General features: G+C 43.8%; 1 protein-coding gene across 1 annotated transcript; it reads right to left on the minus strand.

The window, feature by feature from the left end:
• Positions 1 to 6,976: 6,976 nt before the first annotated feature.
• On the minus strand, positions 6,977 to 43,719 carry CDCP1 (CUB domain containing protein 1). Its single transcript, XM_033165689.1, has 9 exons — positions 43,459 to 43,719; positions 22,542 to 22,742; positions 20,345 to 20,698; positions 17,996 to 18,358; positions 16,593 to 16,805; positions 14,450 to 14,836; positions 11,563 to 11,928; positions 9,367 to 9,454; positions 6,977 to 7,478 (listed from the first exon to the last, which is right to left on the minus strand). The coding sequence occupies exons 1-9, from the start codon at positions 43,535 to 43,537 to the stop codon at positions 7,040 to 7,042; spliced, it is 2,490 nt and encodes an 829-aa protein (XP_033021580.1). The 5' UTR covers positions 43,538 to 43,719; the 3' UTR covers positions 6,977 to 7,039.
• Positions 43,720 to 72,089: the final 28,370 nt, after the last annotated feature.

Here is a 72,089-nt window from a genome sequence, read left to right on the forward strand (position 1 = left end):
TTTTAAAAAGAAAAGAAAAAGAAAACCAGCTGTGGGGAAAGTCTAAAGCAGGCATAGGCAAACTCGGCTCTCCAGATGTTTTGGAACTACAATTCCCATCATCCCTGACCACTGGTCCTGTTAGCTAGGGATCATGGGAGTTGTAGTCCCAAAACATCTGGAGGGCCGAGTTTGCATATGCCTGGTCTAAAAGGATAAGGGTCATAGCATCTAGTGAGGGGTAGCAATCCTTTCTCTCCTGCCATAGTTCTTGCCTCCTAAAGTTACTAACTGTTGCAGGAGGAAAATGGCCCCAAAACATCTTCACTTTCCTGTCAAAATAGCAGGTGGGGTAGGAATATTTTCAATGAAAGATGACTAACTTCCTGTCTTGTGTCCTGAAGCCCATCAATTGTATCTGCTGTTTTAAAATAAATAAATCAATACCAGACGTATTCTATGCAATCAGATATTTACCAAATCTAGTAATCTGGGTCTTAACTGAGCCATGTTTACCAATGCCTTGGTAGAGAAGATTGGAAAGCGTTTATTGAATACATGGGAAATAATTGTGTACAGTTGAAAACGTTGGCAGCATAAAGATAAATTCAACAGTGTAAATAGGTTTTGATGGATGCAGTAATGGATTACTGAATGGTATAGTTTTTGTAAAATATGTAGGGATTTATGAGGAACCATGGGAAGAGAAGAAGGGAAGTCGTTGATATTTTAAGGATGTAAAAATTAGTATTTTAAATTGTAAAACAAAAAAATAATTTAAAAAACTTTTAAAAATACATAAATACCTTGATCCTCACCGCCACCGACAGAGTTAATCTTTGTGGTGATTTTCAGCGTCTGAATTTCAAGCATGAGTATGAGAGACGGGCTCGTTTTCCACGAGTGTACAAAAAGGTATGATTAATGCCATTATTCACACAGCTATTAATGAAGATGAGCTATCCTATGTCTGGCCTCAAGTCCTTAATTGGGCATTAATCATGTAATTCTGGGAGTTAGTAGCCAACAGAGGATGCATATGACGGAAAAAAGAACTGGCACCTCTCCTTTAAAAAAAAGAAAAAGCAGCCAGCAGTAACTTAAAAAATCACCTTTCATTTATTATTTCTTTTAGGATTGTCACGGTGGACCACACAGCTTGCCCCAACAAGCATACACCAAATCGCTGGGTAAGAAATGTGATTCCTTGCCTTCATCAGAATCTTTGTTGATGTTGAATGGAGTCTGATTCATCAAGGTTATTTAAATCACAAGCAAGCAGGGACCGACAGAGCAGTATGAGGAAGAATGTGTCACAGAAGTCAAAGGAATGTGCTTGGATTTTTAAAGAACACACTAGGCGTTTCCAAGTTACCTACGGTGGTAGTCAGCTAACTATTACTTCGAGTAAATCTACTGAAATCCATATGAGCAGCTTGAAGCACAGTAAGGTCACTATCTTCCACTGCGTTACAAGTCACATTCTTACATTGCTGTACACAGTGTTTTTTTGGGGGGGGGGGATGACGACGCAGGGATACGCATACCCCTAAACATTTTGTGAATCTAAGTTTGGCCTCATTGAGGGGCAGTATTTCAAAGAAGAGAGCGCAAAATATGGTCTGAAGCTCAACATCAAAAAAACTAAGATCATGGCCACTGGTCCCATCACCTCCTGGCAAATAGAAGGGGAAGAAATGGAGGCAGTGAGAGATTTCACTTTCTTGGGTTCCATGATCACTGCAGATGGTGACAGCAGTCACGAAATCAGAAGACGCCTGCTTCTTGGGAGAAAAGCAATGACAAACCTAGACAGCACCTTAAAAAGCAAAGACATCACCTTGCCGACAAAAGTCCGTATAGTTAAAGCTATGGTTTTCCCAGTAGTAATGTACGGAAGTGAGAGCTGGACCATAAAGAAGGCTGATCGCCGTAGAATTGATGCTTTTGAATTATGGTGCTGGAGGAGACTCTTGAGAGTCCCGTGGACTGCAAGAAGATCAAACCTATCCATTCTCAAAGAAATCAGCCCTGAGTACTCACTAGAAGGACAGATCCTGAAGTTGAGGCTCCAGTACTTTGGCCACCTCATGAGAAGAGAAGACTCCCTGGAAAAGACCCTGATGTTGGGAAAGATGGAGGGCACAAGGAGAAGGGGACGACAGAGGATGAGATGGTTGGACAGTGTTCTTGAAGCTACTAACATGAGTTTGGCCAAACTGCGAGAGGCAGTGAAGGATAGGCGTGCCTGGCGTACTCTGGTCCATGGCGTCACGAAGCGTCGGACACGACTGAACGACTGAACAACAACAACAACAATTTCAATACGAGTAGGAAAATGAGAGTACCCCTAAACATTTTTTTTAGGGGGATAAAAGCACTGGCTGTACAGACCAGAGAAGAGGCGGGAATTTCTTCCTTCCCCAGACCTAACCTGTGTCTGCACATGGACAACGGTAGCCTGAAATGTACACATCCCAGTTCAAGGCTCAGTGTGTCTTGGCTGTTAACCAGAAGGTTGGTGGTTCGAGGCTGCCCAGCGATGGCTGCGGTCAGAATTCCTGCATTGCTGGGGGTTGGACTAGATGACCCTCGGGCCAATTCTAAAATTCAATGATCCTTTGACCTCAACTGAGGCTTCCATTTTCAAATCGGATGGAACCTGCTTTGTGGGGGAAATGCATCAAAAAGGAGTATTTCTCAAGACGGTACAGAATACCTATGGAGTTTGGGTGTGGAATGACATGCACACTTGGGCTTTGAACACCAGTGAACTCCTAGGGGTGGAGAGGTCTTCAGCCCCCTCAATATTTACTGGCAGGGGGCTGGGCCCCCTTGATGTTGAAGGGGCAGAAGGGGCCAAGCACAGCGCAGTTCAATGGCTGTTTCATCCTGAGGAATCCTCCTTCCGGCGATGCAAGCCACATGTGTGTGATGTCATACGCATGATGTCACACCATCAGGAGGGCACATCACCCAATGATGCGATATCATGCGCACAAAACATGTGCCGCTGCCCCCCAAATCTTGGGCGCAAGACGGTGCCTCTGGGTTGGTACGCCCCGGCCTCAGTCATGTTTATTCATTTCAGTGGGCCTACTTTTGAGTAAAACCTAGTTGGCTATCACTGCTAGATTCTGGAGCACCTGCAATTGAAGGCGGATCCTTGCTCACCTGAATTACTAACAATGAGGTTTTCTTCTCCTTTACTGACTAATTTCCTCTCAGATGCCAAGGAGAAGAACGGTCGTCTGTTCAGGAAAGACCAATACATTCATAGATAGTTTTCAGTTTGCTGTATAGGTAAGAATTTGACATTGAATAGGCAAGCAGATGAAAATATAACAGGGCCACTATGAAACAAGAGAGGAATCAGCAGAACTATGGAACAGGTCTTAAATGCACATCTTAGGTGCACATGAACACACACCCTGGGGAGGGGGGGGATTGAGTGAGGCCTGAGGTTGCTTAGAAGCCATGGGACGGTCAGTTGGAAAATAAAAACGGAATTCTGGGAGGGCAGGAAGTATAGCTATCTGGCTCCCACTGTTAGAAACTGAGCTATGAAAGAGAGGAGCTAAATGGGTGCAATAATGGAATGTCTAGGTGCGCTTTTTTAGAACAAGAATACAGTGCTGAAAATGAATTAACTACGGCTATTGTGTTCATTTTTCACATGGTCTAGTCCTTCCCCTGCCCAACCCCCTAATATTCTTAAGAGGGTCTCTTCTCCAGTCTTCAGCTGGAAGTGGGGAGGCAGAAAAAGGTCCTCCTTTCCTTCCACTCTGCAGTTTTTTAATCTGAAATCTTAAGACGCAGGACTGTGCCCAGAGCTCAGAAATTGCTCGCGCTAATGAAACTCCTTGTCGCAAAATGCGCCTAGAACAATGGGAGTTTCGAACACCGCTGACCCCCAAGAAGAAATGGTCCTGTCAGAAGGGAGGGTACGGGTTGACAGTATGCTGTCATTCCTGTTTTTTCACCAATGATTCATAACCAATTGCACTCACATCAGGCAGCACCAGAATGGCGCCATTTTGAGCACAATTCCTGCCAATCTGGGGCCACCAGCAAACCAAAAAAAGGGAGTTCAAAAAAAGCCCTTCTATTAAGTACAGTAGTTACTTAAGATGCAGGCAAGCAGCGGTTAACTGTAAACACCAATAAATTTCAGTTTTGAAGAACTCGCACATGCATCAACATGTCCCTCTCCGTTAAACACAGAAAACACTTTTTTTTTAATTTAAAAAAAAAACCAGCCTGGAATTTAAGAAATTACAACATTTTAAGACCGGGGAACAGGAACACTGCAGATTTCAGTCAGGTACAAAGGTGTCACAAATATTTACAATGACAGCATCTTGTAAGACACACACTTCAAATGCAGCATTAAAAAAAAGAGGACTATACAGTGAATAAGTTACTGAGCGGCATATAGAAACAAATAACTTGGGGGATAATTATGCAACTCCAGTCTGAGTCTGCAATTCTCATGAAGGTTCTGTTGCATAGGGTTCTGCATTCACAGAGGCTACAAGAGTTCCCCTATTAGTAAAAATACAACTCTATCTGGGGGGATGGGGGTTGGAAACATTTTGGAAATAGTCGTACTGCCAGGAAATGAGGTTTTACGCAACTCTAGCAAGACAATGCGCAGTGTCATAACATACTTTCCCGTGTATAAAATAGGCCCAACCTTCCAGGACAAATCCGTATGATATATGCATACAAAAATGATGTGTTTGGAGACCCAACCCTCATCCATTTCACAACCGTGCAGCTGCCTTGTGTTCACTGTTGGGCACCTCCCAAGATATTTCACAGACCACAGAATGAACTGCAAAAAGAAATCCTGGCCAATACACAGACTGGAAGCACTATTAATGTGAAAATTAAATGCTAATGATGGAAAATGGAGTTACTGGCTTCAACCGATACACATTTAAAAGACAGAGTGAATGCAGGGAGGTGCAAATTTACATGGCTGCACAAATTTTGCTGAACGCACTACTTGGAAGGAATCCAGGAAAACTACAAGACACTGCTCATTTTTGCCAGCTCAGAATTCACCGCTGATATTTCACCTGAGTTTCAGGAGCAACTTGAACTTGTTAAGGCAGCTTCTTTGGGGAAGGATCCCCTAGGAAGCCCCATTGCTCTCACAAAGCATCACCAAACAGCCTTCTGGATTTTAACTGTTTCTGTGTATCTGAAGAAGTGTGCATGCACACGAAAGCTCATACCAAGAACAAACTCAGTTGGTCTCTAAGGTGCTACTGGAAAGAATTTTCTATTTTGTTTCGACCTGTAACTGGATTTTAACTAAATAGAAAATTCTTTCCAGTAGCAACTTAGAGACCAACTGAGTTTGTTCTTGGTATGAGCTTTCGTGTGCATGCACACTTCTTCAGATACTTCTTCAGATTTTAACTGTTATCCTTTTCCTGTGACTAGTTAAAACTCTGCGTATTATGTGTTTTAACTGCGTATTATGCACGTGCATGCCCACAAACACACGCTGCCAGAAACGGCCCTTGCTCAAGAACTACTGAGGTAAATGGGAGTTGTGCAAGAGGCCTTGCGCAACAGTCAAACACTTATGCACAAAGATGAAATGCTAATGTCAAGTAGCTGCCACAAAGCCCAATGGAAATGTTTCCCCACACGGTATTAACTACTGAATATTTCTGAGTGAAGCCTATGTATGGCAATCATATTCAGTCAAGTGACATAGTGTTATGACATCAAAAAAAAAATGCAGACTTTGCCCTTCCATCCTTTCCTAACTTGCATTCTGTTTAATCAACACTTTGCAAGAGTTAATTCACACTAAGCCAGCTGGCGCCTCTCTGGAAGTCTAGCACAGTGTGCAAAATTATTTATGTTCCACAAAGCGGCTCACCTAACCACAAAATTAGGCACTTGAATACATAGGTTTGGGGCAATTTATGCTGCCAAAATCCAGAGTTGTACAGGGTCATGAAAATGGCACTGTTGCCTTCCTTGTTCTTATATATTTGAAGGCAAGGACTCAGCCATTGGTTGCACATATGCATAAAAAGTTGCATATTTTCACACGTCTTCAGAGCATAACATTGTTCAAACATCCATCGAGGTCAAGCCCGTAAATAACGTTGAATTTTTTTACACTGAAGTCTATTGTTTTTGCACTATAAGGGTTGTGCAGATTAGCAACCTCATTCGTGCTGAACTAATCATTTCTTTGCACAGGAACCTTGGCAATATTATATCATTTGCATATTTGCTGGCGAAGTGGAAACTGCTATATTAACTACATTAATAAAAATTAAATAAATAAAAAAGAACATGGACGACGCACTGGTCTTCGCTTTAAAAACATCACTGGAGGACAATCACAACAAAATTATAGATGAAAACAGAAAGAAAATGAAATGTCCTGAACTCTCTTCCTTTCTCTCTCTCTCTCTCTATATATATATACACACACCATACAGCTGATTGAAAAGAGAAGCAGAATTCTTTTTCACAAATAGCACAATAACTTTTGCTGTTCAGTTGTTGTAGGCACTGTCTATTCAAGGACTGGTTTAATCCTCGTCACATCCTAGGAGGTGAATCCACGTGAATAATAAAAGTCATATTCCTATGACAAGGCTACAGTGTGAAAAAGTCATCTTCAGACTATGCCATTCTGCACACCCACATTTTTTTATTCTGTAGTATGGCTGAAATCTTCACAAGAAACACAGGAAGGAAGATATTTTTGGCAATGTAGTTCTCCAGCTAGGTTTAAGTTCCAATGTGCCATCTCTTCTTGCCTTTAAAAAAACACAGGTCTGCTATTACGACGACTGAAAATACAGCTTCGCTGTCCTTTTCCATGTTCAAAGTTACTTGTATCCCTGCAAAACATGCTACGGAAATACATTGTCCGAGCATGTCCATTCGAAAACCGGAACAGAGCTGCCGCAACCAAAGCATTTTGTTTTCTTTTTTGTTTGTTTGTTTGTTTGAAAAAGGTAAATCGCGGGAAAATGGGTGCAAGATTTAGTTTCTTATCTGAACCGTCGAACAAACATTAGAGCTCTGAATTTTCCTGTTCTGAATTTTCCTCAAGCAAGGACTTGCCTACATTTCCATTAGCACTCGAAGTCACGTCACCATTGGCCTGGAGTTCTTCTGGTTTGCGATGTGCAAAGGTATAGATCTCGCTGTCAGTCAATATCGTGAAAGAGGACTCCTCCATGCTGGGCACTTTGGATATTTTCCTGATCGGAGGCGGGGAAGGGGCCGTACTCACTGGTCCAGTAAAAGGCTGGTACACGCCTATTTCGGCATTTTCCGGTTTCATAGAGTCGTCCAGCAAGTGCCCATAAACCATGGTGTCATCAATAACTGCATAGATATGAGACTCGTTCTTTTTCCTCTTTTTGAATATGCCCTGCTTTCCAGGCAACTGGGTGTTGACGTTACCATTATAGACTCCTACAGCTGGAGTCTGGTTTTCCTGTTTCTTTCTGGTGGAGAAAAAAAAAAAAGAAATAAAGCAAGAAACATTAAAAATAACGCTGCTTTTGCATTTACAGCTGTATCTCGGAGGTTGAACGGAATCCGTTCCGGAAGTCCGTTCGACTTCCAAAACGTTCGGAAACCAAAGTGCAGCTTCTGATTGGCTGCAGGAAGCTCCTGCAGCCAATCAGAAGCCCCATCGGACTGGTGTGTTTCGAACTGCTAGGTTGGCAGGAGCTGGGACCGAGCAACGGGAGCTCACCCCGTCGCGGGGATTCGAACCGCCGATCCTCCGATCGGCAAGCCCTAGGCTCAGTGGTTTAGACCACAGCGCCATTGGGATAAGATCTATTATTTGATTATTATCATCATCAATCTTTATCCGACCGTCAGTCAGAAAAGATACATTTATCCATACAGAATTAAAACATCTAAAGCAACTTTAGAATAAAACATAGCCAGCACTAACATGAAGCTATACAGATAAACCCATGTCAATGGAATCAAATTATTTGATTATTGATGTAGACGTTTAGAATGTATTTTGCATAGCTAAGCCTTTATCCCTATCTTCAGTGCATTTTATTTCATTTCATTGCTATGGCTAGTGACTGATGCAAATAAAGATTCCACTGATCTGAAGCTTCGTGGAATAAAAACAGCGATAAGTAAACTTAAAAGGGAGTTTTACAGCTATTTTAGTGTTTCCTCTGGTGTAACTTCATTTTATATGTGCCCTGGTTCACATAGTATGGGAAGATATACACATCTCAAAAATAAACATGACTCAGAACTCTAAGAGTTCATATGGACTAAAGTCTTCGTGACACTGGCCCAAGTGCCTCTGAACGGGGGCTAGCTACAGACATGAATCACACCGCCACTACTGCTTCATCACAACGTGACTTCCATAAGCAGAAGAGAATTGGGAAACTCGGGCCTGTAAACTTCCTGACTGTATTCTGATCGAGACAGTGATGCATAGGGCCAAGGGGGTTGTTGGGGGGCGGCATTTGTTGGTGCTGGTAAAGGGAAACTTGCATGAAGAGAGGTCAAGAAGTCTGTGGTGGAAACCACCAAGTTCAACCAACGGTCTATATTAAATTGTAGTCGCCTTAAACCAGGGAATGAGGGGGGGAAAATTTTACTTTTAGAAGAAATGATTCATAATAAGCAGGCATTATTGGGAGAGAGAAGTTGGAACAGTTTTGGCAATATGAATCTTGTTTTAAAAGAACCACCTTGCATTTGGCAAGACACCAGTGGGCTTCTGGGGGAGGCTGCCAGGGATCTGAACTGATTACTTACAGAGGGCACTCTATGTTAGAAGAAGAAGAAGAAGAAGAAGAGTTTGGATTTGATATCCCGCTTTATCACTACCCGAAGGAGTCTCAAAGCGGCTAACATTCTCCTTTCCCTTCCTCCCCCACAACAAACACTCTGTGAGGTGAGTGGGGCTGAGAGACTTCAAAGAAGTGTGACTAGCCCAAGGTCACCCAGCAGCTGCATGTGGAGGAGCGGAGACACGAACCCGGTTCACCAGATTATGAGACTACCGCTCTTAACCACTACACCACACTGGCCCATTCCTGCTTTAAGGTGTGCAAATAGAGCTCTTGCACCAGTTAACATGCAGCCAGTGTGTGCCAGGAGGACAAATTTTCTGCTGTGATTTCTCCCCCGATGCCATCGGCACTGCAAGGTCAAACAGCGCAGGCCACATATTAAGTAGGAAGGGACCAAAGCACGTTCAAGGCTCCAGTTTGCAAAGGAATAGTATTCAGGGTTCCCTGGTTTGGAGCCTGCAATACTCCGTTAAAACCTGGATCTGCCCTCTGGCAAAAAATGGGACATTTTAATCTGTGCCGAAAACCTCTGAGAACAAGAGAAACCTACTTCTTCCTCTTAGTGCAGAATATGACGAGCCCAATAGTTGATAGCAGTGCAATTCCACCAAGCACCACGCCAATTATGACTGCCAAACCTGTGAAAAGTAAAGTGAGACATTCAGTGAGATACAGTTCATCTTGTCCTGAGTCACAGCCGCTGCACTCGCTCGCTTCTGAAACATTCCAGATTTTTATGAGCATGTGCACATAGACACACAATACAAAGGAACAAAAGAAGAGAGATAGAAAGGGGGGGGGTCTAGAAGGGGAGGGGTTAAGCTGCGGGATTCTCTCCTGAGTAAGCTTTCATGCCATGCATTTAACACTTGGGAGCGATTTAGAATCTAAAATCCATATATTGCAATTTAGTACACACACACTGGGGGAAGGCAGGGGGAGGAAATACACAGCAAACTTGTAAATCAGGAGAATTTCAACAAATGCAAGACGGTCCGTCCAGTCGTTAACAGCTGGATGGTGGGAAGGGGAAGAGAGAAATAAAAGTGGTGAGAAATCACAAGAAGTTACGCAACTGAAAAAGAGTCATGCACAAGATGTTCTCTCTTTTAAAAAATGTTCCCACGTATGACATCCCGGCTAGAATAGAAAAAGAAGTTTAGATAAAATAATCTCTCAACTGCTATGACTATCTAGCCTTATTTAAAAGTTCAGCTGCGTGACAGGAAATATGTTCCAGATTTGCTCCTCAGCACCATGAATATTTATATACTAAAAAAGCGAAGAGTTATTTATTCCCTTCTATATGCAATGTTCACAGGTAGTTGCCATGTTTCAACGGGGAGTTTCACTAAAAAGCACCCCTGAACATTTCTGCCATGGTTGCACCATGAAAATATGAACCACGTGTGTGTTTGTTTGGGTGGATCTAAACACAGGGGGGGGGGGGTTAACGCCATAAATATGTCAGAAATGAGATCGTTTCAACAAAAGAAAAAAATCTCTATGGAAAACCGGGTTCTAAAACTTCCTGCTCTCGGGCGCCATCTGGTGTTGCATGTTTATAGCGTGTTCTATTCGCTGTTTCTTTACTAATGCAGCAGAGTCCTCTGATAGCTCAATCCCATTTTACACAAATTTATGGTAACAAATGAAGCACAGGTAAACTTGCACCTTACACTGCTTTCACTTGCTCAATTGCGCCTTTGTGCAGGTGAGGGGGAGGGAAATAAATAAATAAATGGAGCGCAGAGGAAACCCTCCATTTCTCCCTCTCCATTTATTTATTCCTCGCCTGCCCGCCCCTGCACCCAACAGCTTTTCCTCGCTTACCGGGCTCTGGGAAGGTTGTGAGAGGGCCCTGGGAGCTGGCAGAGTCAGTCCCACAACCCTTACACCTCCTTCCCAAATCCTTGTAAGCAATCCCCCCCCACCTTGCGGGTTGGCGGGGGAAGTGTGTGTTCCGGTTTCTGAACGTTTTTCGGAAGCCGAGTGTCCAATGTGGTTGCCGGCTATTGTTTCCAGGGTGCCTGCACCAATCAGAAGCTGTGCCTTGGTTTTCGAACATTTCGGAAGTCAAACGGAGTTCCGGAACGGATTAAGTTTGGCGCTTTTGCTTTGGCTATTTATTTTGCGTTTTTGTTTTTGAGGCTTTTTCGGTTCATTTGTTTTTGCGACTGTGTGGAACCCAGTTCAGCTACTGATTGATTGATTGATTGATTGATTGATTGATTGTGTGACTGCGGAAATGGATAAAAGCCCCCCATCCAAACAAGGACTATCATCAGTGCAAGTAAGAAAAAAAAATGAATTTAATTTGTATCATCTGCAATACTGTCTTATTTATTTTATGGTACAGTACATTGATTATTGCTTTCATTTTATGGATCAATGGTCTCGTTAGATAGTAAAATTCATGTTAAATTGCTGTTTTAGGGGTTGTTTTTAAAAGTCTGGAACGGATTAATTCGTTTTGCGTTACTTTCTACGGGAGAGCGTGCGTTGGTCTTGGAACGCTTTGGTTTTGGAATGGACTTCCGGAATGGATTAAGTTTGAGAACCAAGGTACCGTTGTACTGTCTATATCCCAGGAAATTAACCCCGGTGTGACTGAAACCAAGTGGAAAGTTCTTCCCCAACTCTGTAGGTTCATGGGAAAAGAACACAGCATTGAAAGATAAACCCTTGGCAGGATGGAACCTCCCTTTGGTTATTGTGAAACAATGCACAACATGTGGTAACTCACCTGCTTTCTTCTGAACAAACTTCACCCTGAATTGCATGCTCAGTTGTTGATTGGTAGCCGGCTTACAGTTAGTGATGTTTACCCAGAAATGATGCTTCAGGTCTAGAGTTCTCGGTAGTTTCTGATCTTCACGGCGCACGGTTTCTTCAGCATTCGGTCTCTGTTCCTGAATATAGATGTTAGCCCGACTCTGTATGCAGGTAACACCCATACGGTCCTTTGGGAACGACAGCTGCGCAACCTGTTTTGCTGGGACGGTGATGTTCCAATACACAGATGTGAAAGGCGGCAGGCCTTCTAGCCAGTTAGGGGTCTGCAGGTAAACTTCGGTTTTTGGATCTGGAATAACGCTGAATACACACTCTTCTGCGAGGGGCACAAAAAAAAAACCAAATGTGCGAAGTCATTGCTGCCCTTCACTTCCCCCCCCCGTGCAAAACAAAATAAACCCTTTGTGAAAGAAAGCTTAGCCATCTCTCAGACATGCAAACCCTGCAATTTAAGCTGTGCTGAAAATTGTTTGTGTACACCAAGGAATCTGCCTGGTTTCTGCTCCCTTAGGGAACTTTCCTTCATCAACCAAATTGTTAACATCCCACTTTACTGCTACTGAAGGCAAATGAGCACAATGGTCACAAATCCAATACGTTCAGGACTGGCACAGTCCATAAGAAATCCAGTTGCAGCAGACTTAACTAACTTACAATTACTTAACTTATGATAAGACAAAGGTGGATTTGATTTAAATCAAATTGATTTAAATCACGATTTAAATCACTTGTCAGTAAGACTTGATTTAAATCATGTTTTTACAGAAAGACTCATTCTTGCTGGTATAATCTTAATATTTACAACCAGATGAAGGTTTCATTTTTGGAATAATAAATCTTCAGAGTAGTTTTTACATTTATATCAAAAAAATTACTGATTTGGTTATACTATTAGAAATACAAAGACAGGTAATTATGAAATTATTTAGACAACTTTTCTGCTGTACTTTATTGGAAGGAGAAAAACAATCATTTCCTTAATAACAATTTAAACACTTTATTTAACTAAAACAATAACATTATAGCATATGTATCCATGTTTGTTAACTGATGTGGTTAAACAATTAAAAAAAAAAAAAAACCCAGACTGAGTTTTAACACACATGAAAAACTTAAAACAAATCCTTATTTCCTGATGAATAGCCTTTGGACTATAATGTAACTTAAATAGAAAACTATCTTTAGAAAGATTTTTCCTCCAAAAGCATTTTATTTTTAAAATCCGATTTAAATTTTAAAAAAACCGATTTAAATAAAATAAATCTGATTTACATTTTTAAAAATCCATTAATTTTTTTAAATCATTGATTTTTATCCACCCTGGATAAGACTAAACCTTAGCACTAAGCATACCATGTACAGAACACCAGTCCCTTGAAATACAGGAATCTCAGCTAAAGCATCCATGACAGATGGCCATCCAACCTCTTCTTAAAAACTTCCAAGGTAGGAGAATCCACCACCTTCTGAGGGAGACTGTTCTACTGTTGAACAGCCTTTACTGTCAGAAAGTTCCCCCCAATGTTTAGTCAGAATCTCCTTTCCTGTAACTCGAAACAATTGGTTCAAGTCCTACCCTCCAGAGCAGGAGAAAACAAACTTGTTCTCCCTTCCAGGTTTCCTTCCCTCTGCTTCTCTATTTCAGCCATCCTAGAGCGGCAGCTAGGTACATGGGTGGCGCTGTGGGTTAAACCACAGAGCCTAGGGCTTGCCGATCAGAAGGTCGGTGGTTCAAATCCCCGCGGCGGGGTGAGCTCCCGTTGCTCGGTCCCTGCTCCTGCCAACCTAGCAGTTTGAAAGCACAAAGTGCAAGTAGATAAATAGGTACCGCTCCAGCGAGAAGATAAATGGCGTTTCCGTGCACTGCTCTGGTTTGCCAGAAGCGGCTTAGTCATGCTGGCCACATGACCTGGAAGCTGTACGCCGGCTCCCTCGGCCAGTAACGCGAGATGAGCGCCGCAACCCCAGAGTCGTCCGTGACTGGACCTAATGGTCAGGGGTCCCTTTACCTTTACCTAGATCAGCAGCAAAACATGCTGTGGAAGATCTAAGCTCGCTCAACAGACATGCTAAACTCTCCTTTGATAAGTAAACCCATGGCCCCTTTCCCAGACCCTTCATTTCTCTCCCCCCCCAATTAATTTTTATTAGTTTTCAATTACAAAAATCCAAAATACGCCTCATTATATCCATGTCAAATCACAATACCAAATCAAATATTAATTAATCAAATATCCAATTGTATAATTTTGGTGGCCCCCCGCGTGCTAGAATTACAGGTTTAATAAAAAAAATTATTTCTGCTTCCAAAGTCTTATTTAACCCAATTGTATTCCAATCATAATAATAGTCCCTTATTCAACAGCTGCAATATTTATGACTTCTATTCGTATTAATACATTCAATAATTTATTAATCCACGAGTGAAGATCTTTATCCTTGCTGCTGCGTGTAGTAATTATTTGTCCGTATTTTTTCTTCTTTCTTTACCAAATCACACCCCTTTATTTCATGGCAGTCTGATATTATTATTATTATTATTATTATTATTATTATTATTATTATTATTATTATTATTATTATTTTACAAAGCTCCCTCTCTTGCTCATGGATCCTTAACATATAACCCTTTCAGGTGACACTACCTATGCTTCCTTGCCATAATCCAAATTTTACTAGATCTCAGATATTGCACCCCCCAAAAAAGAATAACCACCTTTCAACCTCGGGATATTTAACATCAGTTCTGGAAAGGGCCTTTCACTGGGCTGATACAAGATTTTAACTTTCTTTACTTTTTGAATGCAGAGAAGGAGCGAAACAGAGAAGAAACTCACCTTGAATAACTGGCATGAAAAACAACGTGAGGTTCGGTTTCAGAGACTCATTGATCCACCTTTTGCCATACGTCTTAAGCATTACAGTGATGTTGTCTTTCATCTGAATTTTCTCAATGGCTCCACCAAGGCAGAAGACACCGAGTCTCAATGCCTTTTCTGGGGCGCTGCCATTAATGGAGTAACTATAACCCCCAGAGCATACTTGATTCTGGTTTGGGATATGTTGCTTAAGTTTCGAGGTTGGAGACCTGATTTCTATGATGGTGTCTGCTGGGGCCTGGAGTTTCCATGTAAACGTCTCAAGCAGGATTGGCAGCCAAGTAAGAAACGGCGGTACAACCAGAGGGAAGGGTCTCATCTGGCAGGCTTTGGAATTCCAACAGACTGCAATGAGAAAGACAAGCGGTTATAACCATAGGCTCCGGGCCAGAGAAACAGACGGGCTACCTATCCCCCTATAGAAGACACATGGGGTATCAAAGAGCTATGCAGAAATTTGATGAGTCTGGGAGAGAGGAGTCAAGGGAAAAGGCCTACTGGTGAGCAAGGAATTTTGCTAAGAGTCTGGTCAACCAAGGGGCTGTTGTAGGCTAGGGCTAGAGGGTGGCAGGGGGCGTACAAAAGAGGGGTGTAAGTCGTTGTGGCCAGGTCTCCCTTCCCTAGGAGGTCAGGTACCTAGGAATGTGGTCATCACAGGAGACAGATAAGTGACCCATTCAGGTGATTGTGGTCTCTAAACATGGGTAAGAAGAAGAAAAATATGGAGAAAGTCCATTTCACATGATGAACAATCTGAGGCCGAACACACATTCACTATAACATTTGTGGTGGGAGTCATTTCAGTTTATTTGTGTTTTTTTTTAAAATAAACTCCACTAATTTAAAGGGGGGAATTAAAACAGTGAAATAGTTATAGCATTATAAGAATATATATATATATATATATATATATATATATATATATATATATATATAAATGGAACCCAGCAAAAAGAGTTAAGACATTTTTTAACAAGCCTTCTTGGTAGTGGTGCCCGCTCTGTGGAATGCCCTCCCATCAGATGTCAAGGAAAGAAACAACTACCTGACTTTTAGAAGACATCTGAAGGCAGCCCTGTTTAGGGAAGTTTTTAACGTTCGATGTTTTATTGTGTTTTTAGTATTCTGTTGGGAGCCTCCCAGAATGGCTGAGGAAACCCAGCCAGATGGGTAGTGTATAATAAATAATAATAATTATTATTATTATTTAGTATAAAAATGTCATGGATCTGTGATCAGCAAGGGGGAGTGAGATACAAATTAAATAATAATAATAATAATTTATTTATTTATACCCCGCCCATCTGGCTGGGTTTCCCCAGCCACTCTGGGCAGCTTCCAATAGAATATTAAAATGCAATAATAACATCTAATAAATATACATATGTTCCCCCAGGCTTTGAGGTAATGAGTTTCCTTTACAGGTTGCTATTATGTAGTTACACTATTATGTTATCTTTCTTTTAAAGAAAACTGCTGAATATACATATTTATTGTGTTTTATAATGGTGCCCCCTGCCCTGCACTCATTGAGAGCAAGAGCAGTATCTAACTTAAATGACGGTGGTTGTAGTTAATAACAGGGCTGTAACACTGTTTCGTTTAAGGAGCATTTCACTCTATTTAAAAAAGAAAAGAAAAGCATGTTCGCTCTCATTAAGAGATAGATAAAACAAAACAAACAGTGGGATAAAATATGGCCCACTGCGAAGGTTATGTAGTCACCTGACTTATGACAGCCCTGCCCTTGTCAAAACCCCATGCTTTTAAAAATAATTAAGACAGAAGAGTAAGTTTAAAAGCAATGGCACCTGTGGAGACTGAGCTGCACTTTTGTTCTCCTGAAAAGAAAGTAGGACTCTCTGCAATCTGATAAAAGGTGGGAGACACCTTAGAGGCAAGTGGGAACTTGCATTCGCAGAACATATGATGGTGGCCCCATCAATTCTAATTAGTCAAGACTAATGAGCAGCAAAAAGACAGGTGACGAAAACAAACAGCATTTGGAAGTGCAAGTGAAAATAGGAATACATTCTTGTCGGATGTCTCCCCACCAAACACACGCTTTAAGAGAACTAAATTCCAGACAGTTTGTTCATACCTTTAGACTGCACAGCAGTCACCCTCACATTCTCTGTATTTTTACACAGTAAGGCGATGGTGTAACTGGAACCGGATACTAAAGTCACATTGGTCTCACATTTTTTACTACGGTTAATACAGATCAGGCATAAACTTCCAGGCTGTGTTGGCTTCGAAAATATTGTAAGATTTAAGTCCCTCTCTCTCTTTAGGTCAACTATGTAGGTTACATCTGAAAACAAGAAAACAGAGAAGATCGTTTAGAAGAACTGCATCACCTAGTCCCTGCCTTAAAAATAAGGAAATGGTGCAGCTATTGTTCCATGATTTGCAAGGTATAAAGAAGAATTTAAATTACTTAGGGGCATTATGTTTTGAAACCATTAAGCTGTTCACCTCTTTCTGATTTACAAGGACAGGTGAAGAAAGTTACCCCCTCTCTTGAATAGAACTGTGAACTACCTGAATTCTCCATATAAGCAACTGTCATGCCATATTAATGGAATACTTTATCAATCGGTGTGTCATCGATTGTGCGTCCTCCTTTTAAGTTTGTGCTTTTGTAAAGTTAAGTGACTTCAATGCACCAGCAGCCACAAAAATGTCCATTCGCTGTCTCCCCCTTCTTCCAACAGCAGTTTCCTGACACTGGCGACCATCTCCTTTGCAACAATCCCCCGAAGAGGAGACTGCCCCAAGGTTTGCATTTAACATGCTATTCTTCATAATGGTATTACCTCACAAACATAGTAAACTTTAGTTAGCCCAAAATACGGAATGGATGTCCAATGCCCCGGTCTAAACTTAATTTCTGACAGGGAAGTCATGTCGACAACAGCCTTCTAAATTCAGGAATTGAATTTATTATTAAACCCAATTTCCAATTGTAACCAATATATGGTACAGCTCAGACTCCATTCCTACTTATAGGCATGAAAATTACTTTACTTTTATTTATTTTTTGAGACCATCTTTCCTAGTACAGTTGTACCTTAGAATTCCGTTCGACTTCCAAAACGTTCGGAAACCAAAGCACGGCTTCTGATCGGCTGCAGGAAGCTCCTGCCGCCGATCGGTAGCCGTGCCAGACATTTGGCTTCCGAAAATCATTCAAAAACCCGAACACTCACTTCCGGGTATCAATTGTTTGGGAGCCGATTTGTTTGGGAGCCAAGGAGTGCGTGATCCAAGGTACGACTGTATAGTGTGGTGTTTATCCAAAAGAAAAAACAGTTGTCTGTATTATTAACCCATAGTGCATATTTTGCCCCATTAAGTTTTGCTGTGTACACAGGCGTGTGCTCTCTCTCTCTTTTACACACACACACACACACACACACACACACACACAACACAAGCTTAAATCAAAAGATCCATTAACCAAAGAAAAGAGAAAAGGAAAAGAGGGAATTGGTTACTTACTCTCTTCATTTTCAGGGCGCTGAACAAAAAGTTTAAAATGCAAATTGTGGGCCCCAGCGTCCTGCTGATACTGCTTACAGCCTTGCATGGAAAGGTTGAAATTACCAGCAAGAACGACAGACTGCCCCTCTTTGGGTGTCAGTTCTTGAGGTTGCTGCCCGGGTAACTGGTACTCGACTGTCTGAAAGTTCCGTTCACATTTTGCGGTGGTGTATTTGAGGATAGCTATACGTGCTCTTAAGTAGATTGGAATGACAAATTGCCACGCCACAAGTTCATTTTCTGGTAACCCCACCGGGTAGTTGGCCGACATCAAGGTTGCTTCTCCTTCTGTTTGAAATGTGGATTCAACAATGCACAATCCTATTTTAAACACAAAGGTGAGACAAGCATTTGTGAACATATACAATCACCGGCGAACCTCAAAATTATAAACTTGTTTGAACTAGAGAGTGGCTGCATTGCAGTCATTCTTCCCAACCCAGCAGTCACCAGAAACCTCAGGATAGTGAACCTTGCCTTGTTAGAACTGCTCTCACGACCAAGCTGGTGCCAGAGTTAGGCCCCCAAGAAAGAGTTTCAGTTACCTTTGACTGAGAAAGTATACCCAGACAGACAGACAGACAGACAGGACCACTATGAACATAAAAGAGAGCTTATGTGTTTAGTTTCTAAGGTGATATGTGTGTTGTATTCTTTCATGGGCAGGGCTTAGCTTGCAAGTTCTGGCTCAAGTGAAGACAGTGACACTGTGGTTTTTTGGGGGGTCCCTCAGTGCCAGATTTACGTGCAAGCTAAACAAGCTATAGCTTAGGGTCCCACTCTCTTGCGGACCCCCAAAAAATTAAAGGGGGAAAAACTGGATGTACATTTCCAAAATATAAGATAAAAAAACAAATAAAATAAAACCTACATACAGCAACAGTGTCTTGTGTTGTGTAGGTCCATAAATTAACATATAGCAGGCATGTCCAACAGGTAGATCGTGATCTACCAGTAGATTACTGGACGTCTGTGGTAGATCATGGGTAGATCACTGGCTCCCCCAAAGAAGCTTAACAACTTTCAACTTTTACCTGAATCCCTCAGAAACAGGGCTCTCCTCCTCCTTAAAAAAAAAACCTCAAGAACTTTGACCTGAACCCCCAAAAAGGGGGTAGATCACTGCCAGTTTTTAACTCTGTGAGTAGACCGCAGTCTCTTGGGAGTTGGCCATCCCTGCTGGCATATAGCATATATTCAACACAAAAAAGAGCGACAATTTGTTGTTGACAAAGGACAGCTGGACATTAAAAAGGGCCCCATTACCTTCAGTAGCTTAGGGCCTCATCAAACCTAAATCCAGCCCCAGGGTCCCCCCATATGTATGTGGGGCTGGTATAAGGTAACTTCCTCTTTATTCTGACTAAGCAGCTTTGGCTTACAAGAAAAACCCATTCTGTAGGGTCTGGTGGGCAGATTGAACCATGGGAATTTAGCAGGAGTATTATAGATCAATACACAGTCAACAAACAATACAGGTGAGAACGATCACCTATATATATATATATGGGGAAATTGGTCCACTATCAATTTGGTTAAAACGATTTTCAGTTGGTTCAAGGGAGGTTGTTTGAAAGCACACTCACATTACACAGGTAAAGTTTTTTTAAAAAAAATGAAGAGCAATTTTATCACAGGGCCCTTTCAAACAACCCTCGCCCTTAGGTGACATAGTTGTGAAAGAGAACTGCAACATGCTCGATTCGGAACACTGAAAGAAACACGTTATTTCCATTATGACAAAAAGAATAAATATATACCAGGTCTGCTTCTCACGTTACGTTTTGAGCATATAGGTCACACACACCTCTCTTTTAAAGTGTGAGAAGTAACATGTGCCTTCATCCCTCCCCACATCCATTCTTCTGGACAGGCCTTTAGGATTTTAGCTAGTCTGCATCTTCTCTAGATACGTGTAATACCATTCTTGTGTTACGCTGGCGCATTATTTAATATACAAATGCACACTTGTGTTTAAGAAATAGCCCAGTGCATTACTTTAACCCCTTCCATACTGCTTGCAAGTAGGCTTAGGATGCTAAATGAAGGTCAGGATTCTCCCTCCTTTCCTTTAAAAGCTATCTTCTTCCAATCCTGTCCTTCAGCACCTTCTCTGATCTCGCTCACCCACTGCAAAACCAGAAATGTCTTTTGAGAGAAACCTACTCCAGGAAGTTCCCACTCCAACCCACTTAGCAGAAAGTAAGCCTACAGAACCACACTTAAAGATAGTGTGTTAAAATGCTTTTTTATTTTCTTTTTTTGCTGACAACAGAGGCAAATCATAAGTAACCTCCTTATACTCACTTTGGATGGAGGACCTGCCTTCGAGCTTAAAGCCAGAGAGACTGACTTTAGAGTTCCATGGAAGCTTCAGGGTCATAATAACGCCCCCCTGAACCTTGATTCGTGACACAGTACCATTTCCACAGAAGTTTCCAATGTTGACTCTATTCGTATTAAGAAGGGTGCCAATGTTGTAAAGAACTTGGTCGGGGCAAGTCTCTCCAGGCAGAACTTGTTTTAAGAACGGAGAGAACTTCAGTTCAAGCCCATCTAACCTTTTGGCTTTAACGTTCCATATGAAGGTCTTGTTAAAGGGCAGGAACCCAGAAGGCTGAAGCAGAACGTCTCCAAAGGGACACGGTCCTCTCATACAATCTAGAAACACACAGACACACATAATGTAAGAAGGATCACCACACAAGACCGTCCAATTAAATCATAATCCTTTTTACTCTTGCATTTATGTTAAGAGCTTTTAGTAATTCTCTATGCACATTCTAAGGCAGGGTTTCCCAAACTTGGGTCTCCAGCCCTTTTTGGACTACAATTCCTATCATCCTGGACCACTGGTCCAGCTAGCTAGGGATGATGGGAGTTGTACTCCAAAAACAGCTGGAGACCCAAGTTTGGGAAACCCTGTTCTAAGCAAACAGTACTGTGAGGCACTCAATTTTTTTTTTTTTTACTTTTTCTTTAACAACCACCCAATCAACTTTATTATTTGAAGACTGAAACCCATGGTTGTGTCTTTACTGAAATCACTAATGTGGTGTTCAGTCTTAAAATCTTAGGCATTAGAACTTCTGGGAAATACGAGAATCAGGATTGTAGGACTGGAAGGGACACCAGGGGCTATCTAGTAGTCCAACCCCTGAAATGCAAGAATCACAATTAAATCAGCCTGGCAGGTGGCCGTCCAAGCTCTGTTTAAAAACATCTAGTGAAGGAGAGCCCACCAATTTCCGAGGTAGTCCATTCCAACGTCAAACAGCTCTTGCCATCTAATAGAATATAATACAGTATAAGGAGAATTGATTGGTTGATTGATGGATGGATGGATGGATTGATTGATATGAAGCCCATTTCAAACAAGCTTCACTTAGAGCTGGAGGTTCTAATCAGTTTAATTGACAGATCAATCAACTAAAAACATAGTTGATTAAACCATGGGCCAAGAGTTCTTAAGTGGGCACGTTGGTTTGTTTTATGAACCATTCTTGCTTTGGTTTTCCCCTGTGAAAAGCAACGGTCTGTAATTCTGCTTGCCACCCCTGGCCACGATCCATCACCCTCTAGCAAGGGTGGGTAGAGAAGCTTTAGTCGTTTCCAGCTTGGAGTTGGGGGGAAATAGGGGGTCATCCCTGTGGCTGCATCACACTCAAAAGTTGAGCTCAAATGCAGATGAAAATAGCCAGCCTGAGGCTGCCTGAGGCCAGGGCAACCTGCGATGGCGCTCAGAGCATCTTGTAGCCCAGCACCAAAGCAAGACCAATCCTTCTCCTTCCATTCCAAGAGAGAGGAGCTGAGCTGCACAGCACCAAGCAAACCCATTGCTCTTCTTCCTCTTCCCCTACTGACAAATCTGGAGAGGAGCAGTGGTGGGGGTGATTGTTACTGAACCCTATAGCAGTGCAGCAGAAAACCAGCAGAAAAGGAAAGGGTGGGATTCTGGCTTGGCAAACAGGGCCAAACAAAAACCAAAAAGGTTTTATAATTTACAAGTTCTTTAACATTTCCCACAATAGCTCAAAAAGGCCCTTGGTACGCGTACATTTTGGCTCCCGAACAATCGAAAACCGGAAGTGACTGTTCTGGTTTTCGAATGTTCTTTGGAACCCGAACATCTGACGCAACTTCCGTGGTTTCCGATTGGCCTCATGAGCTTCCTGCAGCCAATCAGAAGCCGCGCCTTGGTTTCCAAACGTTCTGGAAGTCAAATGGACTTCCGGAACAGGTTTCCTTCGACTTCCGAGGTACCCCTGTATAAAAACAACTAAATAATCAGTTAAAAGGAAGATGATTTATACAGTTAAGTTATTTCAGTTCAGATGACAGCCCCAAGCCCTTATGTAGCAACAAAAAGGATGATACTGTAACAAGCAGAAGATAAAATAACATTTACCCTTGTCATTTAGGCTTGCAGCATGTAGCTCAGGTTGACAAATATCCAAATTACTTTAAGAAGCTCATAAAAACTGGATAGCATAGTGCAACTTACCAATGTCCCTCTCAATCACCAATTCCCAATAATTCTCTGGCGATCCACAATCAAAAGTAAAGCGAAGCCACTGCCCAGAAGTTATTTTCCATTCGGAATAAAACTTGTTTCCTCTTACATCCAGTGCACACTTTCCTGGCCCTGCAGGTTTAATCTTAACTGATGTGTTGTCAAGTTGTTGAAGGGAGATTTCAAAGGAACCTGAAATGATTTTTTTAAAAAGCAGGTTATGTTTTTGGTTCCCGAGTGGTAGCCATACTAGGCTGTTGCAGCAAAACAAACAAAGATGTCTATCCTCCCCCCCACACCACCCCCTAATTCAAGACGAACAGATTTATACTGGAATAAACTTTCCCTAGATTAATGTTCACTTTACCCAATGAACCAGATGGTTGGTCATGAAAACTTACACCATAATACATTAGGGAGCAGCAGATTTTTTTGCTTTCACGCCTTTGATAAAAAGATAGCATGTACATATTCCACCCTCCCCCAATCCAAGGAAATACAATTTTCCTGCTTAATGTTTTAACTATTTAATACTTTAGTCTTAAGCCTTCAAAAAATAAAAGTATGGGTCTTTTCCGGACTATTTAAATAAGTATTATAGTCAAATTAAATGGGCAGAATTCAAGATTGGAAGAGCGGAAAACAACCGATAAAAAAAATTCTACCAGAGGATTGGGGTGTGTTGGGTTTTTTTGTAACTGATAAGAGTCTGATATATAATGTAGTAGAAAAGGGTTTGAGCATAAGCACTGCAGATGTGAGGGTGGGAAGAAGTCAATATATCAATGTGATTATTTGATGTGAAATCAATTTGTGAAACGTTGGAAAGATCTAATAAAAAAATAAAATAAAACAATACACAAGTATGGCTTGGAGAGAAGTAAATAGTCACACACACACACACACACACACACACACTCATTCATACACAGCTGCAGATCACCACCCCAAATCACTTCACATTCTGCTACAGAGCATCTTTCCCAGAGATTGTAAGGGCAGCGGCTGGAGGAAAAGAGATATCCTGTCTGTTCCTTGCCTGAGTAGAAGGTGTTTTTGCTCTGCCACGGAAACCTTTGGATCCAAACCAAAAGTAGATATAAATGGGAGAAGGGGGTACATTCGAACCCCACAGTCTTTTTCCCCCCCACCACTCCATTTCCAGATCAACAAAGAAATGCTGGGAAACACGTACAGTATAGAATCATAGAGTTGGAAGAGACCACAAGGGCCATCCAGTCCAACCCGCTGCCAAGCAGGAAACACCATCAAAACATTCCTGACAGATGGCTGTCAAGCCTCTGCTTAAAGACCTCCAAAGAAGGAGACTCCACCACACTCCTTGGCAGCAAATTCCACTGTCGAACAGCTCTTACTGTCAGGAAGTTCTTCCTAATGTTTAGGTGGAATCTTCTTTCTTGTAGTTTGAATCCATTGCTCCGTATCCGCTTCTCTGGAGCAGCAGAAAACAACCTTTCCCCCTCCTCTATATGACATCCTTTTATATATTTGAACATGGCTATCATATCACCCCTTAACCTTCTCTTCTCCAGACTAAACATACCCAGCTCCCTAAGCCGTTCCTCATAAGGCATCGTTTCCAGGCCTTTGACCATTTTGGTTGCCCTCCTCTGGACACATTCCAGCTTGTCAGTATCCTTCTTGAACTGTGGTGCCCAGAACTGGACACAGTACTCCAGGTGAGGTCTGACCAGAGCGGAATACAGTGGTACTATTACTTCCCTTGATCTAGATGCTATACTCCTATTGATGCAGCCCAGAATTGCATTGGCTTTTTTAGCTGCTGCATCACACTGTTGACTCATGTCAAGTTTATGGTCTACCAAGACTTCTAGATCCTTTTCACATGTACTGCTCTCAAAGGTATATGCACTTTTGTTACTGGAGAGAGTTTTGCAACGGCTGTTAAACACATACAGTCGTAGCTCGGTTGCCGAACAGAATCTGTTCAACTTCCGAAAACGTTTCACAACCAAGGCACAGCTTCCAATTGGCTGCAGGATCTTCCTGCACTCAATCGGAAGCTGCGCCGGATGTTTGGCTTCCTAAAATTGTTCAAAAACTGGAACACTCACTTCCAGTTTTCGATCGTTTGAGAGCCGAAACGTTCGAGTCACAAGGCATTTGGCTTGATCCAGCCGCACAGAGTGGCTAGGGAAACCGAGCCAGATGGACGGGGTATAAATAATAAATTACAACAACAACAACATATTTGTAGCCACTTTAACTATTGCTCATTTGTTGCTTAAAAAGTAAAAAAGGAACCACATGTGTACTGGCACACCAGACTATGAGAGGAGCCTAATGTTGGACAGAGGAGTCACACTGAACTGCTTCATTTGGGCCAACCATTCTGGGCCAATTTGGGCCAACCATTCTGTCAGGAAATAGCACAGTAAACAATTGCTTTTTGTACAGGCAAAAAGAAGAAAAAATTCCACTGTCGCATGAGCAAAACCTCTTTAAAAGCCAAAAGATCTACCCAAAGTAAGGCAAACACAGTCGAAAAGTGTAAGCAAAGATCTCCGCTCACTAAACATTACGGCCCATTGCATAAGCAAAGAGAAATACTTTCTCGACGTTCAGGAGGGTCAAATAACTTAGGAAGGATATGGTGAAATAAATATATATATATAACATTTCATTTATCAGTGCCGTTCGCAAGCACGGCGATAGCAATGATTCACGTCTTGCTTTTTTCCTTTCTTAAGCCTATGCATCTCTCTGCATGTACCCTTGCTAGGATTACAAGAAATGCAAAACTTGCTCATAAGGAGGGGAATTCTTTGCGTGTAAAAACCTCGGCTTAGCATGATGACACATCGGATGATGAAGTGAAGAAGGGCAAGCAAAAATCTCCCAACTACCACTGCACTTCCTTGCTCCGTCAAGGTGCACACACACGATGCAGGCTGAGTGCACGTCGTTCACTGAAAGCACATCACCTCCCCCAAAGAATGATGGGAATTATTTATTTATTTATTTATTTATACCCCGCCCATCTGTCTGGGTTTCCCCAGCCACTCTGGGAGGCTCCCAACAGAATATTAAAAACACAATAAAACATCAAACATTAAAAACTTCCCTAAACAGGGCTGCCTTCAGGTGTCTTCTAAAAGTCAGATAGTTGTTTATTTCCTCGACCTCTGATGGGAGGGCATTCCACAGGGCGGGTGCCACCATTGAGAAGGCCCTCTGCCTGGTTCCCTGTAGCCTCACTTGGCACTGGACGCTCCTTCAGCTATACTGGGCCGAGGCCGATTGGGGCTTGAAAGGTCAGCACCAACACTTTGAATTGTGCTTGGAAACGTACTGCGAACCAATGTAGGTCTTTCAGGACCAGTGTTATATGGTCTTGGTGGCCACTCCCCAGTCACCAGTCTAGCTGCCGCATTCTGGATTAGTTGCAGTTTCCAGGTCACCTTCAAGGGTAGCCCCATGTAGAACGCATTGCAGTAGTCCAAGCGGGAGACAACCAGAGATGCACCACTCTGGTGAGACAGTCTGCGGGCAGGTACGGTCTCAGCCTGCGTACCAGATGGAGCTGGTAGGCAGCCGCCCTGGACACAGAATTGACCTGCACCTCCATGGACAGCAGTGAGTCCAAAATGACTCCCAGGCTGCGCACCTGGTCCTTCAGGGGCACAGTTACCCCATTCAGGACCAGGGAGTGCCCCACAATTGCCTGCTTCGTGTTCCCCCAAAAACAGTACTTGTCAGGATTCAACCTCTGTTGTTTACCCTTCACAGAGCTGCAGTCCCCAGCACCCTTAACAAACCACAGTTCCAAGGATTCCTTGGGAGAAGTTATGCGCTTCAAATGTGGAACAGGGAAGGGGAAGAAGAAGAAGAAGAAGAAGAAGAAGAAGAAGAAGAAGAGGAGGAGGAGGAGTAGTTTGGATTTGATATCCCGCTTTTCACTACCCGAAGGAGTCTCAAAGCGGCTAACATTCTCCTTTCCCTTCCTCCCCCACAACAAACACTCTGTGGGGTGAGTGGGGCTGAGAGACTTCAAAGAAGTGTGACTAGCCCAAGGTCACCCAGCAGCTGCATGTGGAGGAGCGGAGACACGAACCCGGTTCCCCAGATTACGAGTCTACCGCTCTTAACCACTACACCACACTGGCACACCCACTTATGTATTCACATCTCCTCAGGGATGGCCAAGAAGCATCCTGGTTCTAGGCAGAGATGCTCATTTTATTCTTCATCATTCCCCGTACAAGATTCCCAACTCATTCCAACTTGCTGCAATAGCGAGTTCATTACTACTTGTTCAGGCCTGCATTAGCAGTAACTGGTGTTGACAGACGCGGCTGCTTTTGGTTTAAGACCCCCCCACCCCCACCCAGATTCAGGCAGTTCTTGCCTTAATAGGCTTTGCTCAGCCAGCCTCCTTACTTTCTTATCATATTCAGTGTTCTCACTATGAATTACTTCCAGGCTGTTGTTAATATCACATGCAAGGAAATTTAAAGATTGCCTCCAAACTGGAGCTATTTGCAGAAGATATTAAGTACCATGAGAATTATCTTATTCATATTCCTTGTAGTGTATGGGCCAAATTTAGACATTACACAGGAGAATCAAGCAACCGATAGGGTTTTTAAGAAGATGCTGGAGGCTGTGAATTTAATTAGAGGAATGGCAGAGGAAAGAGAGTCATCATTGAATTTTCAGGTAACATATTTTGTAAGTTCACAATGTGCTGTGCAAAGAATAATTTTGTCTGCCCTGGTGCTACTGCCAAGCAACCTGGAGGAATTAAAGAGAACATTTTCTCTCTACCCGCGCCATATGTAAATTTTGTTTTTAAAAGCACAATTTCACTTCATTTCTCCTGCTTCAATTCATATTTGTACCTTGGTTCTTCCTTCTGAAAAGAAACCCAAAGCGGCTGACAATAAATAAATCACAAATCAACAGCCAAGCTGTATAAACACATACAAAAAATAAATAAAACAAAATAAAAAATAAAAAATTCCTTCCAGTAGCACCTTAGAGACCAACTAAGTTTGTTCTTGGTATGAGCTTTCGTGTGCATGCACACTTCTTCAGATACACTGAAACAGAAGTCACCAGACCCTTATATATAGTGAGAGAGTGAGGAGGGGTATTACTCAGAAGGGTGGTGGGAATGGGTGATTGGCTGATGGGTGTGGAAAACCTGTTGACCACTGTTAGCGACTACAATTGGTCTTACAGGAAAAAGCAAGGGGTGAGATGGCTAAAGATAGCTTTGTCATGTATAATGAGATAATGAGATAAGAATCCAATGTCTTTTGTTCAGACCAGGTCTCTCCATGGTTTTAAGTTTGGTAATGAGTTGCAATTCAGCAACTTCTCTTTCCAGTCTATTTCTGAAATTCTTTTGTATTAAGACAGCTATTTTGAGAATGTCCTGAGAGATTGAAGTGTTCTCCTACTGGTTTCTCTGTCTTGTGATTCCTGATATCAGATTTATGTCCATTTATCCTTTATTATGATAAATAAATTATAAATATTGAATAAATATTTATTACGCCAAATAAATAAATAAATATTGAATAAATAGTTCAATACCATACCAGATCCATAATGGCAAACCAATGAATAAAACAGTTCCAGCAGCTGAACAGCAATATTCAGAGCAGCAAGAGTACATTAAAAACAAAGGCTTATACCTTTGGGCAAAGCTTGAAAGAAAGAACTCCAGAAATATGCTCTTTGATAGGGCCTCTGAATAAATAATACCAGATTTTAAAAACCAGCTATGGGAAAGAGCTTTAATACGTGTCAGAAACGTAGATAGCTTAACCTAAGGGATAGAGAATTATATTAATATGCAAGAGGGGAACTTAAATGATGCAAAAGCTAAATCATAACATTTTGAACAGCTGATGGTAGAGTTAATAGGCTGGCTGCAAGTGTTAAAAAAAGAGAGACAGTAGAAATAGCAGGCATGTTAATGACTTGTGATGAAATGATATGGAGAAAGCAAACAAACTATACAGCAAAAACAGCACAACAGTTCAGTTATGCAGGAAGACACGGCTTGCTAGGCAGGCACAAGTTGATCACAAGCCTCTAACACACCGCAAGGTATATCATAAGGTTCCTTTGAAGTTGTTCATAAATTCATTAGAATCACAGAATTGTAGAGCTGGGAGGGACCCAAGGGTCATCTAGTCCAACCCCCTGAAATGCTCTAGCCAAAGGTCGTGACGAACTTGTAGCAACAGTATTAATAAAAATAATACAGAACATATACCCATAATATAAGCCCACATCCATGATGTGAGAGAAATAAGGTACCAGAGGCAAGCAGAAAGCTTTAATCTAGCTCAAATTCAGATTAAATCAGCAAAACAATTTATAGTGATTTTATCTTAACTCCTTTTTAATGTCCGTCCCCCCCCCCCCACAAGCCGGTGCAGAGAGCCACTCTCTGTGTTATGAAGCTATGATTTTCACGCAGAAGAAACTGAACCATTTCTGCCAGGGCGTGCCTGCTTGCTTCTGAGAACAAAGGTTTCAGAAAGCGATTCCTTGGGTCTCCAGTACAGGGGTCAGCAAACTTTTTTAGCAGGGGGCTGGTCCACTGTCCCTCAGACCTTGTGGGGGGGCCGGACTATATATAGCTATATATATATATCTATATCTATATCTCTCTCTCTCTCTCTCTCTCTCTATATATATATATATATATTGGGGGGGGGGGAATGAATGAATTCCTATGCCCCACAAATAACCCAGAGATGCATTTTAAATAAAAGGACACATTCTACTCATGTAAAAACATGCTGTTTCCCAACCACCCGGGGGCCGGATTTAGAAGGCGATTGGGCTGGATCCGGCCCTCAGGCCTTAGTTTGCCTACCCATGCTCTAGTATGTATAAGGTGGGACCCACCCAGGTGACGAATTTTGAGAAAAATCATATAAGAAGTCCAGTGTTAAACACATGCAAACACTTGAACAGGGACTACATTTAAGCTGGCCACAATAACTTCTGGCTTGGCAAGATTCTCCCTTACTAATTGGCCTGACCAACCAATTAGTAGGATTTATGTTATGTTCAAAAATGGCATCAACTCTTTGCCCAAGACATTAGATTATTAGAATGGGATGTGTGCACTGAAGTAAAATATTGCTTTTAAGAACTGCAGTGCATTATAGAATCGTAATCAATATATGAGTGAATAAAGCATCAAAAGAGAAATTATGTGTCTGTCTTCTCTTGGGTCCATAAAAAGGCAATACTGGTGGCAACTGACTGCTGTATAATATCCCTTTTTAGTACAGTAGTACCTTGGTACTCAAACACCAAAAACCTGGAAGTAAGTGTTCCGGTTTTCGAACGTTTTTCAGAAGCCGAACATCTGATGGCTATCGTTTCTGGGGCGCCTGCACCAATCAGAAGCTGTGCCTTGGTTTTCGAACATTTCAGAAGTCAAATGGACTTCCGGAATGGATTAAGTTTGTTTTTGCTATTTATTTTGCATTTTTGGTTTTGAAGCTTTTTCGGTTCATTTGTTTTTGTGACTGTGTGGACCCAGTTCAGCTGCTGATTGATTGATTGATTGATTGTGTGACTGCGGAAATGGATAAAAGCCCCCCCATCCAAACAAGGACTATCATCAGTTCAGGTAAATTTTTTTTTTTTTTAATTTTTATCATCTACAGTACAGTCTTATTTATTTTATAGTACAGTACATTGATTATTGCTTTCATTTTATGGATCAATGGTATCACTAGATAGTAAAATTCATGTTAAATTGCTGTTTTAGGGGTCGTTTTTAAAAGTCTGGAACGGATTAATCAGTTTTGCGTTACTTTCTATGGGAAAGCACGCCTTGGTTTTGGAACGCTTTGGTTTTGGAACAGACTTCCGGAACAGATTAAGTTTGAGAACCAAGGTGCCATTGTATAATCAGGCACTCCAACCATGAAATTATGAAAATTGGGAAAATCAATATAGTCAATATTCACTGAAGCTCTGCACATGATGTGCCTCTGCCTAATTTTGAGAGATCCCTCCATATTTCACACAATAGCTCACCCAATTCAGGAGAAAGACCTTCAGGAGAGGCTTTTGGATGGCTGGACCTTTGGGGTCCACAGGATCTAGCAGTATAGAGGTCACCTTCCACCTAACCCCTGCCTCCAGTGTCCATACATTTTATATAGAGATTTTTTTTAAAAAATTTGCTTTTACATCGAGAGACCAAGGCGATACAACACGACTTTTGTAAAACAAGCTCTGCCACCACTACCACGTATAAAAGGAATGGAAGAGAGTAACCTGAATAGCCTTTGGTGCACGATAATCTTAAAACGTGCGCCTCAGTTTTTGGGTATCAGTATAACATTGCGCCCAGCAAAAAACAGTGGATGTGTGAACACTGCTAAACATGAGAGGGAGGCAGGCAAATTAATGACCTGTTCTTGGAAATTAGTCTAGCTCTTCTTTCAAATGTAAAGGAAGTGGTTGCCACACTCCAAAATCACTTTCACAGTTTATTCCACAATACCAAATGTGGGAAGAATATTGTGAAATCTTGTGTATGTGCACACTCACTAATGAGATTCGGTCTTCATGAACTACAGTAGTATTAAAAAAAAAACCAACTCGTTTTCATTCAGCATTCAACAGAGGAAGTCTTACTCGGGGATATGTAGCAGATTTTCCAGAACAACTGCAAATGCTCTCGAATTATCATTCGGGTGTGAGCCTGGTACAGATTTGTCGTTCAGTCGTGTCCAACTCTTCGTGACCCCATGGACCAGAGCACGCCAGGCACGCCTATCCTTCACTGCCTCTCGCAGTTTGGCCAAACTCATGTTAGTAGCTTCGAGAACACTGTCCAACCATCTCATCCTCTGTCGTCCCCTTCTCCTTGTGCCCTCCATCTTTCCCAACATCAGGGTCTTTTCTAGGGAGTCTTCTCTTCTCATGAGGTGGCCAAAGTACTGGAGCCTCAACTTCAGGATCTGTCCTTTGAGAATGGATAGGTTTGATCTTCTTGCAGTCCATGGGACTCTCAAGAGTCTCCTTCAGCACCATAATTCAAAAGCATCAATTCTTCGGCAATCAGCCTTCTTTATGGTCCAGCTCTCACTTCTGTACATTACTACTGGGAAAACCATAGCTTTAACTATACGGACCTTTGTCGGCAAGGTGATGTCTTTGCTTTTTAAGATGCTGTCTAGGTTTGTCATTGCTTTTCTCCCAAGAAGCAGGCGTCTTCTAATTTCGTGACTGCTGTCACCATCTGCAGTGATCATGGAACCCAAGAAAGTGAAATCTCTCACTGCCTCCATTTCTTCCAGGTCTAATCGGGAGGCGTGTGTCTGAGAAGGAATACACAAATTGCCAATAAGAGCTACAAACTGTAGCGGGTCCTCAATGATGGAAGCAGTAACAGGCAGCCTGTTGACCAAATTTGAACCCCATTGGCTGCTGTCTACATTGCAGGATTTCTATCGCTCAGTAGTGCTCATGACAGTCATAAAAGGGCTAAAAAAGCCCCAAGCCGCCTGGGAATTAATGAACATGGAGGAGGAGTTAAGAAGTAGGGGGAATTATGTAGACATAAACTTAGCAACTAACAACATTGTTTCCTCTACATTTCCTATCTCCTTACTCTCATGAGGACATGTGTATCCTAATTCCCAGCAGCTCAGAATCTCCAGGCCAGCAAGAAAAAAGATACTTGGATGGGGGGATTGTAACAAGGAAACCACTGCAAACAGAAAGTTTTCACAAATCAGCATTAAAAGGGACAAACTAGTACATCTTTGCAGCTAAGCTGCAGGTTTTTCAAAATGTATCGTCTGTGCATTTAGGATATGTGTGTGTGATATTTGATGGAATCAGAGCAGGCACGGGAAGGGGATTTAATTATTATTAATACTCCCTTTTTTAAAAAATAAAATGCTTCTCACGCAAGAAATGTCTCAAAGTGACTTACAAATCTGTAAAATACACAAAGCTTACAAATACTGTGTTTCAAAACAATTGGCCTTCCCTGCTGGGCTCCTGGGGGAAATCCTTCTTCTGAACCTGGTATTTGCCTTTGATGTGGGGGGGGGGAGGGAGGGAAGAATTTGCCACTAAAAGACATTTCCCCTTAAGGCAAATAGCACCTTCCCAAGGTGGATTTTCCTCCAGACTACAGCAGGGGAGAGTAAGGATTAAATTCCCTCTCTCTGCTCTGCTCTCACCCTTCCCAACCACCTGCTGGTGCAATTTGCATTTTGAAAAATCAGCAGGTTAGATGCAAAGATACAATTAGCATCATGTCTAACTTGTCCCAAAGAGATATATGCACACCTCGGGCTGAAATGAGAAGTGAAACAAGGGCAAGAGAGTGAGGCAAGATAACAGACATGAAAAACTCAGACCACAGACACACACACATCATTCCAATATTTTCCGCAAGGCACCGCTCAGCGCTGCGCAACACCCAGCACGTAACGCTCAAAAGCAAGGGCTCGACAAAAGAACAAGGAAGTTGTCAGCTGGACGCAGAACCAGTCAGGCCAAAGAAGCATGTTTACTCTGGTAAATGAAGCTTCTGCAAACATTGAGCTACAAAGCTAAGCCTGTCTTTCAAAGGGACCAACTAAGCATGCATTTCTCCTAGATTGTGTACCTTGGACCAGATTGCTTAGGTGCCCTTTATGCCTTACAAGAGTGCCGAGGGAGGCATTTTCCTGTGAATTATGTCCATGGTACTGTTGGGGTCCGCTAATTGGGCCCAAGCTGCCTTGGTCACTGAAAAGCCAATAAATGCCACATAGACAAGAGGAGATTCCCATAACCACTCATTTATTCAGCTGAGTAAAACAGAGCAGGCGAGCCACACTCACCAGCGTGGTGGTGAAGCCGCCCCAAATAGCCTTTGTACTTTTTATAGACATCCCCCCCTCACTTTCCCCCTTTTGAGGTTCCTTGTGCTGATCTAAACAGGACACCCTGCCTGGAGACCTTGAAGGGGAGAGTTGCCTGGCAGAGGGAGGTTTTCCTGAAAATCGCCTAGCAATGTTATCTGGTCTTCACATATTCGAGGCTCACCCTCCTAAATTCTAAAGCAGGCAGTTTTCTACAGAAGCAACATGGAATCAGTTAGGCCAGGCACATGTCCAACAGGTAGATCGTGATCTACCGGTAGATCACTGGACGTCTGTGGTAGATCACTGGTAGATCACTGGCTCCCCCCAAAGAAGCTCAACAACTTTGGCTCCCCTAAAAAATGATCAACATTTTAGTCCTTCACCCCCCCCAAAAAAACCAGGGCATTCCTCCCACCTCAGAAAAGCTCAACAACTCTGACATGAACCCCTAAAAAATGGGCCTTCCTCCTTCCTAAAAAAGCTTAACTCTGACCTGAACCCCCCAAAAATCACTGCCAGATTTTAATTCTGTGAGTACCGGTAGATCACAGTCTCTTCAGAGTTGGCCACCCCTGAGTTAGGCTAACCAAAAAATAGGACAAGAACAGCCCTCTGTGGCTTTTCCTGAGAGCCCACAGTACCAGTGAACAGGCCTGATTTTAGTGGCCGGCATGCCTGGATATCTGCAAGGCAAGGCCACACAGGTAAATGGTGCCTCTGATCTTAGGCTATCTTAGGGAAGAGAAACGGATAAGGAGTAAACCCTACACAAATCCAGAATGGAGTCCCTAAGATGGTTGTACACTTGTACACTTCTTTCTGGCAACTTCTTCAGCCAAGCTGGTGCCAAATGTGACATTGGTCAGGCCGAGAGGGGGATCTTGTCTTTTAGGCAGCCCAGGACCTCCATATATGCTCCTCGGGCATGTGCCCCATGGACACAAGCTTTGGTGCTGTTAAATGCAATGGCACTTTTTCCCTGACGCCGTTGGGCCAGCCCTCACTTAAACCTCACAGAACACCAATTCCACAAATTCCAGCAAACTACCCCAGATTATCTTGTGGGGGACTTGTGTAAGGGAAAACTTAATAATTTGGGAGTCTCAGGCAGGATTTGATCAAATAAACAAGAATGATTTTATTAAATAAAGGAAGTTTGTGACACAAAGTGGGTAAAACATAGGATACTTCAGATTATAATGCTATTTCACTTCAGTTCTTTCTCAGTTGTTGCACAGCTGTTGCAGCTTAATGCTTTGGTTCTTGAACAAGGTGGTACTTCCTGTCAGTTACACACTCCTTTGACAACCCTGCTCCTGAGGTACTCCAAGTAACAGACCCAAGGGATCTCCACACCCCTCTTAACTGGTTTGGGAGTCTTCTCTTTTCGTAGAAGAATCTCTCCCCTCCTGACTGGAATGAATGAGACCTAAGTAGACTGTCTCTTTACAGCTTCTACTTCTCCTGCCTCAGCCTCAGCCTCCCAGTTAATTCCTGGCCTATTAACTCTCACAGGACGCCACACACTGTCCTTCACACTAAGCTCAGAGACTCCTTTCTCTAGCTTGTGATATTTTCCTCAGAGTGGATGTTTCTACCCAGAACCAACTCTCTCTCCCAGTCCCAGGGCTGGATTTAGGTTTGATGAGGCCCTAAGCCCCTGAAGGTAATGGGGCCCTTTATATGTCCAGCTGTCCTTTGTCAACAACATATTGCCGCTGCTTTTTGTGTTGAATATATATGCTATATGGTAATTTATGGACCTAATAGGTATCTAAAGCCATTTGCCACTGTTGCTGTATGTAGGTTTAATTTTATTTCTTTTTTATCTTATATTTTGGAAACGTACATCCAGGTTTTTTTCCCTTTAATTTTTTTGGGAGCCCCCCAAGAGAGTGGGGCCCTCAGCTATAGCTTGTTTAGCTTATATGTGAACCCGGCACTGCTCTCTCCTCTCACTCCCTATTTCCCTACCTATTCTCCCAACTTCACCAACTGTCTCTCAAAATCCTCTCCTTTTCAACTCCCCCTCCTGCAAACCCAGACAATCATAAGCTGCCATTCGTCAATCGTTTGCTGGCAGGAAAAAAGGAAAAAGAAAACACTTGTTGACCCAACCTGCCCAGCAAAACAAACTTTTCCGTCACCCTAACACAGTGGTTTGACATCACCCCCGGAGTGGCACTCCATTGTTTCTCCAGACAGACAGAAGCCAACGGCAGTGGGGGGTCATGGTGAGGAGCAGGAGAAACATGGAGCATTGCACACGAAGAAACAAGACGCCATACTTTTTATACTTCAGTTATGGTGTAAAGGTAAAGAGACCCCTGACCGTTAAGTCCAGCCGCGGACGACTCTGGGGTTGCAGCACTCATCTTGCTTTACTGGCCAAGGGAGCAGGCGTTTGTCCGCAGACAGCTTCCGGATCATGTGGCCAGCATGACTAAGCTGCTTCTGGCGAACCAGAGCAGCGCACGGAAACGCCAAGCAAGTCCCGCTGAGTTCAGTATGGCTTCCTCACAAGTAAATGGGCGCAGGGCTACAACTGTCCATTCCTGAATACCTTGAATATGCTTCTATGTCACTCTATTCTGGCTAGTGATCAATAGTAGATCCTTTCAAACAAAACACTGGGAATATTTATCAGCAGGTGACTAATGCTACATAATGAAACATTACAATGCCATTACCACCAAGTTGTAGCCATTGATGTGGCTTGTCCAGGAAATTGTTATCAGTCAGTTTATTTAGTAATACTGGTGCTCCAGACAATTTTGAATCAGCTGTAGTTCCAGAAGATCTTCTGATGTTCTAAATATTTTAGGACCCGATTTCACATGTTTGACTTTACATTGAGAAAACAACACCCAAAGGAGTGTGCCGTGTTAAATTTGGGTGCTATGATATAAGTATCTCATGTATTCCCAATAGCCAAGGTTCTGTTTCATCGGTTTTACTTGGAAAATATTTCTTGGGGTAGTTGCAAATAGGGGGGAAGGCCCTGGCATCTCCAAGCAGGGTTGAGAGAGACTTTTTCTGAAACCCTGGAATGTAGCTGCAAGTCAAGGCAGGGCTACTTGGTCTCCTTACAAGGCAGATTCTTATGTTCCCATTGTAAAACCCAACAATTCAACTGCCTCTACATTGCTAAAACTCTTGAGGAAAAAAGAATGAAGGAGCTGAAAATTGCTAATATACTGTTACCCAAAGATCTCTGCGGAGCTTGGTCACCTGAAACGTTTAATCACATCGTAGGGCAGTTTCGGTTTTTCTGGTGCCGCCTCCATTGTGCTAGTTATTAAACAGTTCATGTTCAAAGGCAGCCAACGCAGAGCAGGTGGAAAGTGACAAAACTACAAGAGAAACATCTGTGGAATCTCCATCTCCACCTTTAGCTAATGGTTGGACCAGATGACACTTGAGGTCTCTTCCAACTCCAAAATTCAGTGATTCTTTGAAATATGCTACATAGAATGGAAGTAGTCTGGGCACTTTCAGATATCACCAGGCCAGTCCAATTCTATGATTCCACCAAACATAAACTGCTCGGAGCCAGCTTTGTGATGTCAATGATTTTGGATTTGGAGCAGCTGGCCAGCAAGTCCAGGGAAGTTCTCTGAAATGCACAGAGCTGCTGTCCAGTTCTGCAGGGATTTAAGGAATGCTTTTATTCATTTGATTTGTAATTCAGCCCATCTCAAGTGTCTGGAGTGGATAATTAAAACAAACTAGTTGAAACAAGACTCACTAAACCTTATTAATGGCACACTGTACATCTTGCCATTCACACCAGTCATCAAAATCTAGTTGAAGATGACACGTCTTGAAGAAGACGCTTGCCGTCAGACTTTATGAAAGCTCCTAGATAAATTATTCTGCAATTAAGGAGGCGTTATTAAGAACGCCTCTCCACACCGACCTTTTCATCCCTAACTTGGCACATAGTCCCTAACTTATAGAACTCTTCTCCTGTCTTAGGAATGGCAACAAATGTTGGGTCCAAGCTACCGGTATATAACAAGCACATAGAAAAACAACAGGGGGCAAGAACAATAGATACCATAGGGATGTACTCCCAATGACACATCTAACATCTGGAGTAAGGCCATGGTGATCTGATCTTCCTGTTCCTGTTTAAGCATTATAAAGGTCAGTGCCCTGTAGAGAGCTTTACAGTGGTCTAGCTTTGAGTTTACAAAGATATGAATGGTGGCTGCTAGTGTGGTGTAGTGGTTAAGAGTGGTAGACTCATAATCTGGTGAACCGGGTTCGCGTCTCCGCTCCTCCACCTGCAGCTGCTGGGTGACCTTGGGCTAGTCACACCTTCTGAAGTCTCTCAGCCCCACTCACCTCACAGAGTGTTTGTTGTGGGGGAGGAAGGGAAAGGAGAATGTTAGCCGCTTTGAGGTAGTGATAAAGCGGGATATCAAATCCAAAATCCCTATGCACCAGGGTAGATTTTATTTAAATCAAATCGATTTAAATCCCTAGTCAGTAAAACTTGATATTCTTATTATTATTACTTACAGAAAGATTCATTCTTGCTGGTATAATTGCAATATTTACAAGCAGATGAAGGTTTCATCTTTGGACTAATAAATTTTCAGAGTAGTTTTTACAGTTATATAAAAAATGACAGATTTGGTTATACTATTAGAAATACTGTACTTAGACAGATAATTATGAAATTATTGTGAGGTTTAATAAGTTAACTGTTTATATTTGGACAACTTTTCTGCTGTACTTTATCAGAAGGAGAAAAATGATCATTTCCTTAATAACAATTTAAACAATTTATTTAACAAAAACAACAACATTGTAGCATATGTATCCATGTTTGTTAACTGGTGTGCTTAAACAATTCTTTAAAAAAAAAACTTAGACTGAGTTTTAGCACACATGAAAAACTTACAACAAATCCTTATTTCCTGATGAATAACCTTTGGACTATAATGTAGCTTAAATAGAAAACTATCTTTAGAAATATTTTTCTTCCAAAAGTCTTTTATTTAAAAAATCCAATTTAAACAAAATAATCCGATTTTATTTTTTAAAATCATTGATTTTTATCCACCCTGGTTGGTCAATAGGATTTTTGAAATACCTTCCCCCCCCCCCCCCGTGCAAATCTGGATCCATATATATGCATAATGCTGTTTTCTGCAATGTTCCTGCTGTCTCCAAGAGATTCATAATGTATTTCTCCAGACTTGAGCTTGTAAATAAACAATAGCATAGCCACAATAGGCTTTCCAGTTTTCAAAAAGATATTGTAGGGCTGGGAAAAGGTACAGAAAAAAGTGATTGAAAGGGTGGGGCACCTTCCTTCAAGGTATTTCAAGTGTGGCGATGATACTATATTGTTCAGGGTGGTAAACAAAACAAGGTATTAAAAGGAGCTCCAAAAGGACCTCTCCAAACTGGCTGAACTGGCATTAAAGTAGTAAATGCAGTTCAACACAAGCACATAGGGACAAAAAAGAACAACCACCCCAACTTCACATATACACTAATGGAGTCTGAACTGGTAGTGACTGGGTTGTGGTGGGCCCTTGTGTGAAAACGGCAACTCTGCGTGTGGTGAAAAAAGTGAATTCTGTGTGGGAAAAGAAGAAAAGGGCCCAATAATAATAGAACTGCTAATATCACCATGCCATTATAAGAAACCAAATCCATGTGTTGTTTTGGTCACTCCATTTCAAAAAGGATATGGAAAAGGTAGGAGAAAGGGCAACTAAAATTATCCCTATGAGGAAATTTGGGGATAATTAGCTGAGAAAAAAGGTGATTGAGAGAAGACAGGGTGTTGTTGTTGTTGTCTAGTCCTTTAGTCATGTCCGACTCTTCGTGACCCCATGAACCAGAGCACGCCAGGCACTCCTGTCTTCCACTGCCTCCCACAGTTTGGTCAGACTCATGTTAGTAGCTTCAAGAACGCTGTCCAACCATCTCATCCTCTGTCGTCCCCTTCTCCTTGTGCCCTCCATCTTTCCCAACATCAGGGTCTTTTCCAGGGAGTCTTCTCTTCTCATGAGGTGGCCAAAGTACTGGAGCCTCAACGTCAGGATCTGTCCTTCCAGTGAGCACTCAGGGCTGATTTCCTTAAGAATGGATAGGTTTGATCTTCTTGCAGTCCATGGGACTCTCAAGAGTCTTCTCCAGCACCATAATTCACAAGCATCAATTCTTTGGCGATCAGCCTTCTTGATGGTCCAGCTCTCACTTCCGTACATTACTACTGGGAAAACCAGAGCTTTAACTATATGGACCTTTGTCGGCAAGAAGACATGGTAGATGTGTATAAAATGTTGCATGTTTTGGAGAAAGCATGTGGAGAGGTTTTTCTCCCTGTCATAAGATACTAGAGCTTGGGGGTCGTCCACTGAAATTGGTTAGCAGTAAAGTCAAGACACAACAATGGTCACCAAAGGGGGACTAGACAAAAACTATGGAAGGTTTATTTGTTGGGGCTATTTGGAAACAGAACATCACTGAATGCCAGTTGTTGGGAGAGAAACATTGGGAAAGGCCAGCCTTCATGCCTTCCTTATGCGATTCCCAGAGGCAACTATGGGAAGCAGGATGTGGAACCTTTGGTGTAAGCAAGTCAATATCTTATGTTCATATTTAATCACCATTAGGGATAAGATCCAAAACCTTCCAGCAAGATAAGTCACATCCTTCAGGGATTTTTTCTCCCTTTTAGGCACAATAATTCAAGAGTTATCTTGCAATGCCGTCTGGGTGATATTTAGTCAACATTCAGCTATGCTGTTGCCTGACTACAAGCCACAAATCTTCCTACAGTACAGCCCATCCCTAGATCAAAATAATAGCACTCATTCACACCTTTTTGTTTTCTAGAACAGAGCCTTCCCATACCATCTTCCCTGTTTCTAATTCTACAGCTACAGGGACAGGATGCATTGGAACTTCAGAGATAAGACTTCTGGGGAGTTTTTGTTGGCCAGCTTAGTAGCTTTGTTTAGATTTGTTGACGTCCAAATCCAGTAAACCGGCCCTATTCCATTCTTATCAGTAAAAAGGCTTTTGGGATTTATTGAAGTCCCACTTCTCTTAAAGGACCAAGAATCTGGATTTCCTCAGTAAGATAATAAAATTGACTGAAATGCGTAGGATAACAAGCATGTTTTGTGTGTGGCACTCAAACAGTCAGTGATGCAAATATAGCATTAAGAAGGAGCCAGTTAAAAACTGCTATTTCTGGCCTCTCTTGTCCCAGAGAGGCCTAGTTGAATGAGTAACATCAGTTGCATGTTGTAATAAGATTGCTCTTTTTTATAACAAAAAACTAAGACTTAGAAGGAGCTTGGAAGGAAAAACCACTTGTATTATGGAGCAGGGAATTAAATTATGTTAAAGTGTGCCGGGTGTCAAAAACTGGACATGCTACTTTTCCATGGGTGTCTGGAATACCTTCACAAATCATTAACTAACTCAAATGAGGCAACATTTGCATAAATTGTGTATAATTAAAGCTCTGGGGGGGGGGAAGCTCTGACAACACAAATATTGAGTGTGAGCTATATAGAACTTTGTGAATCAAAGCTACTACACAGGAAACACCAGAAGTGTTTGGATCGGATCAAACAACTTTCTAGGTCAGTGTTGCAACAGCAACACTTCTTAAAAAGCTGCTTTCTGATAAACCGTTGGGAGAGTATGGCCAACCAACAGTGTTCCCAGTCAGAATCTGACTGTGCTAGCAGAATAACGTCAGAATGATACCCTGGCACCAGATTTGTGCTGCATTAACCATCATGCAGATACATCGGAGCATGGAATCACTCCACACAAACTAAGAAGAACTCTGTGCTCCACCCTCTCTTAAAACTAAGGTTACAGTTGCCAAAACAGAATGTCTAGTTGCCATTTTGGAGTAAGACAGCTTGAAAGCCTTCTTTTTCAAATGATGGACTGACTGTGATTGATTATCCGTCAAACATCTGGCTAGTTCCAATGACAACCTTGAGCTAGGTTAAGAGCTTTGAGAACTTAAAGAAGAGTCACTTGATCCACACTTGATCCAGGGACAGTCCACATACATATTGGCCTACTCCAACCTCTTTTTCTGCACATAAAAAAGCATTTTGGTTCCTGAAATTCATTCCAATTGTGCAGATAAAATATAACTGGTAGAATTCTACAGGGTGGGGTATTAGTGTGTGAAGACAATCAAGATCTAATGATCCCCAGTCATGCACCTAGCATGAGTTTGGCCAAACTGCGGTAGGCAGTGAAAGATAGGCGTGCCTGGCGTGCTCTGGTCCATGGGGTAACGAAGAGTCAGACACGACTAAACGACTGAACAAACATGCAACTCCAGATAATGGCAATGTCAGGCATCTTAAACCTAAGTTATGGGCGCAACAATGCCTAGGTGCACTTTTTTATAACAAGAATACAAAGCTGAAAATGAATGAACTGCAGCTAAAATTCATTTTTCACATGGTCTAGTCCTTCCCCTGCCCACCCTCCCTAATATTCTTAAGAGGGTCTCTTCTCCAGTCTTCAGAGAGTAGCTGGAAGTGGGGAGGCAGAAAAAGACCCTCCTTTTCTTCCACTCTGCAGTTTTAATCTGAAATCTTAGGCGCAGTACTGCGCCCAGAGCTCAGAAACCGCTTGCGCTAATGAAATTTTCTGTCGCAAAATGAGCCTAGAACAATGCAAGTTTCAAACACTGCGTTGGAGAGTTATGGCGCCTGCTGTGGTTACAGAGGCTGATATGGGAGAGACATGTTTCGCTGCAGGCTGGGCAGATAAAGGTGTCCAGTTTTGCTGCTATATGTGCGGTTAGTAATGGAAGTATATAAATAGAGTTATAGAATTGTAGAGTTGGAAGGGATCCTGAGGATCATCTGGTCCAAACCCCTGCAATGCAGAAACAGGCAGCCGTCCCATACGGGGATCAAACCTTGGCATTATCAGCACCATACTCTACCCAACTTGAGCCATGAACTGTGGTATAATCACATCTGCAGCACTAATAAGTCGGCCCAAAGCAGCATAGATATACCAAAAGCAACTACAGTGGAAGTGAAAAATACTGCAGTGTTTTATTAAAACAAGCAAGCAAGCAAACAGCTACCAGTCACTTCAGATTCAGGATATGCAGTTTACTCTAAGAACAGTCCTGCAAAATCAGGCCAAGGCCCATCTACAGTCCTGGATCCTGTACTCACAGTGACCAACTAGACGCCTATATGGGAAACCAGCAAGCAGGATCTGACCACAAGGGCACTCTCCTCTGCAACTCTTATTCAGAAGCGTACTGTCTCCTACCATGGAGGCAAAAGCACAGCCATCAAGGCTAATAGCCACTTATACAGCCATGCATCTGCCTTTTCCTCTTTTAAAACCACCCAAGCTGGTGGCCGTCACTACCTCTTGTGGCAGCGAGTTCCGCAGTTCCAGTGCGGCCGCCAACTAACAAAAGGAGACATGAAAGTTTTCCTTGGTAGAGGGAATAAGTAGAGATGCCGTTCACTTCTTCCGCACCCCGTTAAATTTTCAATGCCATCTCCAGGCCAGTCCGACTCCGATCCCCTTTCCTCAGACGGAAAGAAAGAAAACTCCGAAACGAAAGAGCTCCCCGCCAACTCGCTTTCAAACTTTCCAGGGTCCGGCGCTCTCACGGGTGGCGAAGGCGCCGCGCACGCCAGGAAGTTGCCAAGGCGCGCTGGCGGTGGGGGGACGTCGATTCTTCGTGGAATCGGGAGACTCGCAGAGTTGGAAGGGAGCCCGATGGGTCATCTAGCCGAACCCCGCGCGGCACAGGCTTTCGACCAACGCGGGGTTCGAACCCACGACCCTGAGTCCCACGTGCCAATCACGGGGCTCTCCCGGTTACCTCTCCAACCCGCCCTCCGCGACTCGGACAAGCCTTATTACCCAGAAAAAAAACTCCCCGCTTCCGATCCGCCGGGCGCACCTTTACGCTGACCCCACCCAAAGCACGCGTGGGGCAGAGGCGCCCGATCGCCGCTTACCTCCGCGCTGCAGGGTCACAGCAGCCAGCAGCAGGAGTTGGGCCAGAGGCAGGAAAGCGATCCAGAGACCCGCAGCCATCTCCGCGCATCTGCGCCCCCTGCGATCCTGCAAGGGGGTGGGTGGTTTCTCTCCTCCCTGGTCGCCGGACCGTGGAGGAGACTCCTCCGGGGTGGCTGATCTGGTGGCGACGCCCTCCTCTTCCTGCTCTGCCTCGGGTCAGGAGGAGGGAGGCGACGGCTCCTCCCTTTCCCTGCCGCCCATCCCCAGGTGCAAAAAAGGGACTCCTCCTCTTCCCCCGGTGCGCGCGCTTGTGGGAGAAGGTCTGGGCTGCCCTAGGAGGAAGTCGAAGTTCCCGATTGAACGGCGTCTCCCACCCACGAGCTCCCGCGTCGGGTGCCCACTTTGCGCACCCTTGTCGGAGGGGATCCGTGGGATTCTCAGCACATCGGCCTACTCTTGTTGATGTGCCTGGGCGCGCCCTGGTCTGGGGAAGCCAGGAGATCTAACTCAGTGTTTTTCAACCTTTTTTGGGCAAAGGCACACTTGTTTCATGAAAAAAATCACGAGGCACACCACCATTAGAAAATGTTAAAAAATTAACTCTGTGCCTATATTGACTATATAAAGTAATTCTCTTGAATAGGAATCAAATAAACAAATTTTTCCCACGGCACACCAGGCAACATCTCGCGGCACACTATTGTGCCACGGAACAGTGGTTGAAAAACACTGATCTAACTAACTAACCAAAATCCTAGGAATTGTAATGCCGGGATCATGGAATGTTCGAGTTGGGGACCCCGAGGGTCTTCAAGTTCCAACCCCCTACAATGTAGGAATCTCTTGACTCGAACCCACGACCCTGAGATTAACAGGCTCCCGCTGTACCTGCTCAGCTAATCTCAGGCTATTCTTAGCTCTTAACAAATTGCTTGATTTTGTATGGGGGCGGCGGCGTGAAGATGGGGGTTGCTGGTGAGCTTTTCATGAATAAATCTGGGTGTTAAAGGTCCAGCCCTCCAAATATTTGCTTCATAAGTTAGGAGTGGGCTCAACTGGCCAAAGAAAAGTGTGGGGCGATTGCATGGCTGCACTGATATTTGTAGAATGTGGTTTGTTTGTGTAGAAATTGCTACACAATTATTGGAATTACGCCCCCCCCCCCCGAAGAAAGTGGGACTCACTTCCCAATAAAAGCAGTAGTATGGGGCTACATCTAGGCATGTGAAAAAGCCAAGAGGACCTCAGAAGTGTGGCCTCCATCTGCGCATGCCTGGTGAACTGTATTTTCCAAGTTCTTACTCCCCCTGCCCCACATCCCTGTGACATGAGAGATTTGAGTATCATTCTGATGGCATCAACGTCCCATTAATTCATATAGAGCACAATGCACCAGGAAGCCCATTCATTTCAATGGGATTGTGCAAGTGGAAGTCAGGCCTATTCTCTTCTCTGCCATCTTCACTGGTGCCCCAAATTCATTGCCCGTTGTGTATGCATATGTGTGCTTGTTTGTATATGTGCTAGGGAGATAGGATTGTCCAGATCTCCCCACTGGGTGTAGGGGGGAGAGGGGCAAAGGTGTGGTTCTGCTGTATAATATGTAAAGCTGCCCTCAGAAGTGAGAAGACACTCTGTGTGTGCTCAAGAGGCATTCTTTTTTTTACATCTTTGCTTCCAGGCTCTGACCTTGGAAAATAAGCTTTCAGGGCGGAATCCCTGTGAATCCTGGTTCTGCTTGCACTTTAACTGCAACCCACTATCCTACAAACATGTAAGAAAAGTTCTGGGCTTATTTCTTCCAATCATGGCCTTAGGATCAAGGTGTGCATCTTAAACTGAAAGAATTTTCAGAGCAATTCACTTTAAGCAGAAGTTTATCTGTCTTAGAGGGGTGCGGATTCACAGCCTTACACTTCAACCTGTACAAATTAATAGGACTAAGCATTGCTGTTTGGGCTAAAGTGCTAGAGAATCTTTCCCAGAGATCAGTGGTGAGGAAGACGCCCTGTAGGTTTGCCACCTTTCTAAAACTGCCTTTGTGCTTGTGCCTTTAACATACAGTACTCAGGTTAAGCTGTCACACCATGAAAAAATTAATCTGCCGTTACTGTTAAAGTCAACCCACTTTGTTGCAGTGTGCATTCTGAGCCTCTTGGGTTTGCCGATCAGAAGGTTGCCGGTTCGAATCCCTGCGACGCAGTGAGCTCTCGTTGCTTGGTCCCAGCTCCTGCCAACCTAGCAGTTCGAAAGCACGCCAGTGCAAGTAGATAAATAGATACCGCTGCGGCGGGAAGGTAAACGGCGTTTCCGTGCGCTCTGGTTTCTGTCACGGTGTTCTGTTGCGCCAGAAGCGGTTTAGTCATGCTGGCCACGTGACCCGGAAAGCTGTCTGTGGACAAACGCCGGCTCCCTCTGCCTGAAAGCGAGATGAGCGCCGCAACCCCATGGTCACCTTTGACTAGACTTAATCCAGGGGTCCTTTACCTTTTTATTATTATTCCCAATTCCCTTCCCAAACCCCTGGATACTGTGTGAATTTTCTGAAGTATAGTTGCTCGGCTTTTCGCTTGCCCCCTCTTCCTCCTTTCCTTGCCCTTCCCTTCTCCCTCCTTCCCTCCCTCCCTCCCTCCCTCCCTCCCTCCCTCCCTCCTTCTCTCTCTCTCTCTCTCTCTTTCTCTCTCGTTTCTCTTTTCTCTTTCTCTTTCTGTCGCTCCTGCATTTTCCTAGCTGTTTTTAGCTCTCCTTTCACCCCTTCCGCTTGCCACAAAAAAAAGTCATGAGGCAATTTTGACCTAACGGAAAAACATGCACAGTCATCATCAGTAGCCGATTGGGTGACAGAGTGCATGATTAATGGAAGTGTTGTAAGGGGGATTTTGAGGAGTATGGAAGAGACATCAGCGGTCATCTAGTTCAAAAACCCTTCTTGGTGGCAGGATCTGTCATGTCCTGAGCCTTTCCTATCCTGGAAGAATATGGTCCGCTGCAGTGGGAGCAAAGAATACTCATTTATCAGGCAGAGAGTCCAAAGTTCTCTCGCTGCCTATAAGCTTCTAAAATAAGGGACGTGTTGTTTACATTATAATAAACACAAACTGCTGAAATAAATGGAATGTACCATGATTTACAGTGGGAAAGGGGGGGGGGGGTATCATGTGAGTCATTATCCAACCTGACCTGATGTACTAGCAAATAGTATGTGGTTTTGTTGAGTTTTGACAGCAATATCGTGAGAAAGAGAGGGTGACTTTAGATGTGACGGGGATGCCGGAAGGCAGAAAATGCAAGTTCCTCAAGCTGCCTCCCTCCTTTGTGCTTCTCTGACAGGCCTAAAACAGAAATTTGCCATCTCTTCCTACCACCCTTGCCCCCAAGTAGACATGTGCAAACTGGCATGTTCTATTTCTAGAAGTTCTGCTTCTGTTGTGACCTTAGGGGAAGGTGTAGCTCACTGGCAGAGCATCTGTTTTGCATGAGGAAGGAGAGCCAGTGTGGTGTAGTGGTTAAGAGCGGTAGACTCATAATCTGGTGAACCGGGTTCGCGTCTCCGCTCCTCCACATGCAGCTGCTGGCTGACCTTGGGCTAGTCACACTTCTCTGAAGTCTCTCAGCCCCACTCACCTCACAGAGTGTTTGTTGTGGGGGAGGAAGGGAAAGGAGAATGTTAGCCGCTTTGAGATTCCTTCGGGTAGTGAAAAGCGGGATATCAAATCCAAACTCTTCTTCTTCTTCTTCTCTCAGGTTCGATCCCTGGCATTTCCTGGTAGGATAGGAAATGTCCCCAACCTTGATGAAGAAGTTAAAGCAGTTATGATACATTGGGCTATATGAATATTCAACTTTCATCTTGGGAAAAGTTATGGAAAGAGGAAATAAAATTTACTGCATGCTGCTCGGTCCCTGCTCCTGCCAACCTAGCAGTTCGAAAGCATGCCAGAGTGCAAGTAGATAAATAGGTACCGTTCCAGCGGGAAGGTAAACGGCATTTCCATGCACTGCTCTGGTTCGCCACATGAACTGGCCACATGACCCGGAAGCTGTCTGTCATGCTGGCCACATGACCCGGAAGCTGTCTGCGGACAAACACCGACTCTCTCAGCCTATAGAGCAAGATGAGCGTGCAACCCCAGAGTCATCCGCGACTGGACCTAATGGTCAGCGGTCCCCTTAACTCTTTACGTAGCCAACCTAAGGCCCATGGGCCACAAGCGGCCCACGGGGGTCATTTAACCAGCCCCCGAAGCAAGCCGCCTGCTCAGAGAGTCCCTGTGCGCTGCGCTAAACTGGTGCATCGCTGTGCGGGAACTCATTCCATGGTGCCAGAAATCGTGCCTGCACATGCTCAGACGCCGAAAATTGTGTCTGCGCAGATGCCAGAAAACGCAGCCGTGCGCAGCTTATGCGCGTGCGTGCAATCCGGTCCACAGAGGGATCTCCGCTGGAGTGAACCGGCCCAGGCGAGGTAAACCTTGCCAACCCCTGGATAAGAGGAAACATCAAATCTTCTTGATCTCTGGACATAATTCTGGCTCTTCTTTAAGCATTAAAGGGAGGTACAGATTATCACTTCATTTAGCTTACCGTTTCTGAAAACTGTCGACGAATAAAATCTATTACCTTTTGATGAACACTGGAAAATGACAATTAAACTCGACTTAAAGCAGTAGAATGCGGAAAATTGTTCTAAAGTAATGACCCAGGAGGTTGAAATATATTGTAATTACCGGCAGCAGGACGACAGTGAGCAAAGGGTAACTTTTTACATGCAGGAACAATTAACAGATTGTAGGAAGTATTGGGCTGGGTAATGATTTCTCAAGGGAGGAAGTGAAATGCGGCAACTTGATTAAAATCGGGCTCAGAAGCATATCAATGCAATTTGGAATACAGTGGTACCTCGGGTTAAGAACTTAATTCGTTCTGGAGGTCTGTTCTTAACCTGAAACTGTTCTTAACCTGAGGTACCACTTTAGCTAATGGGGCTTCCCGCTGCCGCTGCGCGATTTCTGTTCTCATCCTGAAGTAAAGTTATTAACCTGAAGTGTTATTTCTGGGTTAGTGGAGTCTGTAACCTGAAGCGTCTGTAACCCAAGATACCACTGTATAAAGATTTATGTCAGGGCTAAGAAACCTTTGACCATCCGGATGTTGATATACAACAACAATATTATATATATTTTTAAACTCCCTGCTGTTAAAACGTTGGTCAGCATTTCAAAATTCCTGCATAACAAGGTGTTGTTGAAGGGGCTTGAATGGGGCTTGTTCTTCAAGTAAGTGTGTGTTGGATTGAGGCCTTATTCTGTGCTTTTACTTAAAAATATAACTCCAGTAGTAGCAAAAGTCTTAAATTAATAATAAATAGGGTTTTAAAGTAGACAAATGATGATCCTTCGTTAGGCATTAGTTGGGGTTTGGAACTTTCTGGGGAGATTTATTTTTCCCTTGTTTTCTTTTCCAACTGCGTGTCTGAGACAAGGAACCAGGCATCATTAAAGAGGGTTGCATAAAAGGAATGGCACCTTCAAATCTGTAAGACTTGAGTGCTGCTGAGCTGCACAAATTGTTACAAACAACGCTTGTTCCCATTGTTCCCTAATGCAGTTGAAAATCCCAAGCTTCGCTATGGCTATTACAGGAAGCGTTCGCATTTACTGAAATCGTTTATTCCTTTTTCTGTTAGAAGCTTTTCCTTTTTTGGGAGGCAACCTTTACCTGCTGTTAAAATTCCAAGAATCTGTATTTCCTACATGTTGTTTTTAGGAAGATCGCTCAAGCCTTATATACAGAGGTTGAGTAGAACTGGTTTGTGTGCAACTTGTCTACACATGCACTGCTAGCTTATGTAATCGTTGATTCTTCCCAAGAGACAGTACAGTAGTCTTGTCACACTAAGCCAACAGCACAGGGTGGAAGGACTGTAACTCAGGTGTGGAGAGCATGCTTAGCATGCAAAGGGTCCCAGTTTTAATCCCTGGCGTCTCCAGGTAAGCTGCTGTCAGATAGACAATACTGAGGGAGATTAACTAAAAGGTCTCACCTTATATAAAGCAGGTTCCTGCTCTCAGTGCAGAAAAGGAGAGTTCAGATGTAAAGGAGAATCATAGAATCCTAGAGTTGGAAGAGACCACAAGGGCCATCCAGTCCAACCCCCTGCCAAGCAGGAAACACCATCAAAACATTCCTGACAGATGGCTGTCAAGCCTCTGCTTAAAGAGCTCCAAAGAAGGAGACTCCACCACACTCCTTCCATTGTCGAACAGCTCTTAGTGTCAGGAAGTTCTCCCTAATGCTTAGGTGGAATCTTCTTTCTTCTAGTCTGAATCCATTGCCCCATGTCCGCTTCTCTGGAGCAGCAGAAAACAACCTTTCACCCTCCTCTATATGACATCCTTTAATATATTTGAACATGGCTATCATATCACCCCTTAACCTTCTCTTCTCCAGGCTAAACATACCCAGCTCCCTAAGCCGTTCCTCATAAGGCATCGTTTCCAGGCCTTTGACCATTTTGGTTGCCCTCCTCTGGACACGTTCCAGCTTGTCAGTATCCTTCTTGAACTGTGTTGCCCAGAACTGGACACAGTACTCCAGGTGAGGTCTGACCAGAGCGGAATACAGTGGTACTATTACTTCCCTTGATCTAGATGCTATACTCCTATTGATGCAGCCCAGAATTCTTGAACGTCTTAGTTGTCGAACAAATCAGCTCCCGAAACACCGAAAAACCGGAAGTAAGTGTTCCGGTTTCCAAAAGTTTTTTTTGGAAGCCGGATGTCCAACGCAGCTTCCGCTTGAGTGCAGGAAGCTCCAGGAGTCAAACTGAAAGCCATGCCTTGGTTTTCGAACGGTTTTGGGAGTCGAACGGACTTCCGGAACAGATTAAGTTCAAGAACCAAGCTATGACTGTAATTTCCTCCATCAATGAGAGAGACTGTGTTTACTCCAAAAGTAAATCACATTATGAATATTCTAAGCTATAATAATAATAATAATAATAATAAATTTATTATTTCTACCCCGCCCATCTGGCTGGGTTTCCCCAGCCACTCTGGGCAGCTTTCAACACAATATTAAAAAGAGAAAAAAACTTCAAACATTAAAAACTTTCCTAAACAGGGCTGCCTTCAGATGTATTCTCAAAGTCAGATAGATGTTTATTTCCTTGTCATCTGATGGGAGGGTGTTCCACAGGGCAGGCACCAGTACCGAGAAGGCCCTCTCTTAGATAACCTATAAATTTTTCCCATTCTTTTGTAAAATTTTTGTCCTCTTTGTTCCTGAGTTTTCCAGTCAGCTTTGCCATCTCGACATAGTCCATCAGCTTGGTTTGCCATTCCTCTCTGGTAGGGACCTTGTCTTCTTTCCATCTCTGGGCTAGTAACATCCAGGCAGCTGTTCTGTACATAAAAAGTTTTTTTTCTGGTCCTTTGAAATGTCGGTACCTGTAATTCCTAATAAAAAAACTTCTGGTTTTTAAACAAATGTTATTTTAAACATTTTTTTTTCATTTCGTTATCTATCATCTCCCAGAAAGCTTTTATCACCTTACAAGTCCACCACATATGATAAAAGGTGCCTTCTTTTTCTTTACATTTCCAGCAGATATTTGTACTTGTCCTATACATCAATTTGTCTGTCCTTAAGCAGCTGCACTGACTTCTAGCCCATCCCTGACCCTGCTGCAACCACCGTTTCCAAACAGTAGCCAGGGCCGGTGCGTCCATTAAGGTGAACTAGGCAATTGCCTAGGGCGCCAAAATGGAGGGGGCGCTAGCCAGGCTTGAGTGGGGGGCGGGGGCGGGATGGGCTAGCAGCAGCTTCTCCGCTGTAGCGGAGAGGTGCTGCTTGCCCCCTACACCCCCCCGGCTCCTGCTAAAGCAGGCTTTGGCGGGGGGCAGGATGGGCGAGCAGAAGCTTCTCCGCTACAGCGGAGAAACTGCTGCTTGCCTCTCCACTACCCCCACCTCCCGCTAAAGCAGGCTTTGGCGGGGGGCAGGCGGCAGGGGGCGCCAGAAGGTGGTCTCAACTAGGGCGCAAGAAACCCTAGCACCGGTCCTGACAGTAGCATATATTCTGAGACACACCTTTCTGTGGTACTCTAAATTGCAGTAAGAGCACTGATTTTTTTACTCTGCCCCAAATCTTGTAAGACATACTTTTGTACAGGAAGCTGAGAATATAATAATTGTCAATTCAGAAGTGTCGGAATACGCTACACGGATCCGCTATAGGATCCACATTTATTTGTTTGTTTGATGAGGTTTTCAGGAACTACTTTTGGTATTGCTACGCGCAAAAGCGAAAGCGAAAGTAAGAATGAATAGTTTGGTTCACCAATGAGATTAATCCGCCTTTATTTTATAGTTCCGGTCATGTTCAAAGTTATTAATGAGCGTTAAACTTGCATACCGGAGAACCCTCTTTATTTAGTGCATACATTGTTCTAAGACGGAACTATAAACAACTATTAAAGGGAAAAAAGCTGAAAGCCGAGAGAAATGCCTGGCAGAGCTTGGTTAAGGCCTCAAAGGAGAAAGACATATCTTGCTTTTGGCGTACCATCTCGGGTCTTCTGGACCAGGAGCGCAGTGGATTCATCTGCATGGTTGAACCCCAAGAATGGAAAAGTCATTTTCAATCCTTGTTCCATGACGAGGAAGCCCAGCACAGTACGATAAGCCTGAGCTTAGAGAATTTACCACAATGGCCCCCAGTTTCGGTAGAGGAGGTCGCAGATTTAATAGCACAACTCAAAAACAATAAAGCCCCTGGCATAGATTACATTCCGCCAGAACTTCTGAAGAATAACATCGGCTGGTGGGCTCCCCTACTGGCGGCGATATTCTCACATATCGACTTAACAGGCTCATATCCAGATTGCTGGGCTGAGGCAATAATTATTCCAATCTATAAGAAGGGTCCCACGTCCAACCCGATGAACTATAGACCCATCAGCCTGCTTCCCATACCCAGCAAATTATATGCCAAACATCTCGAGATCAAACTTACTAGTTGGATGGAGTCTGAGGCGATCCTGGCGGAGGAACAAGCGGGATTCAGACAACACAGATCGACTATAGACCATTGTTTTATCTTAGCACATCTAATAGATAAATATGCTAAGAAAACGCGGGGGGTGTTATATGCAGCCTTCATCGATCTGAAGGCCGCGTTCGACTCAATCTCACGAGTCAAACTTTGGGCAAAACTAAATAAAACTAACATGGATAAAAGGCTATTATTTCTAATTAGTGGCCTATATGAAGACTCCAAGCTGTACGTTAGAACTGCTCCGAATGGACAACTCACAGGCCCAATCCCAGTTTCCAGAGGGGTTAGACAAGGATGCATTTTGGCCCCAGCCTTGTTTAACCTATACATTAACGATGTGATCAAATGCCTAGCAGCCCCGGAATATCATGCCCCCAATTTAGCCGCAAAACCAATCACAACGCTACTATACGCAGATGATGCGGTTTTACTATCACGAACAAAAATAGGCCTTAAAAGGTTGATAAGAGATTTTTCAGCATACTGCAAGAGAGAGCAGTTGGTGGTGAACCACCAGAAAACCAAGGTTGTGGTTTTCGCGAGAAAACATAAAATACACAGCTGGAGAATGGACAATCAACCAATTGAACAAGTCAAAGCCTTTAAATACCTGGGCATCGTCTTCCAGTCTACGGGGTCGTGGGTCGCACAGCATAAATATGCCAGAGAGAAAGCAACCCAAAGCGCCAAGACATTGTCCCGCTTTTTCTATACCAAGGGAGGCAAGTACATTCCAGCAGCCATAGAAGTTTTCAAGGCAAAACCTCTAGCGCAGCTAACATATGGGGCCCAAATCTGGACGGGGACCCAATGCAATCTTCTTGAAACGGTTCAATCTAACTTTTTAAGACAAATCTTTGCCGTTCCACCATGTGTACCAACTGCAGCATTATGCCTTGAAGCTGGTCTCCCATCTGTGGAAACACAGATCTGGAAAAGAACTCTCAATTATTGGCTCCGCTTAAACCAAAATCCAACAGGACTCTTGCCCCAGGTGATACGGGATGCCCACGAAAGCGCATGGTTCAAAATGGTGAGACTCAAACTTCTCGCATGCGGTCTACATGCTCCGCATTTGTTAATGTTGGGCCCCTCTAAAGCAAAAAGCTTAATTGATCAGCGCCTGATGGATATCGAGCAACAAAACAACTTGGCCAAAACAAAGAAATTTTGTGCATGGTTTGCCCACCTGCCCCCCTCGCACTTCGATGCCCCGGCATCTTATCTGCATAATTTAAATATCCCAAAGTATAGACGTGCTTTTACGTTGGCAAGATTGGACGTACTACCCTCTGCCGTGCTCGAAGGCCGATATCAGAAACTCCCCAGGGAGAAACGACTCTGCCCATGTGGAGACGGAAACTTGGAGACAGTGTCACATGTTCTTCTGACCTGCCCCCTGTACAAAGACCTGAGGAGCGAGATCATTACTCCCCTCCTACTTTCCATCCCAGGTCGCTCATCAGCGGCCGCAATGTTTTATTTGTTAGCGGACCAGAACATCCAGACAACAGAGAAGGTCGCCAGATTTATTGAGAGGGCAATGAGACTAAGGGCCACAATTTGACAGACAACTCGAACGAGGCCACCTTTGAACGGCCTTTTAGCCTGGGGGTTTCATATGATTTATTAGTATTTTTATATATTTGTGTACCTGACTGGTCTTTCCCCAGTATTTTTATCTGTTTTATCTGTATTTTTAGTCGCAATGGCCTGTTGGCTACGTGAATAAAGTTTGATTTGATTTGATCCCATGTTCAAAGTTATTAATGAGCGTTAAACTTGCTTCCCGCCTTTTTGGAGGGCAGCAACAGTGATTTTATTGGTTGAGGCATTGATCATGATGTCACGTTTGTTCCTAAATAAAAGGCTGAGGCTCCCCGCTTAGGCACGTTCTTTCCGTTTTGCTTTAGTTGGGTTTTAGTTGAAATCAAGTTTAGTTTAAGGGGATTAGGAGCGGGCTGGATGGGTTGGATGGGTTTTTCCTTTAGTTAGAGTTAGATCGCGGAAGATCATTCGGTTTAGCTTTAGTTAGGTTTCTTTAGGTTTAGCCTAGGGCTAGGTTTGCGGAAGATATTTCGGTTTTAGTTTATTTAGTTAGCCTCGCGGAAGATTGGGCGCGCAGGGACCTTGAGTTTAGGAGAACTTAGCTTAGGGGACGAGCCTACACGGGTTCTGCCAAGGCCACTAAAGATATAACCGGTGTCTGTCTTTCTTTGGGGTAAAAGAGGGAGTAAAAGGTTTAGAGTAAAAATTTTAATTTCCTTAAGTTGATCTATCTATTCAGAGTCAGGGCATATCCTATTTCTCGAGGCAACATTTTTCTTTAAAAGGCAATTAAGAACTCATGCACCTTCGGAGTCATTACCCGGCTTACTCAACCTTCAGATTGTGAGACCTGGCCGGCGCCCGTGCTCAGAAGCACGCGGAACGCTGGCCGCTTTCCCCGCTACTGGTACCTCGTGCATGAGCAGTCCAAGTTTGTGCACGAGGAGCTCCAGCACCCAAACCCCGACACAGAAGCACAGGATCTTAATTTATATTGGATTAATTGCATGGCGTACAACAATGTGGTCTTGTGCGTGTGTAACGTAAAGAAGCTCCTTAGATGATGAGGCAAGCCTTAAAGAGGGGATGTGATGAAAGAGGCCCTAACGGATGCAGGGTTTGCCCAGAACACAAAGCATGTTGCTTATTTTGCAAGCCGCCAGATGTAAAATGCAGAAGTTGTAGTCCGATGGAATGCTGCGGGGGGTTTTGACCTCAAAATATTCCTCCTCGGAGTTGCTGGCATTCAGCTGGAGAGCTGCTTTTGTTGGAGGATTGGAGAGATTTTGCTTTAAATGCCGATTGAACTGAAATACTTCCCCATCCCCAATACGGATATACGCCCCTCAGGCTCTTTTGCAGTCTTTCATATATATATATTCCTCCGTCTCTCAGTCCGTTGTGTACACAGACACTTTATTGAGCAACCACCAGTCCGACAATAATGAAGCAAATGTCCGCCATTAGCTGCATGAGGCTGGTAGGTAACAAACAACCATATGAATGGGCAAATGCCCATTCTTCCTTCCTCTACCACCACCCCCTCAGCAACCACAATATTCTTACAAATACACAAACCACGCAAACAGGTTTGGAATCAGGACTGTTGCTTCCTAAACAGCCAAGTGGTTCTTACCTTTTAAAACACTTTAAAAAATATTTATTCCCATTTCAACAGTGCAGACACATTTTTAAAGCTACAGAAACACTGAGGTATGGCACCTGGTTTCCCGGAACAGTCCACCAAGGATTATCCTAATGCAAATCTAATCCTCCCTTCATTATTTGTTGCAGAGCTCTGGAGGTGGTAGTTTGCTCTGGATTTGCTAGTAATGTCATCTAATATCTAACCGGGGAGCCACTTCATGTTGCCGCAGGAAGAGGGTTTTATCTCTGCTACCTTCTCCAGCAATGTTCAACCCGGAAGGCATTTAAAGAAGAAGCAGAAACTTATATCTGTGTCTGTAGCTGATAATAAAAATACAATAATAATTTTTTATTTATACCTTGCCCATCTGGCTGGGTTTCCCCAGCCAATCTGGACGGCTCCCAACAGAATATTAAAAACACAATAAAACATCAAACATTAAAAACGTCCCTAAACAGGGCTGCCTTCAGATGTCTTCTAAAAGTCAGGTAGTTGTTTATTTCTTTGACATCTGATGGGAGGGCGTTCCACAGAGTGGGTGCCACCACCGAGAAGGCCTGGTTCCCTGTAACCTCACTTCTTGCAGGGAGGGAACCACCAGAAGGCCCTCAACACTGGACCTTAGTGTTCAGGCTGAACAATGGGGATGGAGACGCTCCTTCAGGTATACTGGGCCGAGGCCATTTAGGGCTTTAAAGGTCAGCACCAACACTTTGAACTGTGCTCGGAAACATACTGGGAGCCAATGTAGGTCTTTCAGGACCATTTGTTATATGGTCTCGGCGACCACTCCCAGTCACCAGTCTAACTGCCGCATTCTGAATTAGTTGTAGTTTCCTGGTCATTCTCAAAGGTAGCTCCACGTAGAACGTGTTGCAGTAGTCCAAGCGGGAGATAACCAGAGCATGCACCACTCTGGCAGGACAGTCTGCGGGCAGGTAGGGTCTCAGCCTGCGTACCAGATGGAGATGGTAGAACAGGGCCGTCTCAAAGGGATCGTGCGCCCTGGCGCGACGATCCCTCGGCGCCCCCGGTGGGCCGCCTCTCCGCCCACCTCCCTCCCGCGCTGGCCGCCCCTCGGGAGGGGGGGGTGGGCGAGTGGGGGATGGGGGCGTGGCGCTGCAAGCCGGCCACCCTCCGGCGCCCCAGCTGGAGCGCTGGGAAGGGCACGCAAAGCCCCACGCTGCTCCAGCGCCACGTCCATCATCCCCCGAGGGGCGGCCAGCGCGGGAGGGAGGTGGGCGAGTGGGGGATGAGGGGCGTGGCGCTGCAAGCCGGCCACCCTCCGGAGCCCCAGCTGGAGCGCTGGGAAGGGCGCGCAAAGCCCCGCGCTGCTCCAACGCCACGTCCATCATCCCCCGAGGGGCGGCCAGCGCGGGAGGGAGGCGGGCGAGCGGGGGATGAGGGGTGTGGCGCTGGAGCGGCGCGGAGCTTTGCGCGCCCTTCCCAGCACTCCAGCTGGGGCTCCGGAGGGTGGCCGGCTTGCAGCGCCACGCCCCTCATCCCCCACTCGCCCACCTCCCTCCCGCGCTGGCCGCCCCTCGGGGGATGATGGACGTGGCGCTGGAGCAGCGCGGGGCTTTGCGCGCCCTTCCCAGCGCTCCAGCTGGGGCTCCGGAGGGTGGCTGGCTTGCAGTGCCAGGCCCCTCATCCCCCGCCCCATAGGGGCGGGGGCAGGTTGGTGAGGGGGCGCCCGGTATGCCGGCGGGCTCGCGGGGGCGCCCCTGGGGGGCCTGGCGCCCTGGTGCACCGCGCCACCTGCCCCTATGAATGAGACGGCTCTGTGGTAGAAAGCTGCCCAGGACGCAGAATTGACCTGTGCCTCCATGGACAGTTGTGAGTCCAAAATGACTCCCAGGCTGTGCTCCTGGTCCTTCAGGGGCACAGTTACCCCATTCAGGACCAGGGAGTCCTCCACATCTGTCCACCCCCTGTCCCCCCAAAACAGTACTTCTGTCTTGTCAGGATTCAACCTCAATCTGTTAGCCACCATCTATCTGCCAACTGCCTCCAGACATTCACACAGGACCTTCACTGCCTTCACTTGTTCTGACTTAAAAGAGAGGTAGAACTGGGTATCATCTGCATACTGATGAACACTCAGCCCAAACCCCCTGATGATATCTCCCAGTGGCCTCATTTTTAAATGGGGGAACCCTGAGGCACCCCACAAGTGAAAAGTCAGGTGGAAATAGGCCACCAGAGCTCCTCTATGGTGCAACCTGCCATCCTTTCCTAAATAAACAAGCTTTTATCATTCCAAAGGACCATCTCTTTCCCCAACCAAATATTGTATATCCATCCTGCATAAAGAACTGCAGTTCTTAAAGAAGAAGAATAAAACACGTCATGTGGCTTCTTCAAAAACTGTCCCCCATGTGCACGAGGGATGCCAAATCCTCCCCTTTACATTGTCTCTGCAGTCAGACTAGATCTCCCCCTTCTCGACATCGGGATATCAGCTCCGCTCAAGGCATGACATTTTCAGCAAAAAAATCCGTGGGGAAAGAGACTGACAAGGACAAGAAGAAATATCAAGAACAGAATAAAAGCCCACACAGGAAGAATAATGATACCGTATGAGATCTTCACTTGCAGTGTTTATAAATTACTTAATGTGTTAACACAAATAGAAGTCAAAAATATTGCAGCTGGTGTATAAGGGATTAATATTATGACGGGAAGGTAATTGAAATTAATAAAGTAAATCATCAAAGCAGCACCTGAATTACATAATTTGACATTGGAATGATTTGTATTTGGAATTGTAATTGTGCACTGTTATAATGAGGCTTTTATTGGATATTGTAATTGAAAACTAATAAAAATTATTAGCAAAAATAGATATACGGTATATTTTTCTCCTGACAGACATTCAAGCCGTTGATTGGCTTGCTCTAAAATGATTCCAGGATTACCTAAGTGGGAACGTTGATTGCTGATTGATTGTGTTGGAATTCCAGAATGTTCTCTCTCTTTTAAACAAATACCTTGAAGGCATGTTTATCCCTGAATAGCTCTTTGTTTTACAAGGAGTGCCAAAACTCCTGCCAACCCACTAAAGGCTGGCATATAACTAAGATTAGTCATGTGGAAAGCTTGGAAGACGTACATACGGCCATATCTTCTATCGTTAAATTCCTTTAATCCAATAACATCTACATCAGTGACATACAATAAGAATAACATGGAAAAACAATATAGTTGGATGAGAATTAAATTTGAATTAATGAATCAATTTATTTTTATCATTGACCACAATGGAGAATTAAAATATAACATACACCCCCACATAAACTACAGATTTGGGTTGCCTCATTCACAATCCCTGAAAATGAGAAGATTATTATTGGTGTTAGGGGTTAGTCATAGTTTTTTTAGATATTTGTTTTACTTACAAATCTCAGGAAACAACAAATATAGAATCAATTCCTTATTGGGAGCATCTTCATTTGGTTCTTCCCATGTCCTTAGTAACACTAATTAAAGGATTGGTATCAATTCTTGTTTTGTTATTAAATGAATTCCCAGGAACACCATCTTCCCAAAAGTTGCCACTGGGAGTGGAAACATGTATTTTTATGTTTTGTACAGAGCCAGCATTTGAGGGACAAATAGGGGTTAATACATGATAATAAAAAAAAACACATTGGTATAGTGCCACCTAAAGATAATTGTGAGAGTAGATTCTTGATTCAGTTCAATTTTCTTTATTTCTATATTCTTGTATGTCACCGAATTATATTTCTTGCTTAAATTATTTTTTAAAAAACACTTTTTTTAAAGCTAACATAAAATTCCCTCATCTGTGTTTATTTTTTTTAATGAAGAATTTATTAGCATTTTCATAACACAACACAGACCCAAACCCACACCTACAAATACATAACAAATACAAATACATATATTGCCAGGATTCTTCTTCTTGTTTATATGCCTAAGAAAAAAATTTTTCTATTTTCGAATCTTGACGTTTGACTTCCCCTGCCTTTTCACCTTCGGTTTTAAAACTATATTTTACTTTCATAACAACTTTTCTCTAAAAAACAAAACAAAGAATTTAACTTCAAATAAAAATAACACCATTATCTTAATCTTCATGTTCTAACATAAATCTTAACAAAGTATTCTTATAAAATCTAAACTTATTTCTTCTGTCCTTTATCATGCTGCTATTAACATAAAATCTCAATATCTCCTTACTTAATCAAAATAGACTTACAATTAACAACCTTCACCCTCCGATTTCAGATACCATAACAAGCCATTTAAATTTTACATTTAATACTTCACCCCACACCCCCTCTGTCCATTGTCTTTCTCTGTCTTTCGCCGGAACCAATCTTCCAGTTGTCTTCTTTTCCCAAATGTCCACAGATCCAGGCAGCATTCACAACAAACCTTGCATCGAGCTTCAGGATACACATCCCCTCTTTTCTGGGCTCCTCCGCTTCTTTGTACCATACTTCTTCTTCTTGTAGATATCTTAATTCCACGTCCCTTGCCCCCGAGCTCCCACCTCGGGGTCTGGATATTACAGATTTTGCCGTTCCGGGACTGCCACCCCCAAAGAACGGTTCTTTTTCCCGGAGTCGCCCAGCCATTTCAAACCATCCTTCAAGCATCCCTTCTAACTCTTTGCCAAGGTTTCCTTCCATTGTGTAAAACTTTTGAAAAGCCTCCTCTGTGGAAAGTAGATTTTTTTTATTTATTATCCCACTCAATACTTTCAATTTCCGATTGAGCAGTTCCAGTCTCAAGACAGTAAGCATTTCTTCGTCCGTTAGTCCAGAGTTCAAAACAAGTTCAAACACAAAGTCCAGCATGTTGGGGGAGGGGTGAGTGTCAAATTTCAATTCCTGTCTTTTCCTTCCTTTGTTTCAATTGTTTCCCACGTCAGTCCAAATTTCCCATCGCCATTTTTCTGAAGCCAGAGCGTAAAGACCAAAACTTTAAACGGAGATATTTTCTGCCCACTTAATCCCCAAAGGGAAATCTCAGCAGTCTCAGTTTTCAAATTCCAGACACATTATATCCATTGTTGTAGCAGCAGACACTTAAACTGGTTATTTTCTTTCCTTCTCCCGAAGGGTGGGAGGCAGGCTCCCTTTCCTCTTCCCCCCGGATCGTTCCAAAGGTAAAAAAGTCAGTCAAATACTCACGACCACCGGGTTCTTTCAAATCATTAATGACAGGTAGAACTTAGACGCTCATCTCGGGATTTGTCGCCGCATTTGCATCCCGGTTGGGGCATGTCCCCTATAGCCCGGCTCCGTCGTCCCTTCACCCCCACTCCCCCTTTACAGGGGGAGCGAGGGAAGGGTTCGGAGCCACAACGGGCATAGCCGGGGAGCCCAGGGTGCGGGACGCTCTTCCCGCACCCCACCGGAGCCCCGCTTTGCGGTAGCGGGGCTCCAACCCCCGGGATGGACTGGGCGCTTCGCAGCCGAAGCAGCCCACGACCACCCGCAATGGCGTCGCCGCCGGAAGTCCTCCCTCATCTGTGTTTAATCACTTAGTTCTACTTTGTGCAAATTTGTTCTGGATCGTATACAGTATTTCATTGCAAAGTAGACACACAAAGTCAGTGTGTGGTGTAGCAGACAGAGTGTTGGGCTAGGATATTTTTTTATTACTATTCTTGTTTTGTTTTATTGAATTTATATACCGCCCCATTACCCGCTGGTTGGTCTTAAGGCATTTAACAGAATATGGAATAAAGGAAATTTATTCAGGGTCAAATTTCCTCTAAGGAATTGGAGCTCACTCTGAGCTCCATTAGAGGAAAGGTAAGTACTTTGGCCACCTCATGAGAAGAGAAGACTCCCTGGAAAAGACCCTGATGTTGGGAAAGATGGAGGGCACAAGGAGAAGGGGACGACAGAGGACGAGGTGGTTGGACAGTGTTCTCGAAGCTACTAACATGAGTTTGGCCAAACTGCGGGAGGCAGTGAAGGATAGGTGTGCCTGGCGTGCTCTGGTCCATGGGGTCACGAAGAGTCGGACACGACTGAACGACTGAACAACAACAAAAAGTTTTTTTTAGAAGGTGCTCAATAAATAAAGTCTCCTGTCTCTCTGCGTTTGTTCAGATTCAAGCATTCATATATAGGGAGGTGGGAAAAAAAATCAGGGCTAAGGCTGCAATACTATACACACCCCTACCTGGGAGTAAGTCCATTGAACCCAATAGGACTTATCACTGAGTAAATAAGTGTAGGATTACGCTGTAAATCTGAACAACTTTGGAGAGCATTCAGATGTGGGGAATATTGCATTAGTTTTCCTGACTATAATGCTAGTGCTTCTGTCTTGTTTTCTAATGCTTCTTTCACACGACAGTACTCTAGCTTAAAAGAACCAGGACTTTAACTGGATTGGCCAGCCTGCGGGAGGCGTGGGGATATTCTACCAATCGCACAGGGCCCTACGCGCATGATTGGGTCGTGTCGCCTGCAAATCCACCTCCTGTTGGCCTTGTGTTATGGAATTGTGGCTTTTTGACCGATATACTGGCAGGTCGCATTAAATTTCATTCACACCAGTTGGCATACTGTAACATGGCAATGAATGCAACTAGATGACATCACACATCAGCGCATGCCCCAAATTTCATCAGTTTACTTCCACGATTTTCTGGGTTAATGGGGCTTCAAACGGTTTTCTTTTTTTTAATTTATTTTTACAATCAAATGAAACAGAAATGAGTGTTAAACATGTGCTATATCCGACTGGAAGTCGCTTTTACATCACGTGAAAGCTGAAATATAATGCAGAAATAAACATTCATGGGAACGGAATAAATTGCTTTGTGGATGCAGCCGTAGTCTCACTCACAAGCACTAATCTCCCTCTACTAGCAGTGACACACTTGCGAATATATTCAAAGCAGCCTCTGAACTATGACAAATGCGCAAATCACTTTAAAGGATGCTCCCCCAGCCTAGCACCCTCTTGATGTCTCCGACAACAATTCCTTTCCATTCCAGGAAGCAGAGAGTTTCTGGCAATTGTAGACCAAGACATTAGAAGGGCTTGGGAGAGGCTGTTTTAAAGCATAAGTTTTAATTCAAATGATCTGTCTTCTCCCCAGACTTCAAATCGCAGTTCAGTTCCCGTATCCGTTGCCGCGCAAAGTGCGGCTAGAGAGTTGATGGTGTTAAATGTGTTTGCACACTATTCCAGAGTACAAAGGATGATCTAGGCACCCGCTAAAGGCAGGTTGTCTAGGAAACCAGAGCTAAAGTTGCTATTCCAGACCTGAACCAGAGAAGATACATGTTACCGAATGCCGCAAAACTCGCATGCCTATCCTGTAGGTGTTTTGAAGCAGATGTGTGGAAGAGTACAAAGATCAGACTTCATCTAAATCGTACCCAAATCTGAAACAGGACTTACCGGTACATTGCCTACTGCCTTGTGATCTTCGGATGAAGTCTGGTATAGTAATTTAATTAGCAATAATAATAATAATAATGTTGAAACTCTAAAACAGGCAATTAGGGGTGAAACAGGGTTCAAATTGCAACTTGGAGCATTCAAATTGAGCATTCACGTATTGTTTCTTTCCACCCACCCTTGAGCATTCACGTATTGTTTCTTTCCACCCACTCAAGTTCTTGCTCCCAGACATCATTCTACCATCTCTTCCTAGACCACACGGTTTACTTATGCCCCAATCCACATGACATGTGGCACTACCCTGTCTCTCCACAAAAGCAAACCAAAGGCACAGTATGTTGAAGTGCAGGTGGCGCTGTGGTCTAAAGCTCTTGGGCTTGCCGGTCAGAAGGTCGATGGTTTGAATCCGTGCGAAGGGGTGAGCTCCCGTTGCTCCATCCCAGCTCCTGCCAACCTAGCACACCAGTGCAAGTAGATAAATTAGTACCGCTGTGGCGGGAAAGTAAACAGCATTTCCATGCGCTCTGGTTTCCGACATGGTGTCCTGTTGCGCCAGAAGCAGTTTAGTTCTGCTGGCCACATGACCCGGAAAGCTGCCTGCAGACAAACGCCGGCTCCCTCGGCCTGAAGCAAGATGAGCACCGCAACCCCATAGTCGCCTTTGACTGGACTTAACCGTCCAGGGGTCCTTTTCCCCCACACTGCACTGCCAAGTCTGTAACTGACTCAAAAGGTTCCCATATATAGAGTATTTATGGCATATGTCTGTCTTGAGAGACAATGGAGTGTGTTTCCGGGGGTGAAGTTAAACCACTGCCTTAGCAGCACCAAAGTGGCCTCCCCAGATCAATGTGTAAGGAGGTCCTGGGCTGCCCAGATTACCAAAGACCCCATTCTTGGCCTCACTTGGCTGCAGGAGTTGCAAGAAAGAGGTGTACAAGGCGCCATCCAACTGTCTTAGGATCTCTACTCTGGATTTCTGTAGGTTTTACTCCTTAGCCTTTTCTCCTCCTGAAGATATCCCACAAGGCAACAGAGGTTGAGGATCAGAGTTTTCATTCTCCTAGAGGGGCTACTTTCCCAGGTTGATGAGCCCCATCAGCCCGTAGAAGGACTATTGATTTAAATGAAGCATATATCCTACCTTTCAGTTTCTTACGGTGACTAATAGAATAAATCAAAATAAAATTTGAGCTCGTAATTTAAAAATGGAGTGAGCAGATATGGTGGCCAGAAGCATGTGATATGGACACCTGTTGTTTAACTTGCTTGCTGGAGTTTCCTGCAGTAGTCTGTCTAAAACAGATCTCATCCTCTGCATGTGGCAGTCCAGTAGGTAGCTGATATGTATAATGTGGTCCAGTAGGTAGCTGATATATAATGTTCTCCTCAGCAGTTGGGAGGCTAGCACTGAACTCAGTGGTTTTTTTGTCCCTTAAATCTAGTTTCTAAATTTTCCTGTCATCTTTTCGTTATGAACGTTTTTTTGCTATTCTCATATTTTGATAGCTTCACGTTTGGATTGCTGATGTCCAGAGAATTCTCTTCAGTACAGAACAGTTCTTTGTCAAATCTGGCATCTAAGCATTTTTGCCTGAACATCAAACTGGATTTCCAAAATCTGGGATTTTAGAAAGTGTGGCATTCAAGTGGAAATTTGCATGTTTCAAAGCTACCCATAAAGAGAAAAAAGCCCATTTCACGGCAGAACATAATGTTCTCTCACCCCCACTCTCGGCTTTTAGAGGGTGCTTCTGTTGAGGAGGAAATTATACCTAGCTGAATAATAAGATACTGTTCCATAAGAGAGTTTTAGAAGCATAGATAGAGACTCAAGTTACTGTAACAGTCATGTGTGTCCTTTAAAAAAAAAAAGGTTCATTGGCAGATAAAGACTCCCTATGATGCAGCTTCCAAATTGCTCTGCAAAATAAAAGTAGTCACATATTAATGTTTGCTTCAAAGTAGGAATAAAATGTAGCCTTGGAGTTGAATGTTGATTACAGTATGAGCCTCTCTATAATCATACCCTGCAAAGTCCAATTGTCTAATTGGAGAACAAGCAGAGCTTTACACATTGCACTCTGGGAAATAAGCACTATTGAAATGCATGCTGGGAATAACAGTACTCTTAATTTCTCCTGTTGGTCATTATTTTCCGAACAACAATATTCCTCATCTGCCTCTAATGCTGTTGGCAGAGTTTTACATGGCAGGCATCAGAGCAACTAATAGCAATGGAACTGGTTGCAATTGCTCGAGATCCACAAATTTGAGCAAAGTGTACATTTGGCAAATTATTTACTAAACGTAGCTAATTTGTATTTCCTTGATACGGGTTTGAAAGAGTTTTGCTATTTTCTGTTGCTTCGTTCTTTGTCTTGGCATGTCTTCACGCAATCAGGACTGTTTCAAATTTCAGGGAAAGGGGGAGATTTTTTTAAGGGAGAAGAAGAAAGCAAGGTTTAGAGGCCCGCTGTTCAAAATTAAGGCAACTGGGAGTGTGCTTTAAAATGCGTAATTACAGAAACGTTACCGACACATGTTGAACAGTCCTTGTAGCAGCCTCTTCACAACTTTATACCTTTTCTGTTTCGCCAGAAATTTGAGTTATTCCGGACAGAGGTAAGTGCAGCCCTCATCAAAAACTCTGTGGGGAAAATACCTGAAAATGCCATATTTTATGGTGTTCAGTGAACATAGATCTGTTACCATGGAGATAAGTTTGACAAAGAGCGATATGCATGATGATTTGCAGGCAACATTGCTGAAGGAGAGCAATCCCTACTTGTGCAACTCCTGTTCCTCTTACCTTAAAATAAAAAAAACCCACAGTAAGATAACTCACATTCTCTCTGATTACCCATGTTTATCCCCAGAGGCCCCAGAAGCACATTATAAAAGCCTGTGCTTTTGTAAATAACAGTATCCATCTGTAAAGCATGTTGTTATTATTTAATCCACAAAATAGTAATAAAGCTTTGGGACTGCTCTTTGGCTTTCTGGAGTATTTCTGAACGAAATAAACCTCTACCATTCCTCTTGCCAGTCTCTTTTTAAAAATAAGTTTTTATTTGATTTTCAAAAATAAAGGAAGAAAAGGAAGAAAAATAACAAGAGAGTGAAAGAATAATGTTACATCAAAATATCATAGAAATTCCACATATCGAGATTGCTCTGAATCTCCTGACTTCCACCCCATCCCATCCATGGGTCCTCTGAATTCTATTTTCAACTGCATACCAATTCTTCATCTTCCTAAATTATCTGTACTTTCTATTACATTACAAGTGTATTTAGAATCCTGCTAATGTTTTAACCTGTTTGCAATGATTTTGCATATACATTATAAACATTTCCCATTCATTTTTAATTTCTTGTCTTCTTGGTTCTTGAGCTTCCCAGTTAATTTTGCCATTTCGGCATAGTCCACCGACTTGGTTTGCCATTCCTCTTTGATCGGGGTTGTCTCTTCCTTCCATCTCTGGGCTAGCACCATTTGAGCGGCTGTTGTAGCATACATGGACAGTTTCCTCTGATCTTTTGGGATCTCGGTACATTCCTCTTGCCAGTCTCAACTGGTGCATCAACTTTTCCATAAGGGAAACACGCCATACTCTTTTTTATGCCAAGTATTCAATTGTGCATCTTTTAAGTCTTTCCAGACAGTGGTGGAGCATGCCGATTGGGCGCCTGGGGTGGCACGTGTGCCCTGCATCCAGCGGAAGGGCCAGCTGCCTGTGAGGGCGGGCCCAGCCGCGTGTGGGGCGGGGCCAGCCGGGGCAGGACGCTCTGCGGGGCCTCTGAGGAGTCTGCCTGCCTCCTCCCACTCAAGGCAAAAGCTGAAAAAATAAACTTATGCTGCCAATACTCGTGGTAAATCAGTATACAATAAGCAGCACAAAAACGGCGCACACAAATCTACCAAACCACTCCACGTACTGAATTCTATATTGGTAGTCCAATCAAAAAGTGAGCAATACAATAAATCAAACAAAGAAGCCACAAAGAGAAAACTCATTCAAGTTAGTACAACAGGACAATTTCAGTCTTTAAATGTCTTTAGCCAGGCTCCTGTAGATATTGATAAAAATAGGTCCAGTCAGATGATACGCACAGATGTTAATAGATGAAAGCAAGTCCAATCAGATGGAATATTGAAGATGTGATGCACAAAAAGTAGACAGGGTGCCGGCGTTTGTCCCCTGTTTCGCCCATGGACAATTTTGGGCTTCTTCAGTAAATTATTTCCCAGGATTTACTGTATATTCATACATACAAATTTACATGTTACATCTCATCTAAACTAGAACATCTAGTCTTCTTCTTCAAAATATTCTTTCTCAAAGATTTGGTACATTTGCACACTTTCAACTTCATATGCTAAGTTCTTTCTTGGCGGGCGGACCATTTGGGGCAGCATGGAGCCTGCGGGCACCCAAGCCACCACGTCACTTCCAAGAGAGACGTGTGGCTCAGGCGCGCTGCAGGCCCCGCGGTGAGTGCCGCCTGCCATTTTGTCACCCCCCTCAGTGGTGACACCCAGGGCAGACCACCCCCCACCACACCCCCTTCCTCCACCCCTGTTTCCAGAATGTGGCTAGAACCATGAGTGCTGTCACTAAGAGAAATCCAGTTAGTGGTTTCTCCACCAAGTCCCGATTCTTATTTAAATATAGACTCAGTAACACAAACTGGAGATTTCATGACATTTTTACTTACCTCATTAAACACGTCAGAAATTTGCCACCTTGGGGCATGTCCACCACAAGTGCCTTTGTCCCCACATCGCCACCAACACGAAGTATGTTTATGCATTCATATAAGTTTTAACTGGAGTTAAGAACCATTTTTGCATTATCATAAGCATCAGTTCCTTGGTGCTGACAGAGATGGTTTTATAGGTAAACTTGCCCTCCAAACTTAAGCCAAGATTCCTCCTCTATTTCCAGTTCCTTGTGCATTTCCCACATATGCTTTAGCCCCCTTGCTGGAACCATATCCCATTGCACGAATAACTCACATTCTCTGCAATAATTAGTCAGGCAGGATTGAGCGAGTTTAATCTGGAGATGACCTCACATAATTCAGGTAACCTGCCTAATAGAACTTGAAATGTCCTTAAAGTGGTATCTCGGTTCTCGAAGAAAATCCGTTCCAGAAGCCCATTTGGCTTCCGAAATGTTCGAAAACCAAGGTGCAGATTCCCATTGGTTGCAAGTGCTTCTTGCACTCAGCAGAAGCCACGTCAGACATCCGGGTTCCGAAAAATGGAACACTTACTTCCGGGTTTTTGGCATTCAGGAGCCGAAATGTACGATAACGGAGGCGTTTGGGAACCAAGGTTTGACTGTGTTAGGGAAAACATGATCTTCACAGACTTGGCTGAGTGTCAGGCCTAAGGAACACAGCAGATCTTTGCCTTTGGGTCTTCCTGCAAGAAACCAGTTGCTGAGACTAAAGGGCCTTTTAGTCTTTTCCTCTCCAGGGCTTCTTCAAACAATCACAGACTGCACCACCTGTCTTTGTTCCTTCCCGATTCATAATTCTCCTGGTTATGGGAGACCACGGGAGAGGGGAGCTTGTTGCAGCAGGAGAGGGAGACCCCCATGACTCTTCAGCAGCCTGACCTCTTCAGCAGCCTGTGCATCTTGGCCTCCCTCCTCTCCTGCTTCACCTTCTGCCTCTGGTTCTGGACTTCTCTCTGCCACAGACTCTCCCAGCTCACTAAGGCCTGTCGCCTCTTCAGTTTCCGACACCTCTTGCTAATCTTCTCCCTCTGACTGCTCATCGTTGTCCCACCACCACTCCCCGGGCTCTTTTTCCTTTGGGGGTTCCCCAGCTAGTTTCTCCCACCATTCCTCTGCTTCCATCGAGTCCATGACACCTGGTGAGAGAGGGTGACTTGATAGTAACATGTCGGTTCAAAGTGTGGATTTCCTTAGAGGCAGAGGCGGAGCTAGTTGCTCCGGCACGCAGGGTGTCGCACATGCTGTTCACCCAGGGGCAGGGCCAGAGGGTGGGGCGAGCATCTCAGGAGGGTGAGGCGAGGGTCCTAGGGGGGTGAGACACCCATGGGGGGGGAGCAAGCATCCCATGGTGGGCTGCTTCCTGGGCAGGAGGGGGGAGGGAGCCGCACCACTTTACCAGCAGCCTTCCTCCCTTCTCTCTTCCTTTTGACAATTCGGGGAGGCTCCCCCCCCCCTGGAAGCAGCCCAGGAGCGGGGGACAACGGCGTGCTGCCCACCCACAACTCCCAAGCCTCCACCGAACTGTCAAAAGGAAGGGGGAAGGTGGGAAGGCCACCGGCAAAGCGGCACAGCTCTGCCCCTTCCCCCAATGGCTCGGGCTAGGCTTGGGAGTTGTGGGCGGACAGCGCACCAAATGCCACCCCCCTCAGTGATGACATCCGGGGTGGACCGCGCCCGCCACACACCCCTTCCTCTGCCCCTGTTTAGAGGCCACCTCTTTCCATACCTGCCTGCCTGCTCCCTGGGGTCTGCTGGGGAAGCACAGTCAATGGGGACAATAGAACGGACCTTCTCAGTGATCACACCAATAGAATGGGACCCCATGCACAGTAAGCCTTGGTTGGTCACCAGCACTCATGCTGTTTTTGGAAAGTGAATATATTTTTAAAATAAAAAATCAGCAGGCATTTATTTTACCAGGAAGGTAATGGTTATATTTGATGTTTTGCTTTATCTACAATGTCTGTCTCTTTTATTGTGATGCTATTTTATGATGTTGTTTTATTCCGAAGCTGTAGTTTTTAACGATTGTAAGCTGTCCAGAGTGTTAAGTGTGCATTAGAACAGTGGGATTTAAATTCTCTCTCTCTCTCTCTCTCACACACACACACACACACACACCACCTCAGAGAGCCACTGCCAGCCAAAGTAGACAATACTGGGCTCAATGGACTAATATTCTAACCTAATGTAATGATCTCAGGCAGGCAAGGAAGCTCTGAAAAGAATTAACGAGTCTCTGGCAGTTTTATGGTACATTTATTTACAATTAACATCCAGAGAGCGGCTCCGAGCCTGCCGCTCTTAGCTACGAGTTGGTCATTCTGAGTCTCCGCCCCTTTCACAGCACGAAGGGCGCCAAAGTCCAGTCCTTCCTCTCTTGTACTTCCATTGCATTTTAACCATTTCAGCTCTTCTGGTTCGGGGAGAAGGTGAGTGAACTCCCCCCCCCCACGCTTTCAAAGGAGGAGCCCTCTAAACACTGCCTCCCTCCTGGTTGCACAGCAACCCCCTCAATGTCATCTATCTCCTCCCCTCCCTCTGCCTGCGAGCTTTCTGAGTCTGCTGCTCTATCTGAGTCTGGGAACTCTTGATGAAGGGGAGCCGAACTAACCCACTCCTTTTCTGTCTTTGGTTGCAATCCCTCGTCTCCAGAGTCACTCTTCCCAGGCGTTTGATTCAGCCACATCCCTGACACCTAGTATATGGCAGCTTCCTCTGTTGCTGTGTAACTCCTATTCTCTGAGAACCGCACAGCACTGCCTCTCATCTTTACAGTCCAAGATACTTGAGAGACCACCTTCCATGTGTATTCAGATATAATACTGACAATTTAGTGTCTACTCCTGTTAAATTAGTGGCAATGACTAAGGGGTTTTGTTAATGGCCCCAAGAAATCTGCCAGACCTGGGAATTTGATTCATTTAAGGGAGCTTTGAAATCCAAATTACATTTTGTCTGCTGAATATTTCCATTGGAGCTACTATTACTGCTTGCCATGGCTGCTTGGCATTATTTGATTTGTGCTATTCATTTTATGATTGTTATTTGCTTGCTTGCATTGTTGTTCCCTGACTTGGGAATATTAATTTTAAGACGGGTTGTAAAAAATCTAAATTAATAAAACAAAAATATTGTATGTGCTGATGTGTGTGAGAAGAATGAATGCTTAGGGCGTTCACCAATGCTCCTTAAAGTTATGCATCAAGTGGTTGGAGAAATGACAGCAGCTTTATGGGAGGAAGTCTCCAATAGTTATGGGAAGCAATTGTCCTATAAAGGTGTAAATAACATTGAAGAGTAATGGAGCCCCATCATTCATTTCCAATTGTAAATACACACAATGCACATCTTGTTAACTGAATTTACAGTTGGAAAGTTATGGTCATTGGTAAGTTGAAATTAAAACTATAACCCAATTATATTTGCTCTTTCAAAACTTGATTTTCCTGATCTATAGGCAGAAAGTAAATCTCAATTAAATTGATGTTTGCTACAAATACAAAGTGTAATGCGAGTACAAATATTGTCCACTGGCTGTTCAAACTGTTCTTGAAGTGCATATATTCATGTTTATGATCTGAATACTAATCTGGGGATATCTACAAAAAAAATGAAATTAATAGAATTGAGCATTGCCTAAAATCATTGCAGATTTCTGGGTCGGTGGGTGGGTAAGAGACACAGAAAAGCTGCAGGGTTGTGGTGTGCATGTTTTAACTTCAATGAAGTGTCATTCCCTGCCCTAAAGTGTGGTTTGGGTTAGGAATAGTTGCATGTGAAATGGCTCCATATAATTTGTGGGATTTAAGTGCAATTGTGAGCAACAATGATACTAGAATGATGGGTGACTCTAGCCCTATTCAAGAACTTACCCTTATACATTTCTCATTATGGAGATGGGGTCACATACCACCTCTTTCCTCCTGCCTGTGCTGGGCTCTTGGGAACACAAAGGAGGGTACCAGCAAGCAAGCCCAAGGGTCACCCAATATGTCTCACCCAGTACTGAAATGAATCCCCGCTCCTGTTTTTGTATAAGGCAAGCCGTCGTGTTTGCAGTTCCACAATGCCAACACATCAAAGGGTTTGCATGGCCCTACTAAAAGTGTTTGCTGTTGGGGCCGCCTCTGTAACACTTAACCTAGCATCCTCTGCAAGGGAAACAGGCAGAGCAACAATCAGAAGCATAGCATGGGCTCTGGCAACCCATGCTACGCCACTG

The sequence above is a fragment of the Lacerta agilis genome, chromosome 12 (genome assembly GCF_009819535.1).
Source record: "Lacerta agilis isolate rLacAgi1 chromosome 12, rLacAgi1.pri, whole genome shotgun sequence".
Lineage (NCBI taxonomy): Eukaryota > Metazoa > Chordata > Lepidosauria > Squamata > Lacertidae > Lacerta > Lacerta agilis.

Excerpts from the sequence above, each read along its gene's own strand:
- CDCP1 (XM_033165689.1), bottom strand. The coding sequence starts at position 43,537 with ATGGCTGCGGGTCTCTGGATCGCTTTCCTGCCTCTGGCCCAACTCCTG. Across the intron at positions 14,837-16,592 it reads GACTGCTGTGCAGTCTAAAG|TCTGTTGGAATTCCAAAGCC; the intron begins GTATGAACAAAC and ends TTCTCATTGCAG. Across the intron at positions 7,479-9,366 it reads TTCTGCACTAAGAGGAAGAA|AAAGAAACAGGAAAACCAGA; the intron begins GTAGGTTTCTCT and ends TTTCTCCACCAG.